The 72089-nt window shown below is 42.9% G+C and overlaps 1 protein-coding gene across 1 annotated transcript; it reads left to right on the top strand.

Moving 5' to 3' along the window:
* Positions 1–12759: 12759 nt before the first annotated feature.
* Positions 12760–67727, top strand: NGFR (nerve growth factor receptor). Its single transcript, XM_069953210.1, has 6 exons — positions 12760–12859; positions 34331–34466; positions 52742–53101; positions 60807–61023; positions 61999–62147; positions 63984–67727. The coding sequence occupies exons 1-6, from the start codon at positions 12824–12826 to the stop codon at positions 64280–64282; spliced, it is 1197 nt and encodes a 398-aa protein (XP_069809311.1). The 5' UTR covers positions 12760–12823; the 3' UTR covers positions 64283–67727.
* Positions 67728–72089: the final 4362 nt, after the last annotated feature.

The following is a 72089-nucleotide window of genomic DNA, read 5'->3' as shown; positions in this document are numbered from 1 at the left end:
TCTAGCTGCACCTGCATACACACATGCCTCTTTCTCAACCAGACAAGACTGAACTGAACTCTTGTCCCAAAGAGCTAACTAACTCCTCCTCCTACTGGGCTGTATGTGTATGGAGAGTAAGGATAGGCAGAAGAAGAAAGAGCATCTCATATAGATCAGCACTGAACACATAGTACAACAACAACATTTACCCATTGCTAACTTCAGCTGTGCAAACAAGAACAGAGGTATATAAAGAACACTGACATCTAGTGGTGAAACTATAGAATACTACTTTCATCACCACTCAACCTGGAGTGAGAACTTTACGACCGGTGCCTAGGGCACTTAACAGTGGCACACCATACATGATAGACCTGGACCCTCTAATATGGCCTTTAGGGGGCAGAATGCTCACAGGGTCCAGAGCTACAATCACAGCATAATACACATGATAAGCACTTCTGTATTGTCTATACATACCTTCTAGAAATGCATATGACCTATTATCACAAGTAGATACTGTATATGCTCTATATTTGGTATACTTAGCAGCATATGAAGACATATTAACATGTAATATGAATAGGATGCAGAAATTGCCAGGTTAATTATCGTCCTCTACAATTTCACAGCTAGAAAGCTTTTTATGATGATCCTAAGGGATTTATTCAGGGATAAATGGGCTTTATTGCGGGTTTTAATAATGGATGTCACTTGGAAGCTTGCATCCAATCACTCTTTAAAAGGGTCTCTTATATAGAATATAAACGTTCACTGACAGAATAGCCGACGAGATGCAGAGGAAGGCTGGGATGGGGGCTGGGATCCGGAGAGATGCAAGCTAGGATAGGAGTGGAAGGAACACAGGATTATACATAATGATTGTGGCTATGCTACCGTCTATTATATGAGTGGGACATTACTACAGCTACATGGGGGGTGGGTGCAATATTTAGAGGAAAATTGATCATTGAAGGAGAAGGGATTTTATGGTCTTTATAGAGCAAAGGAAAATTGTTATGAAGGAGGAAGAACTGTAAGGACTGGTATACACAAAGAAGAGGGGCTCTAGAGAAAAAAGAATGGAACACCCTCTAAGTGCTGGTTCACTTTCTTTTGTTGCTCAGCAATTGTCACCCCATACAGATGCTGTCTCTAATGTATGGAAGGATGAATCATCAGAATCAACTGGAAAAGGCTGCTATGACAGTACAATCCCTGGGCCCCATGGTGGATAACACTATCGGAAAGAGGAGATGGTGCCCAAATATCACTATACTGCATGTTACCAAATGTAATATGGTTTTAATTGTTAAACGTGTTTAATATCAAGAAATTGTTGATGAGCGAAGGGGAAGACACAAGCCTAGTGGCTTGTTAGTGGCAGATATCATACTTAAAGTAATAGAAAGGGTTAAAGGAGAAATCTGGTGCAGTGCGAAAAAAAAGATTCTGGGCTGGGGAAACATAAAAAGAAGTTATATTCACCTGTCCCTATGCCCGCGCAGTGCTACATCACGACCTGGATAACTGATGCCCCCGGTCAGCCAGTCAGTGACTTGGACGGGACACCACTGGAGTCACTGATTGGCTGAGCGGGCTAAATCCCACTCGCTTGTGACATTCAACCTGGGTCGTGACGTACCTGGAAACCAGAAGAAGAGGACAGCCGGCGGTATATGGGAGCCTCATGCTTGGCACGGGGACAGGTGAGCATATTGGTTTTTTTTCCCCAGAACAGCTGCACGCACCTTGCAGCCGGCTCTCCGGTAGTGTTGCGGGTTCTGGTCTCCGTGGGCTTCATGTGCGGTAAAATGCATTTCAATCCTGCTCACGAGGCAGGGAGAGAGCCTTGAACTAGTCATCTGGGCTGTGACTAGTCATGTCTCTCTGTCCTGTCAGAGCTCTCTGCTGGGTGATTGACAGGCAAGGAGGCCAGTTAGTGGCCTCACACACAGGTTTAGAAAGCATTTTACCCGATGTGAGGCCTATGCAGCCCAGAACCCCCAACAATAGGGGAGGTTATATGGAGTAATAGGAATGTAGAGTTGGTATAGATACAATAGGGATTAAGGAGTGGTACATTTTAATTCTAGACAATTGCTTTACATTACAGAGTTCTTTGGGTCCACTTTCAGTAATAATCTTCCAGCAATATCTTGAAGAGGTAGAGTGCCAGCTCTTTGATACATAAGACCTCCAGCACTGTGTATTGGAGGAAATGAGCATCCCCTGTGCTGTGATGTAAGGCTGGTTAGTTACTGGCAGGTCACAGCAGCGCTCAGTTTTATAAGGGTCGTTTCCAGATGTAAGCAGCTGCACCGGCTTACATGCTATGGAAATCCCATAAGGGACGCAAAACATGTATGCGTGTGAGATATCTGGAGTGTGCAGCGTATAGCTCCAAGTAGAGCAAACTCAAAATTAAAGTTTTATTAACTCATTGGTGACCTGAGTGCTGCACAGTCACTGTTAATTCCTTGTATGTTACCTTTCATTTCGGAGGGTCGGGCGGGCTCTGTGCCCGCGTCCCCGGTGACAGGTTCCCTTTAATAAGCTAAAGACAATTAGCTCTCTGCCTCACTGCTCTGATAACCCCTGACCTCTACAGAAGCTCAGAGGTCAGAGGTTATCAGTACAGGAGTAGTGAAGGAGAGAGCTAATTGTCTTTAGCTTATTAACACTTTTTGTGCTGCAGCATGTAAGAGAACACTGGGTCACTTACACACTGCAGTACTTGAGGGGTTAAGCAAAAGGTAGTCTTCTCCTGCATCTATGTATATAACCATGAGGCTCCTAATATGCTGTTATAGTTAAATACAGTGGATGGACAGAACAAGCAGACATTGGCTTTCTCCTATATACACACTATACAATATATATATATATATATATATATATATATATATATATATATATATATATACATATATATATATATATACATATTTATTGTATAGTGTGTAGGAAAAGGGGGGGCCCCGATACAATTTTTTGCTTTGGGGCCCTATGAACCCTAGCTACGCCCCTGCACTTGCCCGTTGGCTTGTAATATGAATGAAGGTGATAACACTCTACATATATCCATAAGTCCTTCATATGCAGGATACTACTGGTGACCAGTGACCCCACTGACTCAGTGGACTGTCTTGCCGGTGGTGTGCAAATATGTGGCTTTAACTTTGCTCCAGGGAAACTAGGTTTCATTAACCCCAGTGTCATGCAGCATTTATGAATGTCTGAGCACTTTATAGTCAGTAAAATACTCATTCCAACTCGCCATTCTGGTGTCATTTACAAACTTTTATTCAAACGTTTCAGAACAATGAGTAAATGCTGTGTAATATCCATGGGAGTACAGGCTGGTGTTCCTTTCCTTCTGCCGTGCAACTTTTCGAGGGCGGATCCCTCTTACTCATATGTGGGTATAAGTTCTCCGCGGTTGAAAGGAAAGGAACGCCAGCTTGTACGCCCGTGGATATTACACAGCCTGATATATAGATATTACACAGATAGATAGATAGATAGATAGATAGATAGATAGATAGATATTACACAGCTATATAGCTAGCTAGATAGTGAACTGGGGGGGGGGGGGGTCTACAGAAGGGTGTTGTAGGGCAGGCTAGCTGGGTGTGGTGGTGTCGGTCTACATCTTGTGTCAGGGACCAGAGTGGTATTATGCAACACTTCCCCAGATCCACAACCACTTCACCTTGAAGTATTTTGACGGACATCAAGCGCATAGTTTCTTGAGCTAACCGTTAACTTTTACTTTAACCCCTTGACCACCCAGGATGCACAATGTGCTGCATTGATCTCTATGAGAGATCAGTATAGTTAACAAAGAAATCCCCCAGGGGGACTTAAAATTACAGTGTAAAAAACAAACAAACATTTTTTTCAAAAATAAAAATTCCCATCCCATAATAAAAGTTTAAAATGTTATAAAGAAAAAAAATTAATAATAATAATAATAATAATAATAAACATATTTGGTATCACCATGTGAATAATTGCCTGAAGTATTAAATTGTGGGCTGATCTTGCACGGTAAAAAAAAAAGAGATATGCAGATTTTTGGTTGCATGAAATCCAGAAAAATTGTAATAAAAAGCAATTAAAAAGTCGCATATAAGCAAGCGAGGTACCGATAGAAAGTACAGATCATGGCGCAAAAAATGGCATCTTAATTTTTAAATGCCGTCAAAAAAAAAATAAAAGTTATATAACGTGCCTATCATCGTAATTGCACTGACTTGAGGAACATAGATAACGTCAGTTTTATCATAGGGCGCACAAATAAGTACAAGTACAAATAAGTACAATTGGTGTCACAAAAAATAAGGGCTCAGGTGGGTCTGTATGTCAAAAAAACGCAAGTGCTATGGCCTTTTAAACACAAGGAGGATGAAACGAAGGCGCAAAAATTGAAAATTGTCCTGATCATCAAAGGGTTGAGTACAGTCCAATATAACACAGTCCTTGTTTAGAAGGTGCAGAAAAGCTCTTACGCTTGATATACCATATGCTGGTCACTGGTCGTTACCGATGTCCTTGCAGCCCTTGCAGCATCATACATTACCTGTCAGGTCTTCTCGGCGCTGTCTTCATCCCCGGGTCCCGCGTGCTCTATCTTCAGAATGGCCGGTCAGCTGACCGGCCAAACTCAGCCAATCACAGCCCGCGGAGGTCCCGGCCTGTGATTGGCTGAGCGCTCCGTCAGCTGACCGGCCATTCTGAAGATAGAGTGCGCAGGACCCGGGGATAAAGACAGCGCGGAGAAGACCTGACAGGTAATGTATGCTGCTGCTGCTTGTCAAATCGTCGGTCGCCCGCCGCGCACCGCTATTCAAGCGTAGCGATGCGCGGTGGGGGAACGATGATTTTAGGTCTGGCCCTAAATGAACGATCAGCCGATGACACGATCATTGGCTGATCGTTCTCTCTATTTCACCAAACGATAATCGGCCGAATCGGGTCAAATGGGACCGATCCGGCCGATTATCGTTACTGTGGAATAGGGCCCTTAGGATAGATGACGCTTTTTTTTGGATAGATTACTTGAGCTCCCATTTGGGCAACTACATAAGGTTGGCTCAGTCCAGAAAGGATTAGACTCTGCTTTCGAGGCCCTACACAGCTTTGGCTTGACTGCTAGTTGAGATAGAAAGGAAAACTGTACTTACAAGGACTTTCACCTATGCTGTCACATGACACGTGTGGGGCAACCATCCTTGGCCAGAGACTGCAAGAGGATGGCAAAGTAAGGGGGCCCTTTGGCTAAACACAACTTCTCCAACCTCTGACGAAAACATAGCGGTAGTCGCTCCTCAGGTTGTTATCACTGCATAGCTCTGACTGGAACACTGTGGAAGACTGGAACACAATTACACAGGAACAGCATGAGCACTTGCCAGCAGCCAGACTCTCTCTCTCAGGTCTCTCAGGCTCAGGGGAATGAGGTGACTTTTAGAAGGTCCTGATAGGGTTAGAATAGGGAGGTAACCCAGACATACTGTCTTTGCAAGCAGGTGGCACAATTACACAGCAAAATCAGACAGAAACTTATAGCCCTATTCCACGGAACGATTATCGTTCATAAACTCGCTCCAACGACCGCTCGTTAACGATCACTAAACGATTTTTTTAGCGAACGATAACACTTAACGTGAACGATATATGTAGTGTAACGATTATTTTGCACACCTATTTTTTTTTAAACCTTTTTACGAACGACTGAAAGATTTCTAATTTTACGAACCGATTAGCGAATTATCTTTCAAAGACCAACAACTTTTTTTCGACATGCTGAAAAACAATTTTAAACGACAGTATAACGATTTTGCCTTTGTCAGTCACTCGTTTACACCAATTCCATGAAGCGATTATCGTTAACGAGCGGTCATTAGATGGAGTTTATGAACGATAATCATTCTGTGGAATAGGGCCTTTAGTTCTCTCCTGCATACCCCTTAGCATATTATTAAATGAAGCATGAAACTATAGAGAAGGGGAACCTGCTATTCTAGAGTCAATCCATTGACCTCTTTAGGCTAAAACTGGTACTGACATGATGTGAACTATAATGTGCACATGAAATGTGTGAAAAAAGAAAAACTTCAATGAAATCATGCAAATGCATTGCCACCATTTTTCAAAGAAAAATGTGAAGTTAAAGTGGTATTCCTGGAAAATAAACGTTTCCCCTATTCACAGGATAGGGGACAAGTAGGAGATCACGGCAGTCCAACCTCTGTACCCCCCGCCGATCTCCGTATTGGGCCCCTGGCTTTTGTATTATAATATAGAGCGATGGGTATGCCTATGGAGCAACGGAAAGAGCCTAGTACACTGGAAGATCGTTGTACTCGGCTCTTTCTGTCGGTTCCATAGGAATGAATAGAGCCGGGGGTCATGTGCCGTACACTTGGCTCTATTTATAATACAGAAGCCAGGGCCGATACGGAGATCGATGGGTGGTACAGAGGTTGGACCCCCTGCAATCTCTTACTTTTTCCCTATCCCATATTTTTCATGGAGTACCTCTTTAATATAGATTTTATATACAAAAGTGTGACAATGCCCATGGTGTGTTTTCTATGTTATAGGCCTCAAGGACTGGTGACATGGTGGGTTTGAAATATGTGGGAGATTTATCAAGCATGGGGTAGAGCGAAACTGGCTCAGTTGCCCATAGCAACCAATCAGATTCCACCTTTCATTTTCCAAAGAGTCTGTGAGGAATGAAAGGTGGAATCTGATTGGTTGCTAGGGGCAACTGAGCCTGTTTGACTTTACACCATGTTTGATAAATCTCCCCCTTAGTGTCCTTGTTTTGTTCTGGAAGCCCCACAAAGACTAGGGATTTAGAATTGGGATCTGTAAAGGAATAGGGATTTTTTTTAGCGATGTCTACAACTCATTGAGTAAAGATCTCACCTGTCAGTAAGGCATGAGCCACGTGGACGGGGTCACAACCAGAAGACACAAGACCCTGGTATCGCAACTCACATCATTACTCCATTACTCTTCTCCTCCCAGAATCCTCTCCTCTTGAATGGCCGCACAGAAAGCCCCCATCATCTTAAGTGCATCCTTGTCCCTGAGCTCTTTGTATCCCTAAATAATACCAGGGAGCGAGACGTAGCTACGCTTGACTGAGATCCCTTGTATCGGAGGCTTCACGTTTCTTAATGTTTTGCACTTTGTAAATCTCAGAAAACCTCTGAAGCCTCTGGGCTGGAAATTCCAGGTCTCAGTCCTTTCAATTCCAAAAGATTGATTCATCTGGAGAAACAATGCCCCTAATTAACCCCTTCAGTGCTGGGATATGTAATTATATACAATTTAATGGCAGCAAGAATGCAGATTTTACTGCAACGTCTGGAAGCAACGGCCAGTAAGGGGCAAGAGGACACCCTGAGGAGAACTAAGGATATGGCGTCTGTACAATCCTGTAATGATGGGGTAAATAGCTGTACAGGAGGGATGTCATTGTACTTAGGGGCCCATTGTCTGTCTGTCTATCTATCTATCTCCTATCTATCTATCTATCTATCTATCTATCTATCTATCTATCTCCTATCTATCTATCTATCTATCTATCTATCTATCTATCTCCTATCTATCTATCTATCTATCTATCTATCTATCTATCTATCTATCTATCTATCTCCAGACTGGGGATCTCAGCTTTAGAGCAACCATGGTGATGTGTGGACATGCTGGATCGTCTAGAGCAGTGATTTTCAACCTTTTTTGAGCCGCGGCACACTTTTTATACTTAAAAAATCCCAGGGTACACCACCAACCAAAATGGCACAAAATGACACTAAAACAGTACATATTATACATATAGTTAATAATATAGATTCTAAATGTATTTATACTCACTCAGTGTGAAACCTGGGCCTGTTTTCTCTCCTGTGCTTTTCTCCACCATACTTCTCCCCCCTGCTTCTCTCCTGTGCTTCTCTCCACCATGCTTCTCCCCCCTGCTTCTCTCCTGTGCTTCTCTCCCCCATGCTTCTCTCCCCCCTACTTCTCTCCTGTGCTTCTCTCCACCATACTTCTCCCCCATGCTTCTCTCCTGTGTTTATCTCCCCCATGCTTCTCTCTTGTGTTTCTCTCCCCCATGCTTCTCTGCTGTGTTTCTCTCCCCCATGCTTCTCTCCCCCATGCTTCTCTCCCCCATGCTTCTCTCCCCTATGCTTCTCTCCCCCATGCTTCTCTCCTGTGCTTCTCTCCCCCCTACTTCTCTCCTGTGCTTCTCTCCACCATACTTCTCCCCCTGCTTCTCTCCCCCATGCTTCTCTCCACCATACTTCTCCCCCCCTTCTCTCCTGTGCTTCTCTCCCCCATGCTTCTCTCCCCTGCTTCTCTCCCCCATGCTTCTCTCCTGTGCTTCTCTCCCCCATGCTTCTCCCCCCTGCGCTTCTCTCCACCATACTTCTCCCCCATGCTACTCTCCTGTTTCTCTCCCCCATGCTTCTCTCCTGTGCTTCTCCCCCTGCGCTTCTCTCCACCATACTTCTCCCCCCTGCTTCTCTCCTGTGCTTCTCTCCCCCATGCTTCTCTCCTGTGCTTCTCTCCACCATACTTCTCCCCCCATGCTTCTCCCCCCTGCTTCTCTCCAGTGCTTCTCTCCACCATACTTCTCCCCCTGCTTCTCTCCTGTGCTTCTCTCCACCATACTCCTCCCCCCCATGCTTCTCCCCCCTGCTTCTCTCCTGTGCTTCTCTCTACCATACTTCTCCCCCATGCTTCTCTCCTGTGCTTCTCTCCCCCATGCTTCTCTCCACCATACTTGTCCCCCATGCTTCTCTCCTGTGTTTCTCTCCCCCATGCTTCTCTCCTGTGTTTCTCTCCCCTATGCTTCTCTGCTGTGTTTCTCTCCCCCATGCTTCTCTCCCCCATGCTTCTCTCCCCTATGCTTCTCTCCCCCATGCTTCTCTCCCCCATGCTTCTCTCCCCCATGCTTCTCTCCCCCATGCTTCTCTCCCCCATGCTTCTCTCCCCCATGCTTCTCTCCCCCATGTTCCTCTCCACAATGCTTCTCTCCACAATGCTTCTCCCCACCAAACTTCTCTCCGCTGTTTCTCTCCCCCATCCCCAGGTTTCTCTCCCCCCCTTCCTCCTCACCTCCTCCGAGATGGTCGCCGCTGCTGTCCGCCTCACCTACTGGCCGCCCATAGGGCCCAGACATGCTCCTCCAATCAGTGGAAACCGGTAGCGTGGCACACTGCTTGAAAATCACTGGTCTAGAGGGAGAGACACTCTTTGTGGCCAGTCCCTGTTCTATCCAGTAGATGAACCCCCTCAACTGGTTTCAGAAAGTTATATAGATTTGTAATTTACTTCTATTTAAAAATCTCTAGTCTTCCAGTACTGTACAGCTGCTGTATGTCCTGCAGGAAAAGTTGTTTTCTTTTCAGTCTGACACTGTGCTCTCTGCTGCCATCTCTGTCCGATACAGGAACTGTCCAGAGCAGGAGAGGTTTTTTATGGAAATTTGCTGCTGCTCTGGACAGTTCCTGTCTCGGACAGAGGTGTCAGCAGAGAGCACTGTGTCAGACTGGAAGGAATACACCACTTCCTGTAGGACATACAGCAGCTGATAAGTATGAGAAGACTAGAGATTTTTAAATAGAAGTAAATTATAAATCTGTATAACTTTCTGAAACCAGTTGAATTGAAAAAAAAAAAAAAGTTTTCCGCTGGATTACCCCTTTAATGTGAGAGCTGCTTGAAGTTCTGGATTATCAGATGCCAGAAATCATACAAGAATAAATGAAAAATGTACTACGACAATAAAAATATAGCAATAAATGTCTATGTCATCTCTTGAAGTTGCGTAAAAATGTGGGTTGCATGTGGTGATGATCAGAGTGTGACTGACCCATTAATACCAGGGCAGCCGGGTGTCAATGGCGCCATTCAGACCATGACCTATTTACGATTTTACAGGGCATGGCCTATTTCTGGGGTCTAATGCTCAGTATCAGCGCAGTCATATATACTGGCCGCCTTAAGGAGCAATGCATGAAGAGCGCATGGAAAATACAAGGAAAAGCCGTGACCGAAGGGACGTGTGTATTACTATTCACCCTATGTGCCAGAGAATGTGTGAATGAGTTTACATGCAGAGAATAGAGAGAAGCTCGCCTTTATATCTACCAGGCTTTCATTACATTCCCCACACAGCTTTCCCAGGATCCTAAATGGCAAACAAGTATATGACGCCATATCCGGTACATGACTAGGTCAATATAATTTAAGTGCTGAGAATGGTTGGAATGACGTCCCCTGTGGTAGCTACGACTGTATTACTGTTCACCCAACTATCCCGGCTTCTTGAAAAGCATATCCTTCCAGTTATGCAGTGCTATATTTAGGTAGGTTTAATATCGTTGAATCGTTGAGTGGTGGAAATTCTTTGCCAGAAGCAACAGTTATTTTCACCCATCTTTTCCAGGTTCCTGAATGGCAAAATCTCCAGGTATACGTTGATGCATCTCAAAATAGGCCAATGTGACACTCATGTATGCTGTGTGAGATTGCTTTTTAATGCCTTGGCCTTATTGGGTATCACCCAGCTTTCTCAGACCCCTGAATGGTAAATATGCCCAGTTATACAAGGCTACATTCCCTGAATAACTAGACAGACTTACAACATGGGAGTCAGAAACAGTTAGATGTGAGAGCTGCATCACATTTAGTATTTACCCAGCTTTCCCAGAGTCCTGAATAGACAATCAATGTGCTTTAGTAAACAGTGTTATATCTATTGCATTGGCACTCAGTAACCTGAAGAAGCTGGATTCCATCCCCTCCTATCACAATCCTATGGAATGCATGATGCCTTAACAATTTTCACCCAGCTTTTCCAGTCTACGGAATAAATATTATGCTAGGAGATCAGTATACATTGCTATGTTTCCTGAATGACTAGTAGGTTGGCACCCGGTAGTAAGGAAAGATTATAACTCCTTCCCCTATGGAAATTGCAGTATTTTCAGTTTTCACTCAGCTTTCCCAGGCTCCTGAGTGACATATCTGCCCAGTTACCCAGTGTTATATTTCCAGGATAACTAGGTGAATTTACAACTTAGAAGTTGAGTGGAGCTGCAGCACTTCCCCTGTGAGAGCAATTTTTTCACCCAGCTTTCCCAGGCTCCTGAGTGACATACCTGCCCAGTTACCCAGTGTTATATTCCCAGTAAAACTAGGTGGATTTACAACCTAGGAGTTGAGCGGAGCTGCAGCATTTTTCCTGTGAGAGCAATTTTTTCACCCAGCTTTCCCAAGCTCCAGAATGCCAAATCTACCAACCCCCCCTCCCCCCCACTCCCTTCTCCACAACACAACAATGTGTAAAGTTCAGATTGAGTTTCATGTTTACTGTTTGAATGTCTACTGTTTATGGGGGTCCTCCGACTCCCCTGTCCCCAACAGGGACTGATGATCAGTTTGAGTTTCAACTGTTCAATCCTTTTATCCTTCCATACACTTTAAGGCTATGTTCACACAACGTGAGAGACCGGGATGATCCGTGCAGAGACCGGCCGTTCCGTGACCCGGCCGAGGTCACAGAACGGCCGGTCTCTGCACGGATCATCCCGTCCAGTACTGCAGTACCGGACGGATGATCTTCTGCACATCAGCGCGCGCCCACATCAGAACTCCCCGCGGCACACAATGAAGCAAGCGGACGGAGCCGCTCGCTTCATTGTGTGAACTGACAGGGTTTTCTACGGCCGCAATTCATTCAATTCAATTGAATGAATTGCGGCTGCAGAAAACTGACATGTCAGTTCTTTGCGGCCCCGTACGGGATCCCGGTCGTAGCGTATACTAAGTGTATACGCTCCGGCCGGGATCCCGTAGCAGATAAGGCAATGTTCCACTCCGCATAAAGTACGGCCATTGTTCCAGCCGTACTTTTACGTAGTGTGAACATAGCCTAAAGAAAAGTCATCTGACTGCCTACATTGGCTGACTGTTCTCTGTGTATGGGGGGGGGGGGGGCTCCCGATTCTCCCTCAATAGATAAAGTCAGGGGAGGGGTATATGGTCACCCATGCAGAAATTGTAGCAGGACCCCCCCCCTCAGAAACATAGAAGATTGTCGGCAGAAAAAGACCACTGGGTCCATCTAGTCTGCCCTTTTAGTATTTCTTCTTTTAGTAGTTCTTATCATCTTAGGATAAATATAGGTTTATCCCAGGCAGGTTTACATTCTGTGATGGTAGATTTACCAACCACATCTGCTGGAAATCTTTTTCAAGTATCTACTACTCTTTCAGTAAAGTAATATTTTCTCACGTTGCTTCTGATCTTTCCCCCAAAAGGGGGAATGTATCATGTATGATTTATAACGCTTATGGGGCAGGTGTGACTGCTACCCCTGTACCCCCTGGCATGGATACATATGCCCGTCGTGTTTCATGGCATCGCCACATCTTCTTCCTGTCAATCCCCATGTGTTCACAGCAGGAGGACAAAGGAAAAAAAACGCTGCATCTTGTGTTTTCTCATCTCCTCTTAAATAATTAGCAGTTAAGTGTTCTCGGGGCCCGGATCCAAGCATCATTCCCTAAATCCAATCCTGACAGGCAGTGGTTGCTTATTGGAACGCTTCCCTGGATGGGAGGGAGGGAGGCGATGCTGCCTGTGTCAATGGGATGGACTTGCAACTAATGGGAGGACAGCTAAGGGGAAGGTTTGCTTTAAACAGAAGGGGATGGCTTGTCAAGGCTTTAGGGGCAGGTGTAGCTGAATCGCTGCATTCTCTATCTGCTTATCACTCCACAACCATCAGCCTTATAGGACCAGGAGAATGGAGGCTCCACTGCTTGTCATCCTATGCAGCCTAGTAAGTGCTCCCTCCCTATAGGACCACATCCCCGATGCTTCACCATTCATCCCATGCATTGATATCATCATCCATCAACTCTTTCATTCCTTGCCCCCTTATTACTATTAGTGTCATTCCAGGTTACGCCTTGTCTTTTGGTAGTGTTGTGCTGTAGTATTGGATTTATGTTGTGTTTTATGTTGTACTATAGTGCTGGGAGCCATGCTAGCCCAGATCTGCAGTGTATAGGGGATTGGCTTGCCGGGGATAATGCAGTGGTGGATAATTACCTTCCTATTATTGCCGCACACAAAACCCTACAGACTCAGATTTCAGTAGGAGCTGCACAATGCTAGCCCTTCAGTCCCAAACCTTTCACCCCCCCTTCCTATGTAAAAACCCATTAATGGAATATATCAATTGGTGACTGGGTTGCTGGAAGCTGTCACTCTGCTTATCTCCTGCTGCTCCTCACAGTCTCCTTTCCTGTCATATTCTGCTTCTTTTCATGCTCTTTATTACATTTTACATCTTATTTTTATAGCAGGAAAAGTTGGTGACCTTATATGATCCAGGACGAGCCAGGCGAACGTTGACTCTGCACTTATTCAGATTAGAGTGCAAGCTCTTTGGGCTACATCCCCTTTCCTATGTATTTGTTCTCTTCCTCTATGTAGATGTTCTGCCTTGAATAGCTCTCTTAAGATGACAACTTCATTGGGTCTAATTCCTTTCCTCTACAATAGTTCAGACAGTGAACGCTCTTTGAGTCTACTTTATTTTGCTCTTTATAGTGTGGTCAATAATAGCTCAGTGATTCGCATGGGTTCTATTTAATTTTCTGTCTAATGCCATCTATAAGCTATGTATAAAGTGCAAGCTTTTGGGTCTAATTTCTCTATCTCCAATTAGTTCCATATATAAGCTATGTATAGAGTGCAAGCTTTTGGGTCTAATTCATTTATCTCCATATAGTTCCATCTATAAGCTATGTATAGAGTGCAAGCTTTTGGGTCTATTTCCTTTTCCTATATATTGTCATCTATAATAGCCTGGTATAGAGTGCAAGCTCTTAGGGTCAACTTTCTTTTCTACTATATAGTATCATATATTATAACTCAGTTTAGAGTGCAAGCTCTTAGGGTCTGATTTCTTTTCTCCTATATAGTATCATGTATAATAGCTTGGTTTAGAGTGCAAGCTCCTAGGGTCTGATTTCTTTTCTCCTATATAGTATCATGTATAATAGCTTGGTTTAGAGTGCAAGCTCTTAGGGTCTGATTTCTTTTCTCCTATATAGTATCATGTATAATAGCTTGGTTTAGAGTGCAAGCTCCTAGGGTCTGATTTCTTTTCTCCTATATAGTATCATGTATAATAGCTTGGTTTAGAGTGCAAGCTCCTAGAGTCTACTTTCTTTTCTCCTATATGGTATCATATATGTAATGGCTCAGTTTACAGTGCAAGCTCTTAGGGTCTACTCTATTTTCTCCAATATAGTATCATATATGTAATGGCTCAGTTTAGAGTGCAAGCTCTTAGGGTCTACTCTGTTTTCTCCTATATAGTATTATATATGTAATAGCTCAGTTTAGAGTGCAAGCTCTTAGGGTCTACTTTGTTTTCGCCTATATGATGTTATTAATAATAGCTCAGAATAAAGTGCAAGCTCTTTGGTTCGAATATCTCTTCTTCTATATAGTGTCATCTATAATTGCTTGGTCTAGAGTGCAAATTCTTTGGGTCCAATTAATTTCTTCTATATAGTACTATCTCTAATAGCTCAGTTTAGAGTGCAAGCTCTCTGGATTCATCTGTAGTAGCTCTGATTCTAAAGTGCAAGCTCTGTGGGCTAGTCACATAATCCCTTCACTCCACATGTATGCCTACCCATGCACTTTCCTTTATTGTACAGAATTAAATGGATTAATAGTGTAATTAAGTGAAGCTTTAATAACACCGTCTCCTGTTATAAGTAGTGAACGCCCATCTCTGGGCACAGTAGTGGCGCCCCTTCCATGTACAGACTGTGCCAGTGTAGGTGGGGACTCATTTACGGGATGATTTTTTGTGCATGTAAAGTTCCAGCAGACGTGAGTGATTTTGGCAGGTTTGATGTTTCACATGTTTCTGAGATTTCACGGGATAAGTTCTGAATGGGGAGACGACTTGGGCTGGAACTTTTTGAATGGGGGTTGCTGGGGGTGTATGGAGATGTGAGGGTGGTGGTTTATGACTAGGGAAGTAGTATTCTCAATGGGACTTCATTCAAGTGGGTGTTTTGGGAAGACATGAAACTTAGGGGTATCCATGTGGACTTTTTTAAAGTAGGTTATAAGTGTGCCTAGTTTATAGGAGATGTTAAAAAAAACTTACTATACATAGTAACATTTTAGATTGAGTTTAGAACCAGAACCTTAGAAATTTAAGTAATTTTTTTTTACCTCTTTGAAGGACCCTTCAAGATGAACAGTGGTTTATATGGGGATGGTGTGAAAGCTGTCCTATGGGGATCCATGACACCACATCCTTCTTTGGCTTATAAAAGTTGAGCCTAGGTCTTCATAACAAGGAGTCTAGAGTTTAAAGATTGAGAGAGTTCATTGAAACTCTACAGCTTCTAATTGACAAACTGATCTTCCTAAAAGCAACTGGGTCTGGTCAATAGGATGCAGTGTTACCTTCAAGGCTGGTGGTCCATTTTTTCATGGTATCTCTAAAATAACTGGTTCTTATATGTCCTGATGCCTACTGAGTTGGCTTCTTGAATGAGAACTCTAGAATTGGTTTCAGCTCCTAGTGACCTCCTCTCGATCATAATAGTGGTCCTGTCTTCTTTATAGGTCTTCCAGCTTCCCATGGGTATGTTCATGATTATCAAGTTACCGATGGCCTTCCTTATATCGAAAGTCATAGGGTAGTAGCTGAACTTGAGTGGGTTGTCGAGAAAGGCCTGAATCAGCTGAGCTTTCCATACTTGAGTGATGGATAAGAATTTGTGTGCATTAAAAGCCTAGAAGGAGGTCGATGGGAACCCGAGAGGGACTGAGGCCTATTTAATGTTGTGTAATCTCTCACGAGTATTTCAGAAATGTACAAGAAACATGACTTTTGCTGGAAAGATGCTGTGAATGTTGATTATTTGAGGAATGTGAAGCGGATTATGATGTTTGTTAATGGGCCGTTTCACATGAGTAGCGTCAATTATCATAGAAAAAGACATTTTGGCAAGTGACACTGAAGAACAGGTGTAGAGTAGATGACAGTATAAGGCCCATGATGAGTTTTTCATCTGAATGACACAGAAAAACAATAACAGGGGGCCTTGGCTTAAAATCAATGGGTAAGTTGAGATGAAATGGTCTTTAGTATAAAGTAAACACATGATTTGGTCCTTATTAAAGAAAATGTTGGATGCAGTCCTAAGGAGCATTAGTGCTGCATTCAACTTCTACAGCCACCAGTAATTAAATGAGGAGTGTTCTGGTTTGGATGAGTCCTAACGTGGCCCTTGGAGTATGAGCCCTATTAGGCATTCTTTACCTATATCATCCTCTAGGTTCCTCTTCATAAGGTGAAGGGTTCCATTGGTAATATAACCCTGAGATTGATTCTTAAGGAACTTTTTTTATGATTTTTATGATGTTCTTCCCATGTTCAAGTGGGTTTCCACCTACATGTCAAAAACTTTCTTAGGGTAAATAGATTGGTTCCCTATCAATTGATTCATCCTTGGCATGTAAGCCCTATTGAGTGTTCTCTAATTTGAATATCCTGTAAGCACCATCATGTTAAGTTTATGGTTGGAGCTGCCCTTGTCCGGCTGATTCATCAGAACTTTTTACATGATGTTTTTTTGTTCCCGCTCACTTACATTTTTTTTGAGGTGTAGGTCCCAATGTGGCCCTTGGAGTGTGAGCCCATTAGGCTTTCTCTGATGTTATAGTTGACTATGTGCCAGGTCTTTGGTTGACATTTGGGCACCATAGTATTTTTGTACTGTCAAAGTTGCGGAGCTAAGCCAGTCATCTCTGGTTATGCTAGTCTGCTGTATTGCTGAATTTCAGGCTTCCCCAGTCCACCTAAGCTTTCACTTTCCTGGGTCAAAACATCAAACAACTTAGAACAACATTCCTAAAATCTGCTAACTACTCCACCCCAAACTCCGTCACAAGTTACAGACCTGTCAGTGCACAATGCAAACACGGCTGCTCTGGGGAATACAATAGTAATAGCATAGTAACAACATGCACAAATACAGTGCAAATGAGCATAAACACACGAATCAACCAAACCATGTAAGAAATGTCAACTTATGATAGATAGGACCTATAAAATGCAAATGCAAATAGTTATTTGCATTGCTTGAAAGATCTTATGATAATGGAAACCCTGCAGCATTTGACAAACACCACTCTGCTACAACCGTAGGTTTTCTTATGTAACTTATTATACAGTGTAAGTATGCATACATTCAGGTGCCCGGATCTGTCAGCATAGTCACATGCCCTCTATAGAGGTAAGGGTGTCTACATGACAGGATTGGAGCCGAAGCCCAGTGACTCATCTATATCTTTTATCTACCTAAGCTGCCGCCACATACTTCAAGAATCTGTGTGTCCAAGGCCTTGTCTATTTACATGCCTGGTCGTGTGTTTGGCTGTGCGATCATGGGAATTGGTGCATGTCTACACTGGCTTGTTTGTGTGTGTGTGGAGACTTGTTTTTCATTATTTTTTAAATTGATTCAGTAAACTGAGGGCTCAGAGTATGTACCATATTGTGGTTTGCCAGACTGCTAGGAGATAGCCTGTCGGCCTGGAGGCTATAACGTAAAGTATGGAGGCCCTCATGCTTGAAGACCAATGGTAGTATTGCAAAAAAAAAAGGAAATTTTAAAACATAACTTTTAATAAATATATCTCCGCTAAAGACCAATGGTAGTCATACACATGGGATAGCTGTCAGCTGAATGTTTGTCATCCTAAATACATGTGAACGCTTAACTCCGCCAAGTGTTAGGGTCCCATTACACGGGCCCAATCAGTAATGTAAACGAGCACCGATCTGCTAGATTGATCATTTTAGGTCTGGACCTAAAGAAACCATCAGCAGATGATCGTTTCATCGGCTGATCATTGTCTCTATTGCATGGAAAGATATTCATCTGAATTGGCCTCATTCAACCGATTATTGCTCCATGCGATAAGGCCCTAGTGCGTTCTGAATTAAGCTGCTGACAGACAGCTCTTTCCCTAAAAACAAAAAAATTTGGCAGTGGAAATCCAACATGCTTGATCCTCCTCTCTTCCTACATCTTCTGTCGGAGAAGAGTCAGTAGGTCCCCATACACATTGGCTTTAGACTAAAAGGTGTGAACAGAAACAACAATTATTAGATGGACACAATAGATTTCTATTAGTCAGGGCACAGTTTTCCATTTGACAATAGAGGCCTGTGCCTATAGAGACTACATGAACAAGGGCAGCTGTTCCTCAAGGTCAAGGCTATTATATAGATGATGCAGTAAGTTCTGGAGAAGTTATGACCATTTAGTTCTTATACACATTTTAAGCAGTTCCAGTGGTCCTGGTGTAGTTCTTTGTCAATAATACAAAGTATTTCCGATCATGCAAGTGCTCTGTCACAGGTGAGACTGTTTCTTTGCACCTTCTATAGTTACACCCCTGGGGTTGAGCCTACAAGTCCTCATCGATGGTCCAGTCTGACCACATTGCCCTCAGTAATGGGCCATTCTGACCTTGTAATAAGCTGCTAGGCCCCATACCGTCTGGTTTCTGATTGGTTAACAGAATACAATTGCTTTAGGCAGCATGTTATTAAGGAAATGGAGCGGCTGTCTGAGTGAGGGCCATCCAGAAATGCACACAGCCGGTCCTGATGATTTACTTGCCACTTCCAAGCTACTAATGATTTCTTTATTACTGACCATCTGTCTTTGCGAATGGGACAAGTAGTGATTTTGACAGTCCACATCTGAGACCAGAGCAGGAGGGGGTCATCAGCCTTTTTGTCTTACCGTCGGGGTCAGATGAAGGATTAGCTGGCCGGTGCCCTGGGGGCAGTGAGAGTTGAAGGGGAGATCATCCAACTTTTAGTCTATTATAATGTCTCTATTTGAGGTGTTTATTAGAAGGTTATTATGTCTCAAATTCATTTTCTATGTGTTGTTTTATATTAGGAACTGCAAGTGGCAAAATGGCCACTATAGGGTGACAAAATGAGTCCCTATGGCAGGGCTGGGTGAAGGCATAGGCTGGGTGGGCCAGCGCCTACCTGGGTAAGGGGGGGACATAGTTTCTGGTAATCTCTAGCATCCGGTGCTTGCAGGTGAAAGCTGACAAAACAAGGAACTGCTGGTTCCTCATTTATTTACCCTGTAGGCCACAGGCTGCATTGAACCTGGGGTCTACATGAGGCCAGGAGCAGCATAGGACCTCTATGCCCCTGCTCAGAAAGCCCTGCTGGTGGGGCATATGTCTACTGGGGGCACATATCTACCTACTGGGGGAGCAGATACATACTGGAGAAAGTACGTATTCACCTACTGGGGGCACATATCTACCTACTGGGGGAGCAGATACATACTGGAGAAAGTAGTATTCACCTACTGGGGGCACATATCTACCTACTGGGGGAGCAGATACATACTTGAGAAAGTACGTATTCACCTACTGGGGGCACATATCTGCCTACTAAAGGGGGGCAAATACCTACTACTGGAGAAGGCGTCTATTCACATTCTGGAGGCCTGTGTCTACTGGGGGCACATATCTACATTCTGGGGGAGTAAAAAAATACTGGGGAAGGAAACCTATTCACCTACTGGACGCACATATCTACTTACTGGGGGGGGGGAATACCAACTGGGTGAGGCGCCTATTTGCCTACTGGATGCCCATGTTTACTGTTGGCACATAGCTACTTACTGCAGGGCAGTGGGGAGGGTGGGGGGTTCCTACTGGTGGAGGCACCTATTCACCTACTGGATTCCCATATGTACTGGGGACACATATCTATCTACTTTCAGAAAAAAAATACCTAATGTGGGAAGGCACCTATTCACCTACAGAGGCAGATACCTACTGGGGGCACATATCTACCTACTTGAGGGGGAGGCGTAGCCTTATCTACCTAGGGCACCAAAATACCTTATCCTGGCTCTGCCCTATGGGTATATAATATGAATCCATAGCTGTCGCACATCATCCCCACCCTTTTCCTTATAGACCATATATATGATGTGTAGGGTAAACCCTAATTTGCAGCATCAGTGCCAGGGATCAACATCTGAGCGAGTTGAAGCGTGCATTTTCAAAAGGAAAAAAAAATTTAGGATATCCCTGTGATGCCTATTTATATGTGTTTCCATGGCATTAAGCGCACCTCCACGTCAGTGTGTGTGGCATAAAAGCGTAAGTATCCTGCAGAGGGTGTGAAAAGAACAGGTACATAAGATGCTGCAGGCGTTATGTGTTTACTAGGAACCTGCCGCGAACCGTGGTAAACTTGCACCTGCAGGTTGTCAGCGTCACTCAGTCATGTCAGTCTGGAGGACAGGGCCAGAAGCAGCTGTAAAAAAGCTGTGCAAGAATTCTAACAATCCGAGGGAGGGACATTGAGATGCTCTGCAGATCCAGGCAGCGACAGAGGCTCTGCAGGTGTCACCTCTATGGCTGAAGCTTTGCAGGTGTAATGCACTGACACAAGACAATCCATAAAATCACCTGAATATATGACACCCCTGACAAGGAAAACAGAGTAATCACATCACATATACTTTGTCCGCTGACACCTTCGATGGAATATTAATGTATACATTAGCGGGTCTTATCTGGTCTCAACATGTAAACCAATTTTTAAATACTTTATTACGGAATGCTTAGTTAATAGAAAGAGGCTGCCAGTCAGGACCCTCCACTTAGTTGGTGCAGACAGCAGCTACAGAGAGTACGTGGTGCAACGTGAGCCATTGGAATAGCTGGAGAGCTTGTGACTTGTTATGGTAATGGTTGGCACAAAGTGGCAGCAGGCCAGGTCCTACATTCTCTTAGGTCAGCGGCAGTGATGAGAGGGTGGACAGATTCCCCCTTATCCTTGCCAAAGTTTTTTTAGGGTTCCCATGATGCTAGTGCCATGATACTAGGACAGAAGAGTGTAACTTCATCCACATACTGGAAGTAAAAAAAACTTCAATAATTATTTTAGTAGAGGCAGGTGAAGAGTTAACCCGTGCAGTGTGAGCATCATATTCAATCTAATGCTACTTGCTGGGTTTCCTGTTACCTGAAGGATAAACACACACTCCCAATGGGGGACTCGCTTGGAGTTGTTGTCTACCGTGCAGTCAAGCTGCAGTTTCCTATCACGGGATGCAGGTCTGAACAATAATGTGATGTGAAAATCAAAAATTACCCGTCATGGCTGGGGATCTCTATGAGGTATCGAAAAGCAGAGAGGCCCTTTTTTCTCTCCCTTCTCAAAGACAGAAAAAAAATTGGAGAGTAAATTCTTCAGATGGACATGAGGTGGCTACCTAGGTGTTACCTGGAATGGTGGACATGCTAGCTGACTTAACTTCACTCCAGACTCAAGACTGACCAAGACCTGAAACCATAGGACTCATATCCTCCCTTTTCTAGAAACTTATTCTGGAACTCACTTAATACTTCCACAGTGTACCCTAGCTGAATGTTACTGGTGTTTACCAGGTTATGGACTGTTGTAGGTCTCTAACCCGGTTAATGCAAGAGAGTTCCTAGGGTGTGACCCCTTTATTACCTGCATCCAATATGGTAGTGATCAGATGGACATCAGAAAAATATTGTCAGTTGAGACTAATGATGAGCGAATAGTGAAATACTCGAATATTCGATATTCGTACGAATCTTTCCCAAATATTCAATCCCATTTAAGTCTAAGGGAACAAGTATTCAATTATTGAAAAACATCTATTCGACCACTTGGAGGTAAAAATCGGAAGCTGGGGAATTTGAAAGCTTATCGAATATTTATTGAATATTCTGCGAACTATTCAATAATATTCGATAGATCGAATACCTTACTATTCGATCGAATATCTATTCGATCGAACAGTATTTGCTCATCACTAGTTCAGACCTACAGGATACATGAATATAGGACTGGGTGTGGATACTGTGCCTTTAAAAAAAAAAAAAACACCTTCAATAACGATATCTTCTTCCCTGAAATACCACAGGCCTCAGAATTTCAATAGTATAGTAATGATAGCTTTACAACAGCAAAATGTAGATAAGTCACTGCTATTACCTGTGACATCCCTTAGAGGTTGCATAAGATTAGAAGAACAAGACTGCTTTCTTCCATAAACAGCGCCACTCTGATCCATAGGCCGTGTCTGGTACTGCAGCTTAGGACCAAAGCTCCATTGCAAAACCGGACACAGCTAGTGCACAAATGTGGAGATGTTTCTAGAAGAAATCCTTTATGTTGTTCTATTCCCATGCTGCTTCTATGCTCAGGACATCACTCCTCATTACTTAAAAGGGTATTTGACTTTTCGAAGTCACAATAAATCTGATGTAATTCAGCTTAAAAGGTCTTTATTCCTCCACTGTTTATTTTTATAGCCGTACCTTATAAACCGACCTCCGCTAATGTCGGCTTTATAATAACATCTTATTTTTTAATTAGATTTTCATCCCTTGTTATTAGATAGTTTTCACGTTCGCATAAATGAGCCCGATGTCCACAGGGGATTGTAAATGGGCTCTGAGCTAAATATTGTGACAGATCAATATTTATAACACCATAGACATGTGGCCGAGTCCTTATAATTCATCTCACCGCTCCATGTACACTAAGAGAAACCTGAAACAACTACTTCTACAATGGTTTCTGTTATATACAATCTCCCCCAATAACTTCTGATACTCTATATACCCATATACATCTTTACTCCATATAATGTCCTCTATATCTCCTCCTATTACTCCATATATGCTTCCCCTATATCTCCTTCTATTACTCCATATAACCTCCCTATATCTCCTCCTATTACTCCATATAACCTCCCTATATCTCCTCCTATTACTCCATATAACCTCCCTATATCTCCTCCTATTACTCCATATAACCTCCCCTATATCTCCTCCTATTACTCCATATATCCCCCCTATATCTCCTCCTATTACTCCATATAACCTCCCTATATCTCCTCCTATTACTCCATATACCCTCCCCTATATCTCCTCCTATTACTCCATATAACCCCCCTATATCTCCTCCTATTACTCCATATAACCTCCCCTATATCTCCTCCTATTACTCCATATAACCTCTCCTATATCTCCTCCTATTACTCCATATACCCTCCCCTATATCTCCTCCTATTACTCCATATACCCTCCCTATATCTCCTCTTATTACTCCATATAACCTCCCCTATATCTCCTCCTTTTACTCCATGTCACAGCTGGGTTCACACTATGTATATTTCAGGCTGTATTTGGTCCTCATGTCAGGTCCTCATAGCAACCAAAACCAGGAGTGGATTGAAAACACAGAAAGGATCTGTTCACACAATGTTGAAATTGAGTGGATGGCCGCCATATAACGGTAAATAACTTCCATTATTTCAATATAACAGCCGTTGTTTTAAAATAACAGCAAATATTTGCCATTAAATGACGGCCATCCACTCAATTACAACATTATGTGTACATAGCCTTTCTGTGTTTTCAATCCACTCCTGGTTATGGTTGCTATACAGCCTCAAACATACAGCCTCAAATATACGTAGTGTGAACCCAGCATACAGCTGTATCTTCCCCAGTTTCTCTATAGTATAGGTGCTGTAGTATGTAGCCTGCGCCTGCAGAGTATCTCACCTGTGTTACACATGTGGGATGTTGTATACATCATATGTAGTATAGCGTAGCTGGAGCATAGTCTTCCATCCTCTGGAAGTTTTTATTCCACTTGTTTGCGGATTGTGAGCCTTGTGATCTCTGGCGGTGAATGAACTTTGATGTGGATCATGTCAGAGGGGGTGAACTTGCGGGGGGGACATATGCTTTTCATATATAGTATTAAGGAGCAGGCGACCCCATACAGTCTGCTTCAGTATTGGATCCTCATTGTTATTGTTTCTTCATCCCCTGGATTTTTGGAAAGCAAAGCCTGTATTACCCTGCTGTTTTCTACCTCTCATCCTTCAATATGGGGCTTTTTGCCGTTTCTTATACTAAATCTAAACCAAAACTTTATCTTGGAGATGACAATCCTTTAGTCTCCTTCTTCCTTCAGAGATTAGTTACCTGGGGTTTGGCATTTCCAAGATCTGGAGAATAGTCCCCCAGCAATAAATTGATCATGGGGTTTTCCCTTTGATCAGCTTTGATTTCCGTGTTGGCCTAACAGCAAGTATTTAGAGATGAGCCACGAGGGCACGCTCGGGTATGTCCGAACCCAAACTCAATGCCAAGAGTCCAGGTCCGGCTCAACCTGAGTGTACTCATCTCTACAAGTATTCGTTTTCCCTGCAGCGCCCCCACAGGGGAAATCAAAATCAAACATTGAACAATTTCCCTTGAAATCAAGGAGTTCTTGGCTTGACTGTACACTGTGTGTGGTGGTGGGGTGGTGGCCTGAGCACCAGAGTAGCTTCCATTTACTCTAACCCCACTGATCTTCTTATTCAAGTTTTAGGTTGAAAAAACCCCTTATGGGTATGTCTGAAACTAACAATGGGCATGTACACAATCTAATACGTTTTCAGAAGACAACTACCTGTCTCGACATATATGGCGGCTCAGTTTAGGTAGAGAGGCGAAAGCCGCTGCCAGACATCTAAGAAAAAAAAGAAGTGGTTATTATTTCAACTGCTTCAACTGAAGGAATAACCCCATACAAATTAGATGGTAGTCAAGTTCCACCAAAATGTATGGGTTTGGCAGATACTTATCTAATGTTAGCTTTAACACCATTCACTTAAATGGACTAACCTGCAGTTCCAGACACAGACGCGGCTCTGCTTCCGGCTGTGAACGATTTCAATGGGGTTGTATCCCTACAGTTTGAGGTCTATGTAGTCACTGAGCGGGTCCTTTCTTTGGCCTTCAGGGTCATCCTTAAGACTGTAAAAAATATGTCTGTTTTAACAATTTCTTAAAAATGTTGCCAAATTAGCAGTTTTAAACTTTATTATTTCATTGTTTTAATGTTGATGGTTCAGATGTTAAGCCTACTATGTCTTCTACATACTTTTACGTATATAAATGTATCTTATATTTCATCGGTACAGATGTTTATAGAATGGGTGGACACATTTTCGGGCTATGCTGAGTGTATTGACAGTAGTCATTGGAACGGTGAGCGGCTTGTCTAGATCTATGAAGGAGACCGGGGTCCCTGTTGAGCGACAGGAGTTTTGGTTGACCATTGGCAATATCAACACATGGAATGTGGCAGCTCAATTACTCACAATCCACTCAATAAACACGGGTAACTGCTTGACAAATAATCCAACGTCTACATTCCTGCCCACCCATGATGAAAGGCTCCATCATGTGACATCACAGTTTATAGGATTTGGTCCCTAGAAGGTGACAGGTCTACAGCAACGATTTCCAGGTTATATTTATGGGCAAGGAGGGGTGGATACCTAATGTGTTTGGATATGCCCCATCTGGATCTTCTACATCAAAACGTAAGGGATTATGTAGCTACTATGCTTTGCTATATTAAAGGGGTTATCCAGCGCCACAAATACATGGCCACTTTTGCCCCACTTTTGTCTCCAGTTCAGGTGTGGTTTGTTGTTAAGCTCCATTTACTTCATTACTGAGTTGAAAACTCCACCCAATCTGGAGACAACAGTGGTGCAAAAGTGGCCATGTTTTTGTAGCACTGGAGATAACCCCTTTAAGTCACAGTGTAATAATTTCTCAAAACCTCAAGTACTTATCAGTGCTGCCAGTAAGTAGCAAATAGAACAAACCCATTGAAAATGTATCCTGCTTTAGACAGTTCCTGAGGTGGCAGCAGAGAGCACTGTTTTAGACTGGAAAGAATACGCAATCTACTTCCTGAAGGACACACAGCAGCTGATAAGTGCTGGAAGGCTTTTTTTTTTTTAATAGAAGTAATTTACAAATCTGTATAACTTTCTGACACCAGTTGTTAAAAAAAAAAAAAAAATTCTCTAAAGTACCCCTTTAAACCCTTTGGTACCACCAAGTTAGAAAAAAAGCATTGACGCTTGCACATATCCAGGCTTAGATGGATTCATATGAAGATATGCTCCTAAAGCCGAGGTTAACACCAAGGGCTTTGCTTGAAATGTTCAACAGATGAGTGCGGCACATCCGTATGATGTCTGCTATATATGGCTTTAATATAAGCAGTAAGCTCTTAAGGATAAGCACAGTCATGTACATATGTGAATAGAGGCACAAAGAACTGGTGGGAATCAGTAGTGTAAGCACCGACACTTGCCTAAATATATTAATATAATTTTGGCTTTAATGTTTTCCCGTTGGGCACATCTGGACACCCTTTATTACAAGTATTACTTTTATTTGTTTGTAGGCCTTATATTACTATGTTAGAAGTGCGCCGATTCTACACAAGAGAGGTTAGAATGTATACATTTAGGAAGGCTTTAGAAGAATTCTAGCTCTAATCATCTTATTCAAGAAGTCCTATCTTGTGGATAAAACAGAAAGACCAAGGCCAGGTGAAAAATCACTGGTCCCAGGGTCAGATTTGCTTATGGGGTACCATAGATTTCTCGGATAGGCATAATGCAATTAGAGGAGCCTACAATTATAGGTTTCTACATGGCTCAAAGTATTGGAGTCCAACACTGACTTACTTCCTCTTTCTGCATCATAAGGACGGTGGTTCACCTACTAAGGTACCATAGGTTCCTCCGATGGGCATGATGATTCAATCATAGGTCTTTACTCTACTCTACTTGTCTCAAAGTAGCCTAGTCTGACCCTGACTTGACCCTTCTTTCCATGGTAGAGAATTTGGTTAAATTTGATGGGTGTGTATCCTTTTCCAACCTTATTAAGTAACTTGTCTATAAGGTGAATGGCCTAAGGTACCATAGCTTCCTCCCATAGACACAGCTACAGGTGCCTAGGTTTCCTAGTCTAATGCTAACTAACTAAAAGAACTATGGCGGTGGCAGGCATACTCATGTACCATAGGTTCCTCCAATGGGCATGACCCACTTACAGGTGCCTACTATTATAGGCCTCAACAGCCTATACAGGCCTCCAAGCTGGCCTAATCTAAAAATGACTTGCTCCCTCTCTCTGGGCTAAAGGAACTCCAATTTCGCATTCTTATCTAGGAGAGGTTGGCTAGAAAACATGGATACAGTCATAGGCTGTATCCATGTTTTCCTGTACTCTCTAGGGTTGCATCTAACTTTTTCAGCCACTGGTAACCAAATGCCAAATGAACAGGTTAGGACGAACCCGCTTGGGGTTGGCTCATCTATAGTATCTAGAATACCACATATCTGTGCCCCATTGACCCAAGGTGACCATTTCTAGGTAGCTGACTGACAACATATAATGCCTATAATACAGCTCTCCTAGACATTTTGTATGTAGTGAAACATTCTACACCCTCAGACGTCAAACTTGCCATTCATGAGTCTTATGGATGATGTTGACAACCATTGTGAAGGGCACATGTGATTCACAACTCTTAGTGTGGCCAAGATTTGTCATCCAGCTACATGCCCATCGGAGGAACCTTTGGCACGCTGCAGGGTGGCGACCATTGTGGCCGTGTAATGAGGTAATCTTGCCGTTGGGAAACTGTGATCTAAAACATGAGTAGACAAATCTACGTCTTATATACTGGTCCGTTTTTAATTTTTAGGTGGAAATTCTGTATAATGTAACTCTTCCTGTAACTAATAACATCTCCTTGCATGGAAACCACCTCAAAGTAATAATGAGAGATATAATGATTTCGTTTATTTATGGAAGATCTCAGTTTCCCAGTAAATAGAGTGCGAAGAATCTAAAACTGATGGAAAAGTGGCCGGTGCTCGGGGGGAATGTAAACATTGCTTCAGCCTGTGATCCCTACTCTAAACAGCTACGTTCGGAGAGGCCGCGCTGATACATGATACCGATCATTTATCATAACAAATATACCTCACTTAAGAATTAAGAGAGTGCGGGGTCACTTGTCAACTACAGCGGGGAGATACTATTAACACCCAATCTTCCTATAACCTTGCTCTCTTGGGTAGCCACAAAATGTTAGGGGCCTGGTTTTAATACTTAATCTTCTGCAACCCCTAAAACAGTAAACTTCACTAAAGAGGTCTACAGAAATGTGCACTGAAAATCGAGAATTCTATGTATGACTAGTCAGGACCAGCCCAAGGGACCCCTGCTATAAACCGAAGGAAGAGGCTGCCTTGGTCTAGTGAATGTTGCAGCCCTTAGGTGGCTTGGTACATAGGCTAAGCATCAGTACCAGGCACTCCAACATGGATGGAACTGTGTCTGGGTCTATTCCATCGGACACTCAATAGGTATTGTGGAATGAGCCACTGCCAGACTCCTCTGGAGGATTATCTCAATTGAGAATGTAATGAACCAACATGCCCTGAGATTCCCATTAACAGTATATAGTTGGTCTTTCCCACCAAAACCAGTGGGTTCAGCCTGGGTTCAGCCTGTTTAAGTCCTATATGTATTACAAGTCCCCTATAGATGCTGGGAAGTCTTCATCTTGAGGCTTTTGCAGTTGGAGCAGCTGTCACAAGCTCATATAGCACTCAGGGGTAACAATGGGCCCCCTAAGAACTATAAGCCTTAGCATTTGTCACTGCTGCTAATACTAGTCCTCTACTGTTGGGGAGAAGCCAGGAGAACGGAGACAGGATTTTATTCTTATATCATACTCTAAGAGAACGGAAACCAGATAAGTACTGAGGATTCAGGAGATGGATCCTGTATAATCAGGGCCTGGCCAGCCCATCACATCCCCAGGAGCGACCAGATTAATAAGATAATAGAACCCAACAGGGCTGGCCTTAAGGTAGTCGAAATCAGCTTTAGCATAGGGCGGACATAAAGTAGCAGTGGCCACAGGTGGTCGGCGATATGGCTACCTGCACTAATGGCTCGGCCATCTGTGTGAGGATACCATTAAGACATGGTGGGTCGGGTGAGGGGAGAGGATATTGGAAACCACTGCTGTATAAAGTCTTTTGCGTATATTTATTACCATGCTGAGTGTGGGAAAGATGAGCAGCCTGATTATCGGAAAGCTGTCGGGTGTCTGATGGCAGATTGGTCAGGTCTATTAGCAGTCTCGGCATTAGACCATGGCTCATTGACTGGAAACACTCCTACTAATAAGAAGGACATCAGTCTGCACCTCCCGCTGCCATCCTGGTGGTGATGAGCTGCCATGTCACCTCCCTCTCCGTATTGTTTATGGTGCTTTTGATAGATAGATAGATAGATAGATAGATAGATAGATAGATAGATAGATAGATAGATAGATAATAGGGTCTATTTATACAGAAAGATTATCTGACAGATTATCTGCCAAAGATTTGAAGCCAAAGCCAAATGACCTGATCTCTGTTTATAGTCTGTTTCTGGCTTTGGCTTCGAATCTTTGGCAGATAATCTGTCAGATAATCTTTCTGTGTAAATGGACCCTCAGATAGATAGATATAAGATAGGAGATAGATAGAAGATAGATAGATAGATGATAGATAGGAAGGAGATAGATAGATAGATAGGAGATAGGTAGGTAGATAGGAGATAGGAAGGTAGATAGGAGATAGGTAGGTAGATAGGAGATAGATAGATAGATAGATAGATAGATAGATAGATATTCAAGCGCAGAAATACCAAAGCACTCCAAGGGATAACTTCAAAACAACATGTTTATTTCACCCGAGAAAAAAAGAAAGAAAGAAAGAAAGAAAGAAAGATAGATAGATAGGAGATAGATAGATAGATAGATAGATAGATAGGAGATAGATAGATAGATAGATAGATAGATAGATAGATAGATAGATAGATAGATAGATAGATAGATAGGAGATAGATAGATAGATAGATAGATAGATAGATAGATAGATAGATAGGAAATAGATTTCCCGAACCACCATGACTATAAGCTTTAACTGGCATAACAGCTGAACTCCATTAAAGTGAATGTGGCCAGTCTGCAATACCAGACACAACCTGTAGTCCGGTGAGGCGCTGTCTTTGGGAGAAAGCCATGTCTTACTAATCCTAGGCAAAGTGCAATGGCAATTCCCTGTTGTCATGTTCAGAATTGATCTTTTATACTAAGACCTGGTTGCCCTTATGTAGGAGACTACAGCTCTGAGCTTTGCTGCCAAAGACCCCATGGAGGGTCAAAATTGGAAAGCGAAAGACTTGCATGTATCTTCCTTTAATGCTGGACGATTCCACAATTCCAAGGTCTTTGAAGTTGTGAATTCCTTCTCCCAGCTGTGGAACATTCCCCATTGCAGCGAGGTGCTGACAAGCCAGGGTACAGAACATCACCCCCCGTAATGCAGTTTCATGGAGGACTTTATGAGAACAAGCGTTTCCTTTATTGCTATTAGGAGTGTAGGATAATGATGGCCAAGCCAAGATTCCAGTACAGGTCCTGTTCTTAAAGGGCACATACAGTCTAATGATCTTCTAGACTGTTTTATAGAAGATGTAACTCTGGGCAACACAAAAAGTAGGAATACTAGTAAGACATTTATTGACAGTTTGCTAATTTATTCCATGTAATATCACCGTTCCAGCATATATGGTCTAGAGCAGAGGTGTCAAACTCAAATACACAGTGGGCCAAAATTAATAAATTGGACAAAGTCGCGGGCCAACCTTGATAATTATTGAAGGACAAATGTGGCGGTCCTGGCACTGTCAGTGGTGTGCGTCTCCCAGCGCTGGGCACTATGATAAATGACATAATAAATTGCTATGATATGATTAAATCCCAACCCATATAATAGCCAGCCCTCCCCAGTAGTTTCATATAGTAGCCAGCCCTCCCCATAGTTTTATATAGTAGCCAGCCCTCCCCATAGTCTCATATAGTAGCCAGCCCTCCCCATAGTCTCATATAGTAGCCAGCCCCCCCCATAGTCTCATATAGTAGCCAGCCCTCCCCAATAGTCTTATATAGTAGCCAGCCCTCCCCAATAATCTCATATAGTAGCCAGCCCTCCCCATAGTCTCATATAGTAGCCAGCCCTCCCCAATAGTCTCATATAATAGCCAGTCCTCCCCAGTAGTCTCATATAGTATCCAGCCCTCCCCAGTAGTCTCATATAGTAGCCAGCCCTCCCCAGTAGTCTCATATAGTAGCCAGCCCTCCCCATAGTCTCATATAGTAGCCAGCCCTCCCCCATAGTCTCTTATATAGTAGCCAGCCCTCCCCAATAGTCTCATATAGTAGTCAGCCCTCCCCCATAGTCTCTAATATAGTCTCTCATATAGTAGCCAGCCCTCCCCATAGTCTCATATAGTAGCCAGCCCTCCCCAATAGTCTCATATAGTAGCCAGCCCTCCCCATAGTCTTATATAGTAGCCAGCCCTCCCCCATAGTCTCATATAGTAGCCAGCCCTCCCCAATAGTCTCATATAGTAGCCAGCCCTCCCCAATAGTCTTATATAGTAGCCAGCCCTCCCCAGTAGTCTCATATAGTAGCCAGCCCTCCCCATAGTCTTATATAGTAGCCAGCTCTCCCCTATAGTCTCATATAGTAGCCAGCCCTCCCCATAGTCTCTTATATAGTAGCCAGCCCTCCCCATAGTTTCAAATAGTAGCCAGCCCTCCCCAATAGTCCCATATAGTAGCCAGCCCTCCCCAATAGTCTCATATAGTAGCCAGCCCTCCCCATAGTCTCATATAGTAACCAGCCCTCCCCAGTAGTCTCATATAGTAGCCAGCCCTCCCCATAGTCTTATATAGTAGCCAGCCCTCCCCATAGTCTTATATAGTAGCCAGCCCTCCCCATAGTCTTATATAGTAGCCAGCCCTCCCCATAGTCTTATATAGTAGCCAGCCCTCCCCATAGTCTTATATAGTAGCCAGCCCTCCCCATAGTCTTATATAGTAGCCAGCCCTCCCCCATAGTCTGATATAGTAGCCAGCCCTCCCCCATAGTCTGATATAGTAGCCAGCACTCCCCCCATAGTCTGATATAGTAGCCAGCCCTCCCCATAGCCTTATATAGTAGCCAGCCCTCCCTCATAGTCTCGTTTATAGTATGTAATTCAAACTCTGAATTCCCTGGCGGGCCAAAAATAATGGCACCCGCGGGCTAGAGTTTGACATGACTGGTCTAGAGAATCCTGGATCCCATATAATACCACCATACAGAGATATAATATCACTGCCATACAGCTTCTATATAATAACCATGCTGTTCAATCTCAAATAATACTGCTGCGTACTGCTTCCAATTACACAGAAAGATTATTTGACAGATTATCTGCCAAAGATTTGAAGCCAAAGCCAGAAACAGACTATAAACAGAGATCAGGTCATAAAAGAAAGCCTGAGATTTCTCCTCTTTTCAAATCCATTCCTGGCTTTGGCTTCAAATCTTTGGCTTCAAATCTGTCAGATAATCTTTCTGTGTAAATGGACCCTTAGGATCTATCTTAGGATAGATATATGTTTATCCCAGGCAGGTTTAAATATAGTTACTGTAGATTTACCTACCACATCTGCTGGAAGTTTGTTCCAATCATCTACAACTCTTTCAGTAAAGTATTTTTTATTTAATGTTGCTTCTGATCTTTCCACCAACCAAAGATTCTGTCCCCTTGTTCTTGTGCTCAGTTTTTTTTTAAATTAAAATCACTCTTCTCTCTTCTTTCTTCCAGACTATACAGATTTAGATCCTTAAAGTGACACTGTACCCACAATCTGTCCCCCCCAAACCACTTGTACCTTTGAATAGCTGCTTTTAATCCATCTGTCCTGGTCTGTCCTGGGGTCCGTTCGGAAGGGGATGCAGTTTTTGTCATAAAAACAACTTTTAATCCTACAGCGCTATGTCTAACGGCCGGGGCTTACATTTGTATATGCATTAGGCTGGCACCACCTCTCCGTCCTTCCTCCCCACCCTCCTCATCTTTAGGAATGATCCAGGAACATTTACTGCTGTTTGAGCTTTGCACAGGTGTATTAACGATCCAGCCCATGTTTATTATACACACAGGTGGGGAATAGGAAGCAATCTGCCTGGAGCATTCCTAATGATGAGGAGGGTGGGGACGAAGGACAGAGAGGTTGTGCCAGCCTAATGCATATACAAATGTAAGCCACAGCCGTTAGACACAGCGCTGCAGGATTAAAAGTTGTTTTTATGACAATAACTGCATCACCTGCCGAACGGACCCCAGGACAGATCTTAGATTAAAAGCAGCTATGCGAAGGTACAAGTGGTTTGGGGGGGTCAGATTGTGGGCACAGAGTCGCTTTAAAGGGGTAGTGCGGCGGTAAAGAATTATTGACAGAATAACACACATTACAAAGTTATACAACTTTGTAATGTATGTTATGTCTGTGAATCGCCCCCTTCCCTGTGTCCCACCACCCCCACTCGTGTACCCGGAAGTGTGGTGCGCTATACATACCTTTCACGTGCCGACTCGTCTCCGATCTTCAGTCTGCAATGTCGTCTTCGGATGGCCCGGCCGAATCCCTCCGAGCGTCCTGAGTGCCGGTCGCTCTCTGCCGCGTCATCAGCTGCTCAGCCGCGATTGGCGGAGCCAAACTGTGCTCAGCCAATCGCAGCTGAGCATCTGATAACGCTGAAGAGGGCGGCCAGCACTCAGGACGCTCGGAGGGATTCGGCCCGGCCATCCGAAGACGACATCGCAGAATGAAGATCAGAGACGAGTCGGCACGTGACAGGTGAGTATAGCGCACCACATTTCCGGGTACACGGGTGGGGGTGGTGGGACACGGGGAAGGGGGCCATTCACAGACATAACATACATTATAAAGTTGTATAACTTTGTAATGTGTGTTATTCTGTCAATAATTCTTTACCACCGCACTACCCCTTTAAGTCCTTCCTGACCATTTAACATTTTGTAACCCATATTTGGACCAGTTCTAAAGATAGATGTAAAGAAAGACAGATAGCTAGAAATAGGATATAGAAAAATAGATAAATAGCAAGATAGAATAAAGATAGGAGATAGATAGATAGATAGATAGATAGATAGATAGATAGATAGATAGATGACTAATAGATAAAAGATGTTGGATAGGTAATAGATACATGGACATGAAATTGTTGAAAGATTAAATAAACCAGTAAAAAATAAACAAACAAAAATAAGTAAAATAAAATATATAAATAAATGCAGAAATAATAAATAAATATAGTAAAATAATGATGTTTTAATGTGACTTTCCTCTCTTGTGTCTCCATAGTTGTTGGTGGGGGCTGAAGACTGCCCGACAGGACAGTACACCAAGAGCGGAGAATGCTGTAAAGCCTGCGGGTCCGGCGAGGGTGTCGTGCAGCAATGTGGGGTGAACCAGACTGTCTGTGAGCCCTGCCTTGACAGTAAGTAGCATCAGACTAATTGTATATATTTTTATATGTAGCTGATCTATTATTAATGCACTGTGGCTCTGCGTGCTCTTTACTCCTGCACTTCCATGTCCTGTATAGAGCTGCCCTGGTTTGTCTTTATACATGACTTTATTTGATATCTGTATTAAAGGGGTTAAGTCGGCAGCTGCTCCCCAGACCCGGGCACCGTACTGCCCCCCTTAGGGGCCTCTCTTTATGTCCTTCAAATCAAAATCTGGATTCCATCTGCCATAATATAAACCTCATTACTATAAAATCAATGGCACCCTGCCTCCTTCTTGTCGTGTCCTTGACTGTGACCTTGGGAAGGAGGGAGATAATATTCGCTGTAGTAGACGTGGAATTGTCTCTAATATTCCCCTAAAGAGAGCGGGTCCATAAAGAATCACAGTGGTCTGACCATGATCCGATCATAGCGACATTTCAGATTTCAAGTTCAAATCAGAATTTTTAATTATTGGATTCATTGTGAGTTATTGTAAGAATAATGCACCAGGTTCACATCATCTCACATAAGCAGATCGCACAGGAAATTTCCATTATAGGATTAAAGTAAATTATTTGTCGTCCACAAATATGTCATTTTGAGCTTAATTTTTCAGAGCTCCAGATCCACTGTACAGTCATAGGGTAGAATTTATTAAAGCAGGTGGCAGCCATTTTTGATATGTGGGGGTGTGGTTAATGTGAAGGGTGTGACAAATGATCATATAACAAATGTATTAAGATTTAAAAGGATTGTCTAGCGAAAACCTTTTTCTTTAAAATCAGAAAGTTATACAGATTTGTAATTTACGTAATTTACGTCTAATTAAAAATCTCAAGTCTTCCATACTTATCAGCTGCTGTATGTCCTGCAAGAAGTGGCGTTTTGTTTTTATTCTGACACATTGCTCTCTGCTGCCACCTCCAGTTTCCAGAGCAGGAGAGGTTTTCCATGGGGATTTGCTGCTGTTCTGGACAGTTCCTGTCATAGACAGGGGTGGCAGCAGAGAGCACTGGAATGAATACACCACTTCCTGCAGGACATACAACAGCTGATAAGTACTGGAAGACTTTTAAATAGAATTAAATTACAAATCTATATAACTTTCTGAAAACAGTTGATTTGGAATATATATATATATATATATATATATATATATATATATATATATATATGTATATATATATTTTTTTTAATGTCAAAATTTTTGATAGGTCGGGGTCTGACCCCCATCAATCACTGGAGTCGGCAAAAGTGCTTTACTATACACTACAGTGGTGTGTGAACTTCCCTGAACTCTCGTAGATAATTCATAGCGTTGTACCCTAAGGCTGGTGATAATCTCTAACCCAAATCACTACTTGAGTCATGTTACCTGCTTCACGTCAACAGAAAGGAATGGGAAAAGTCACTGTACTGGATTCTCCTCATTCATAAGATTCAAAGTTACAGTCAAATACCATGGGGTTGTTTGAGGCAAGAGAAGGGGTCTGTAAGTTTTCTACAAACAGCGCCAGTCTTGTCTAGTGGCTGGCTCTGGTATTGCATATTTCATTAGAACAGCTGCAATATCAGTCCAGGCCCGTTTCTAGCCACATACAGTATCTGACTTTGAAGTTACTTTTACACCTCCCTCACTGTAATAATCCCTATTGTTCCCGGGACGACCACCACCCCTAACTTTTCCAGTTACAGCAAGAAGACGATGAGTGCTGGGATAATCCTGCTGTAGGAATGAGTCCAGGACCAGCACTTCTGTGACTCACAAGCCGCTATTACAGAGAAGGGTTTTAATGGGATAAGTTAAGGATGCAAATTACTGTAATACCAGCAAGACAAGTGGTATTAAACTCTAAACACTCAGTATCCAGCCGGGGAGCGCGCACTTCTGCCTCTGTCCTCAAATGGGATTTCAGGCCTTATGGGGATCTCATCAAAACCTTAATTGAAATGTAATGGAGCATTGAGGTTTACTTAGGCATTACCATTGCTGTAAATGAAGAGGTTTAGCCGACAACTAAACGCTTTGCAAGAGCTGAAGAAGTAAGTAACACTGGCATGAAGTACTGGGTGCACTACTTCTGGGACATAAGATGGGTCGGACATAGCAGGAGTAGTAGCTAGGCTTTCCTAGTCATGGTTTAGGTTACTGCCCTAATACTTTGGCTAGTCTCATATACAGTAAGTGTAATTTGACCCTATAACCCAAACTCACAACCAGACCGGTGGTCAGGCCAGGACTTGTACCCGTAATACAGATGCAGTCATGTGTCTTCACATTCAAGGTTTTATCTAATATAGTTGCCGTCCACACCATGCACACTCCCATCATCCACACCATGCACACTCCCATCATCCACACCATGCACACTTCCATCATCCACACCATGCACACTCCCATCATCCACACCATGCACACTCCCATCATCCACACCATGCACACTCCCATCATCCACATCATGCACACTCCCCTCATCCACACCATGCACACTCCCATCATCCACACCATGCACACTCCCATCATCCACACCATGCACACTCCCATCATCCACACCATGCACACTCCCATCATCCACACCATGCACACTCCCATCATCCACACCATGCACACTCCCATCATCCACACCATGCACACTCCCATCATCCACACTCTCTCAACAGGCACACACTACCACTCACTCTTATTCATACAATTTGCAAAAAAAATCACTTCAATCACACACATTCTCAGAAAACACAGACTTATACTTACATCTTACTAATTCTGCACCACTCCTGTCCTCAGGTTGTGTGTGGTATTACATTTCAGCCCTATTCATTTTAAAGAAATCGAGCTGTAATACCACACACAACCTGAGGACTGCAGCGGTGCTGTTCCTGGAAGAAAACAGCTATGTTTTTCTAATCCTGTATAACCCCTTAAAGCTCCCGTGATAGTGTAAGAATCGCAAATGGGCAGGGTCCCAGTTTGTCGCTGTTGGTTCCTTTCCTGCCCCTGTAATGCCTATGCAAAAGACCCCATTACTTAGGTTGCACTTTTGAGACCATATAACTGATGCAAGTTTTAGCCTGACCGCACTTTTGATGGCCCGAACAGCTGTCAGGTGTGATTAATTGCCGTAATACGGATGTAAAAACGCAGCTGTAACCTGTGTATCAACCAATGAAAGAGCCTTGAAACATCAGCCGCCCATATCAGAATCACCTCCAAAAGTAAGAGCTACTTTTCTGTGTGACCAGATGTAAGTTGCCATGTAGGGACATGTATCCTGACACCCCCAAGTCCAAGCTTGACTTATGGTAGTTTACCCTTTGCACTTCAGCGCCCCCTAGCAATTTACCTTGCCACTGCAGCGCCCCCTAGCATTTTACCTTGTTTATTACAGATGGGCTATTACTTAGTCTTACAGTTTTGTGAGGAGTTGTCATAGGCCCACGCTACATAAATCTACAATTGCTGGTGACTTGTTTGACGTAAAGACTGCCCAGAGGTATGTCAACTGCAAACAGCGGAGTAAAACCTGTCACGTTAATAGAAAACACCTGCTGACTGGGCGGCCGAGCTGTCATCACGTTCAGCTTCACGGCTGTATATGAACGCCTGCCATGCAGAGGCCCAGGGCCTGTTACAGGATTTCCTCCTATCATGTGCCATGTGGGGCGGATGGCTGTGGATCCAGGGTGTAAGTGTGACTATATGGTCAACAGTCTGAATATTCGCCATATCTCACTATCTCCATATTAATATCATGTTAACTCATACAGATTTAGAAATTACTTGGGCCAAACTGAAGCCTCTCGGCAGTTATGTGTTACCTCTGAGGAAGTCAGGTAGTCATTTTCAATCCAGTCCGGTGCTCCCTGCTGCCTTCTCTGTGCATGTCAGGAAACCACCAGAGTAGGAGGAGCGAATCTATAGAACAAACCTTCTGGTTCTCCAGCTTTGGACAGTTCCTGACATGGACAGAGGTGGCAGCAGAGAGCACCATGTTGGATTAAAAAGAACCCCACAACTTCCTCAGGGGAACAAAGCAGATGATAAGTACTGGAAGGCTTGGGATTTCAAATCTTTAATTTTTCAATTTGAAAATATATTTTTACTTTCTCCAGAGAACCCATTTAAAAGAGTGTAACCACTGGGGGTCTAATTGTTGAGCCTATGTGAGTGCTGCTATTACATCATCCCTTACCAGGTGCATCTTTATACATTTAGTAGCAGCTTTTGCTAGTTTTGTAGGTTGTTCTTATCACGTCAGTGGGATGGACTGCAATACCAGGTACTACCACTGCCAAATGTACGGAGCTGTGCCATGTAAGCAATAAAGCAATGAAGAAGCCTTCATACTTGCATTAGCAGCCTCTTTGTGTAGCTTATTGGAAGCGGTGCTGGGGGCCTGCCCCCCCCCCCCATTTTAATACATGTGGTCCAAGTCTATAGTGTAGTACAGGCGCTATTTTCAAAATAACGCAGTCATCTTTTTTCTCAATCTGTTCAATCCCAGGACTACATTATGACACTTTGTAGTGCTGTCTGAACTTTGATTTTAATTATTGAGTGACAGCTGCAATCTACAACTCAATGTATTGCTTTGCCCTGCAGCTGCTTAATGTGTAAAATCAATCATGTAGCGCTACAAGAAGTTACAGCCTAAAAGGAGTTGACTGAAATTAGAGAAAAAAGCGACAACATTTTTCTCCATAAGAATTGTCAATTAGTTCAATCTAATTTAAATAAATGCAATACCAGACACGGCCAGTGCACAAGGGAGGCGCTGTTTCTGGAAGTGAAAATAAATAGAACCACCTTTTCACCATACCTTTCCGGGATTAATAACAAGGGAATGCCATAAGGCAGATTTTGAAGCAAAAGATTTCATGGTGAATAGAGATATGTCAGGAGAGCTGACAGATCCTCTAAACGTACATGCAATCCCTTAATTGTTACATGATGTAAAACAGCGGAGCCTTCTTAATTGAATTATTTAATCTTGTATCTTGATCTAATTACCTAATTTCATCTTCTGATACGCTGAGCTGGTGAATTCCCTGTAAACACGGCATGCCACGGCTTCCAGGCGCCAACTGCTTTGCTGCAAGACATGCCGTAAGTGACTTATCACATGGCTAATCGGTCACAGTGGGCTCTCCTCCCTGTCCGGTGACGCCTAAGTCTTTGTTCATATTTTACTTTTATTTTATGTTTTGCCATGTAAGTAGGAAAAGGTACATACATGGGGGCCACAAGAGGGTCTTTATAGTCCATATGGCTGATTTGTGTTCCTGCTGTATAGAAAAGTGTGGTCTTTTTCACAGGACCGGCTCCAGGTCCTCGGGCAACAGAGCCTCAGTGGGCCCCTCATCCATCCATTGTGCACCCATCATCCACACAATATGCACAATCACTTGAGACGCCACTCACATAAACAAACACACTATATTGACACTGACACTAACTGATGCACACTGACTGCCACAGACTGTCTGACACTGACTGACTGACACGGACACCGACTGACTGACTGACACTAGCAGACTGACACAGACACTGACTGACGTTGACAGACTGACATAGACTTTGAGTGACTGACACACTCACTCAGACACTGACACACAGCACTTACAGCTCAGTCTTCTCCCTCTTCTCTGTCTGGCTGCTCTCCACACTGTAAGGTTGAGGACCTTCTGGTCATGTGATCAGGTCCTTCACCCCTTTTCATCCCTTTGCAGGTCCTGCTCTGTCTCCTGTGTCTTCTGAAAGTCAGCGCTCACCCTGCACTACAGTGAGCAAGCTAAAAATTAGAGCATCGGGCCCCTCTCTGTCTCTTGGCCCCTAGAGGCACTGTGGGCCCCTGACACTTACCTGAGTATGCCCTGTGCTGATGCCAACCCTGCTTCATTACCCACTTATATAATGGACCACCGATTTTTAACATTTAGCTGATAATCTTTAGGTATGTTTCACGGCCCGGGCATTGATTTTCAATTATCTCTAAAAGGTGGCACTAGAAAACCATCTTTTTTCCCCCTGCTAATTTACATACCTTTTCCCAAGGAGCATTGCCTGGTCTATAAGGTCTATAAGGGATATGCCATCTTAACAGTCTCTACACGGACACTTTACCCCCTTAAAGGGGTTATCCAGTGCTACAAAAACATGGCCACTTTTCCCCCTACTGTTGTCTCCAGTTCAGGTGCGGTTTACAATTAAGCTCCATTTACTTCAATGGAACTGAGTTTCAAAACCCCACCCAAACTGGAGACAACAGTAGGGGGAAAGTGGCCATGTTTTTGTAGCGCTGGATAACCCCCTTTAAACCCAACTTTCAAAAAAATAAAAATAAAAATACAGAATGCAATTTCTGACAAAGTGGAAAACTGAAGAACCTGTTTTTTTTTTTTTGCCTCTAGGGGGCCCCAAAGCTTGAATTCAATATACATGTAAATGCCAATGCTGCTTCGAGCAAAGCCTTACATAGCTGAGAATTGATGCGCTTAGAAGAACGTGTTAAAACAAATGATTCACTTGTCTCCCGCTATACAAAGGATGCAATGAAAGTCAATTATTTATGCCTCCAGCAGAACATTGAGTCAAATGCTGTAGTAATTCCCGCCGTCCTGTTGGGACTATGGTCTGCGTGCATCAAACGCATTTTTGGTGCCCTCTTCCCTGAAAACTGAGAAATAGGCTTAATGTTCACTTAATAGCTTTCCAGATACATGAGTGTTTCAGCATCACGGGCTGCAAGGGTTTAGGGACTCACAACACAATCACAGCGGTTCACATCAGGGAGCAAATCCTGCATCGGGAAAGATGCATGTAATATATACAGGATGATCAGACTGATATTTGGACATTGGGGGAATGTATGTAATCAGTATAACAAAATATTAGACTGCCTCCCTCTACTTAAAGGGAATGTGTCAAATATATTTTTTTAATGATTAGAATCAGATACTAAAACTTGTTCTTTTATTATAATCTGTTTCTATTTTCTGACTTTATTTGTCATTGTTATGGGGGCTGCCATATTGCCTGGGATGTTCTTAACAGCATTTAGTGACATGCTTTATGACAAGAGTCATGAACATAGACAACAATAGACAGTCTGTCCACTTTAGATGAATGTAAAACATCATTGAGCATGCTCTGTAACCTTTGAGGAGGTTATTCCACAGGTCCTCTATCTACTGATTTCACATGATGCTGTAATGCTGTACAGATCACTTTACAGCAGTCTTCTCTTATCACCACAGACATAACAGGAAGTCTCAGCTTAGTTTTAGCCTCAGTGGTGAGAATGAAAATTGCAGGATCTCAGGATTATTTTATAAAATGGATAGAAAAATAGAAAATTAGAAAGAATGTCACCGAAATTCCATTTAAAGATCCTTTGACACAAGAATGACTAAAAGTTAATCTATCGGTATTGTGTTATAGAGAAGGAAAAGCTTCTATTATATATATTATGTTTGTGGGGAAAAATTCAGTATAACTATAAAATGACTTTTTAAACAATAATTTCATGTTAAACTTTTTTTTTGCAACTTTTTTGTGACTTTTTAAAAAATATAATTCCATTTTACTATATCTGTATGATAATAAAATCTTAAAATCTTGCAGTTTTCATTTCACCACTGGGACTAAAACTAAGCTGAGACTTCCTGTTGTGTCTGTAGTGATAAGAAGAGGCTGCTGTAAATTGATCTGTACAGCATTTCAGCATCATGTGACACCAGTAGATAGAGGAGACAATAGCAGCTCCCTGTGGCACGACTTCTTCAAAGGTCTCAGTAATGTTTCAGATTCATATCAAGGGAGCAGACTTTGTCTTTTGTCATCTCCATGAGTCTTGCTGTAAACCATGTCACAAAATGCTGTTGAAAGCAAAATGGCAGCCTCCATGACAATGTACAAAAAGTAAAATAAAATAATTACAGTAAAAAAATAGAGACAGATGAGAATAAAAGAATAAGTTTTAGTATCTGACTCTAATCAGATACTTAAGTCAGTAAAATAAAATCTAGGTGACACATTCCCTTAAATTAGTCAACTCCGCCCTTCGTGTGAGTAATAAGATATTCACCAGTTGTCATCGGCTGATCGTTGATATAGGTTTGGACCTATAATTGTTGGCCACCGACTGCGCACCACTACGTGTAATAGCGATGTGTGGCCGGCAGCTGACGATTAGCAAAGTGAATTAATTACCTATCCATGGTCCAGGGCTTCTCCTGTGTTGTGCTTTTCCCCGGGGTCCCGCGCGGCAGCTTCAGAGTGTCTTGTCTTAGCTGACAGGCGGCTCAGCCAATCACAGGCCAGGACTGCCACGGCCAGTGATTGGCTGAGCGGCCTGTCAGTTCAGACAGGAAGCTCTGAAGCTGCAGCTTGGGACCCGGGGAGAAGCGGACCGCAAGAGGAGCCCTGGACCATGGATAGGTAATGTATGCCAGTTTAGTAACGATGTCCATGCAGCCCTTGGTAAACGATTATTGGGCCGTGTAATAGGCCCAGTAAACGAGCGCCGATCTAGCAGATCGGCGCTCGTTTACAGTTAACATGTAATACTACCCGCTCGCTCTCCTAATTTTGCTTTGCTTTTGTGGATACTTTAAATTAATCAATGGTAGAACCACCCACTGGACTCCTAAGCATGAGATTTCAATAATTAACGGTATCCTGAAACTTTACCCACAAAGATATGTATCAATCTGCTCAGCTCCTCTGGCTTTATAACATGATTTTAGTAGGCCTAGCTACATGTACAATGGGATAGGTCCCCTTTAAAATATACCTGTCATGTTGTAGATCAAATACAATCTGCAGGCAACATGTTATAGAGCAGGAGGAACTGAGCAGATTGATATATGGTTTTGTTTAAAAAAAAAAAAAAAAAGATCCAGTATAACTTGTATTTTATTCATTTAAATATTTGCTTAATCTGAATAGGACCGCCCACTTGACTACTAAGTCCAGAATGAGCAGAGATCAATAAATGACCAGTTACACTAAATATTTTACCCACAAACCCATATATCAATCTGCTTGGCTCCACTATGCTCTATGACACTGTCAGATCAGACAACATGTCCAGTGCGACAGGAACTCTTTAAAAGAAAGAGCCATATTAAATAGTTGCGGCGGCATTCTAAGCATAACACCAAATATATGGATGATATTATGCTCAGAATGTGGTGTAGAATTTCCATGATGGAAAACTTCCAAGGAAATCAGGCACTCTGAAGATTGTCTAGTAGCCTTCATTATGGAAATTCAAGCTCCTTGACCTCCATCGATGGGATCTTCTAAAGTGACATTTAGAAAGGGCAATGCAAACTGCGGAGTTTCTAACCCCTACAGAAGGATAGAGGTCCTCCATGAGCTCTACAGATTAAAGGAGAGTCTGTACCTCCGTTTTCCAGAGATAGGGTCCTAGAGGTTAGAGTCCCACCTACGCATAATTTACGCATGTCCTCTATATATGATTCGTAACCTGTTTGCCAAGTTTTTTTCTTTTCCGTCAGGTCCTTGCTAAACACTTAGAGCTTGACTCTTTTTTATGACCTTGTTTGTTTTGTAGACTTTGTAGACTTAGTTGATGTCATTGGGCACTTGAATGGTTATGGCTATTATAAGTTATGGAAATTTTGAGGGCTGTCTGTCTAGACGGGAGAGCTCTTCATCTAGAAAATCAATGTTGGTCCCAGTCAGACACAGTTTACGTGGGAAATACCAGTGCCCATATACACGGGATTGATTTCCATGGAGCCCATATACACCTGGAACTGGCCTTGGGCAATAATATTGCATCAAATCTTCTTGTTAGCCATTCCGAGGGTTAACCTACTCTACCACATCTGTCCGTAACCTCCTAATAATTCCTCTTACCAGCTGTAGTCGATGACCCCACCACACACACTGCTGTAAGGACGACTAGTGAAGAAGAGTCCCGGACTCCACATATATTCCTGCTGACTTTGTAGTCAATAAGTCAGGATGTGGGAATGGAAATGGCGAATGGTTGAACAATAGAAAGTTTTGGGCTGAGGAAACATAAAATGCAGAACAGAAATTACTTTCCTTAGCACATAAGACGTTGTGCCAGATTCTACAACATCTTGAATTGATTTTTCACTCGCTGTGGGAAGAAATGGTGAATGACAACAATTAGGATCAGCATTTGCCAGACTATTGTCAATGCCAGGGGACACTTCTCTTGGGAAAGCCGAATATGTGAATGACATATATACCATATAGGTTTGTACTGCTGAGCCAAGTGAGGTACACATGAGGAGCGATGACATCATCAAACCATCAGATTACGCAATGGTGTCACCAGTAATAAGGAATAGGGGCGCCCCCACCCCCTCTCTGAGACAACTGGCAAGGATTATGACTATTTTCCCTAAAGAACCCTATAGAAAAAACAAGCATAATATCTCATATATAGACAAATAATAGCATTCTCCAGAGAAATCGGGGGAGATTTATCAAACATGGTATAAAGTGAAACTGGCTCAGTTGCCCCTAGCAACCAATCAGATTCCACCTCTCATTCCTCACAGACTCTTTGGAAAATAAAAGGTGGAATCTGATTGGTTGCTAGGGGCAACTGAGACAGTTTTACTTTACACCATGTTTGATAAATCTCCCCTATAGTGTTTTCATGGCCATTCATAGACTGAGATCTGGAAACCATAGAACAATGTTTGGCTAAAGCTTATGCTGTGATGCATATCTATCTATCTATCTATCTATCTATCTATCTATCTATCTATCTATCTATCACCTATCTATCTATCTATCTATCTATCTATCTATCTATCTATCTATCTCTCTACTCATCTGTTGTAACCTGGAGCTGCAAGATGGTGAATGCAGGAGCTGAAGTGTTGCGGTAGATAGCTCTCCAAGGTTCCGATACATGCCCAGTAAAGTATTCCTAGTACCTTCTTCTACAGTGTGATATTATGTAACTTAAAGTAAATGTACCACTTTGATTAGTGAAAACATTTTCTCATGCTACCGTGTTGGCCCCGGCCCATACATCCCGCTGACGTGGCCCATTTTTCAAACCGCTATGCAGTTCCTGGTGGACTTACTGCAGGAGGCATTGTCCAGTATGCTTGGCACTCTGCTGTGAAAGAGTCCTGACAGTCTGGAAGAATCAGCATATACTCTTCTCCTATTCACATACTAGGGCTGGGCGATATTGGCCTAAATCAATATCGCGGTTTATCGCACATGTAGCCGCGGTAACGATAATCGAACGATAATTATGACACACCCCTTTTTGCAAACCACACCCACTTGCCGTGCCAAACTGGCGATATTTTGATTCAAAAAAAGTTAAAAAGAACTCACTGAGCAGCAACCCATGGTTAGTCTATTATCATTATTATTATTTGTCATTATTAGGGGGTCTCAGCAGAGACCTGGACATGTGTATATACAGGTATACACCCTCTACAGGGTATACACAGGTCACAGAGGGATAGGTGTGTATGACTATATGGGGGGGATGGATTGGGGTGTATTACTATACAGTAGGTTGGGATCGGGTTACAGGACTATACAGGCAGCACATAGGGATAGGGGGCGGATAGGGGTGTATGACTATACAGGGAGGGCAGATAGGGGTGTATGACTATACAGGGGGGGGGGGCGGATAGGGGTGTATGACTATATACAGGGGGCGGATAGGGGTGTATGACTATACAGGGATGGCAGACAGGGGTGTATGACTATACTGGGGGATAGGGGTGTATGACTATACAGGGATGGCGGACGGGAGTGTATGACTATACAGGGATGGCGGACGGGGGTGTATGACTATACAGGGATGGCGGATGGGGGTGTATGACTATACAGGGATGGCGGACGGGGGTGTATGACTATACAGGGATGGCGGACGGGGGTGTATGACTATACAGGGATGGCGGACGGGGGTGTATGACTACAGGGAGGGTCGATAGGGGTGTATGACTATACGGGGGGTGGGCAGGGGTGTATGACTATACGGGGGGGAAGGCAGGGGTGTATGACTATACGGGGGGGCAGATAGGGGTGTATGACTATACATAGGGGGGCGGACAGGGGTGTATGATTATACGGGGGCGGACAGGGGTGTATGACTATCTGGGGGTGGCGGACAGGGGTGTATGACTATCTGGGGGTGGCGGACAGGGGTGTATGACTATACATAGGGGGGCGGATAGGGGCGTATGACTAAACGGGGGCGGACAGGGGTGTATGACTAAACAGGGGGGGCGCGGATAGGGGGGTATGACTATACGGAGGGGTGAAAAGGGGCCTGTAACTTTACAGGGGGCACATAAGGATGGCAGGCGGGTAGGAGAATATTATACAGGGAGGGGCATGCTGTTACCTGTAGTCCCCTCAGTAACAATACAGGGCTGTAACATAGGAGGAATGGATGTGCTGCAGCAGGCAGGATACCACACACAGCTATAAGTTATCCTGCCTGCTGCAGCCCATTATTCCTCCTATGTTACAGCCCTGTATTGTTACTGAGGGGACTACAGGTACAGCTGCTCCTCCAGCTATGACATGCTGGCGTCACTGCACACACAGCACAATAACATGTGCAGGGACGCCGGTATCAGAGCGGGAGGTGGAGGAGCAGTACGGCCCAGGTGACAATGCCGCCCGACCCGCCCCCCGCCCGTCTGAGCGCCCTCACCCCCCACCCGTCTGAGCGCCCTCACCCCCCACCCGTCTGAGCGCCCTCACCCCCCGCCCGTCTGAGCGCCCTCACCCCCCGCCCGTCTGAGCGCCCTCACCCCCACCCGTCCGGTCCCAGGCCCCGTCCCGCCGCACCTGTCCATCCATGCGCCCACCCGTCAAGTCCGGCGTCCCTGCACACACAGCACATTGACATGTGCAGCGCTCGCCGGCCGGGGGGGGTGGCTCGGACGGGACTGGTGCCGGGGAGGGCAATGTCAATGTGCTGTGTGTGCAGGGACGCCGGACGGGACCGGACTTGACGGATGGGCGCATGGATGGACAGGTGCGGCGGGACGGGGCCTGGGACTGGACGGGTGAGGATGCTCGGACGGGCGGGTCGGGGCGGGGGGACGGGCGGGTCGGGGCGGGGGGACGGGCGGGGGGACGGGCGGGGCGGGGCGGGGGGACGGGCGGGTCGGGCGGCATTGTCACCTGGGCCCTGCTGCTGCTCCTCCACCTCCCGCTCTGATGCCGGTGTCCCTGTGTGCAGAGACGCCGGCATGTCAGTGGTGGAGGAGCAGCAGAAAAAAATACAAAAATACCGCAGATACCGTCCTGGCTAAGTTGAGGTCGGTTAACCGACGCCAGTGACGGTATCGGTATTTTTGCGGTATACCGCCCAGCCCTATCACATACACTGTTAACTGTCTCATATTTAGCGTGTGCTTGCTGTCAATGAAAAGATTACAGTACACAGACAAATGCAGTTTTACAGTCTTCATCCATAGATTAACCCCTGAGACCAGTATGAATAAAGATAGCAATAGGGCCACCCTACACACATACACCCTGCAGCAGTGGCACATAGGGTTCTGGGACACCGCACATATCTGTCTTTCTCCATCACATCTTCTCTATCTATCTATCTATCTATCTCCTGTCTAATATCTATCTATCTATCTCCTGTATAATATCTATCTATCTATCTATCTATCTATTAATCCATCCCATATCAATATACGTATGTTTGTACATGCATATGAAAGCCATTAAACCCTTTCCCCTCCTAGAAGCAGCTGATGTCTGGAATGATCTCTCTGTAGAAATCTTTCTCTTCAAATGTGAAAATCATAAAATAAATTTAAATTAAGAGCGTAATACGAGATTCCAGCCGCAAAACCACAAGTCAGGTGCTTGGCTGTACAGAGCGCTGTGTATGTCCCTGCTGTAGTAAAAGAGGAGTGTAGAAATGGAAAACTTTTCTGGACGAGATGTTCAATATGCAGATATACCTTATCTATAAAACATTGGTTCTATCTAGCTCTTTAAACTCCTCTATGGATAACATTATAATTGTTTTGTTTGTTCATCTTGGTTTCTGCCAAATTGTGGTTTGTTTTTCAAAAATCTGGAAAGAACATTCCAAGATTCTGAACTTTTACCCATCATTCTGTGGGAAGAGCCATGAAATGTGGCTTACAAAATATTTATGAGCGATAGGTCAACGTCTTCCATAGGAATGGTACAGGTCGGGATACAAGCATCCACTGCTATCACATGGAGTCTGGTCAATGCTGTCAGCTTGTTCTGTATGGGAACTCTACAAGGACAAGACCACTATATCCCCCTCTGATATATTGTATATTACTCATGTAGACAGCTTGCTTTGTTCTGCTGCCTCTGCTGCAGATTATAAGGTCAGTCTCATAGAGATACCACTAAAATATCTTACAAATATGGAGGAATGTGTAAAAGGTCATAGGTCACAGAACCCAAACTGTTCATAAAATGGTACAGAATATCCATAATATGACTTTCGGGTTGAAGAAGCGTCCTACTATGGGTTACGGAGGCTTCTTCAAGTTTGTGACATTCCCTCCTATTACATGGTCCTGCCATATTCAGTGCTGTTGTCTGTGGGGCTGATACTTGAGCATTGCCTATAGAGAATCATATTTCCATACAGGTGAAACACTAGTCACGGAATGGTCCTACTGTGGCCACTCATGCCCCTTCCCTTCCTGGCATTATTAGAGCATTATGCCATTAATTCGAATCTGTCTCGCCCACACAGACAATTGTCTCCTCTATAAAAATGGAAACTTCTATTAAAACATATCAGATGACTCTCAGCTGCCATTTTGAGGGTGATGTGAAATGTGTATCAGTGTGCCATCTGTATTACTGTACACATCCATGGAGGATGGGGATGAATTTTATGTTAGGTGTCATAAAGTATCAGGTCTATAAATATATGAGAAGAGTCATGAGACAGTTCCAAATAAAAGAGTTTAGCCATTGAGTCATAGAAACATAGAAGACTGTCAGCAGAAAAAGACCACTGGGTCCATCTAGTCTGCCCTTTTAGCATTTCCTTCCTTATAACCTTAGGATAGATATATGTTTATCCCAGACAGGTTTACATTCAGTTATTGTAGATTTACCAGCCACATGTGCTGGAAGTTTGTTCCAAGCATCTACTACTCTTTCAATAAATATTCTTGCGTTGTTTCTTACTTTCTTGTGTTCATGTTTTCTTTTTCTTTAAATTAAAAACACTTCCCTCTTGAATTTTATTTAGTCCTTTAACATATTTAAAGGTTTCAATGATGTTCCCCCTTTCTCCTCTTTCCTCCTGACTATACAGATTCAAATATTTAAGTCTTTCCTGATATTCTTATCACACCCTCTATCATTTTTTTAGCCCGTCTTTGGATTATTATTCTTATTTTATCAATATTTTTGTACCTGAGGTCTCCATATATTCCAAATTCCATGTATTCCAGATGTGGATCACAATTTCCTTAGCATACGATTTGCTTTCCCTACCTCCTGGTTGCACTGGTGACTCATTTTAAGGCTGTCAGAAATCACTACCCCTAAATCCTTCTCTTCTGAACTCCAAATATGATACTTGGATAGAGGATTCCTCCTCCCCAAGTGAGTTATTTTACATTTTGAAACATTGAACTGCAGTTTCCATTGTTTTCACCACTTATCTTGTAAAGCTAAATCACTCATGTACAGAGTCCTTCTGTACATAAATTCCATCTGTACAGTCCTCGCATACATGGATTACTGAGTAGTCCTATAGGTAAAGTCCTTCTGTACATGAATTCCATCTGTACAGTCCTCGCATACATGGATTACTGAGTAGTTCTATAGGTAAAGTCCTTCTGTACATGAATTCCATCTGTACAGTCCTCACATACATTGATTACTGAGTAGTTCTATAGGTAAAGTCCTTCTGTACATGAATTCCATCTGTACAGTCCTCGCATACATGGATTACTGAGTAGCCCTATAGGTAAAGTCCTTCTGTACATGAATTCCATCTGTACAGTCCTCGCATACATGGATTACTGAGTAGTCCTATAGGTAAAGTCCTTCTGTACATGAATTCCATCTGTACAGTCGTCGCATACATGGATTACTGAGTAGTTCTATAGGTGAAGTCATTTCACATAGTTCTTCTGTACATAAATTCCCTCTGTACATTCCTGTATACATGGACTTATTCCATTGAGTCACTCTGTGGACTACACTTTATACATGTAGTCCTTTCATTGAGCCTTTTCATGTATGAGGTCCTTCCATCCCTTTCGGAGTTCTTCCATTAATACCTTCTGTACATGGAGTCCTTCCATACACGGTAAGCTTTCACTGGGTCCCTCCATATATGGGGTCCTTCCATGGAGTCCTTCCATACACGGAGAGTTTTCACTTTGGTCCTTCCATATATTGGGTCCTTACATTGAGTCCTTCCATACACGGTGAGCTTTCACTGGGTCCCACCATGTATAGGTTCCTTCCATGGAGTCCTTCCATACATGGAGACCTTTCATTTGGTCCTTCCATACAACTTTTATCAGACTATAGTCTTTACTGTCTACAGTCTTCCCTGTACTGTATCCAAGCAAGAACCCTTCGGTAGTGAAGTTCTCATGGATAAGTGTTATAATAGATCCGGTGAGAATTGTGACAGTTTGTTTCCAAATGAGCAATTGTTGAGAAATGTTTACAGAATATTCTGCATAAATATTGTATGTTTTTACTTTACTTCTGCCTCGTGTTTATTATCTCTCTTGCTCCTGCCTTGTGTACAGTATAATTGCTCAATGAGTCATATATGAGTCACCATCCATATCTATGGTGCATCTGTTTTCCACTTCAGGAGAGCATGGATTTCCAGCTTGTTATTGCATTTAATGAGGTGGGGGAATAGTCAATGTGTCCAACGTGGTAAGGACTGGGGTCTCCCTATTGGAGGAATTTACCATTACTATTCACATTGCCTATAAGATTTCATACATAAGCTGGAACTCATCAATGAGAAATGGTGAACCCCAAGAGCTGTGTCTACGTAATAAAAATATTTCGTCCATGACCTTTATACATGGTAACGATCATTGTGATACATTATGGATAATTGTGCATTGTGTTACATCCTTTGCAGCTCGGTTCGGCTTAATTTTGTATATGGGGTTGTCCAGGATATGAGAAAACACAGCACCACCCCTGTCCTCAGGTTGTGTGTGTTATTACAATTCATCTCTATTCACTTTATTAGAGCAAAGCACATTGGTTGAGTTGGGCGGCCAACCGGGGAGTGGAGTGCTCTGCCATACGTTTTAACTAGCTATAACTCATGATCACAGCGGATATCAGGACTGAAATCGATGTATTCCAATCAAACGTAACTTGTAATATGTTGCTGCCCATTGTGAGACTAACAATTCCTTCCATACTTGTTATTATCTATTAAGCCTCCTTCCCCCAGTTCTCAGCTGCTGCTTTCTGCTGAAAACACAAAAACCTGTGTGTGAGCTTTTCTCTCCATCTCCCCCTCCTCCTTCCTCCCTTCTGAGACAACTGATGTAAAGTTCCTGGCAGGCTTTATCTGCAACATTGTAGCAACTCTTTTAATGCTGGGAGAAATAATCACAGTAACTTCATTAGCAACTTGACCTCTGATTAACCCTCCCAGCATTACAAAGAAGCTACAATGTTGCAGCTACAGCCTGCCAGGGACTTGTTAACATTAGCTGTCTTAGAAGGGAGGGGGCAGACAGAGAGAAAAACTGTGTTTTTAGCAGTAAGCAGCAGCTTAGAACTGGGAAAAGGAGACTGAATAGATAATAAGTATGGAAAAAATTGTTTGTCTCACCATGGGCTGCAACATATCAAAAGTTATATTTGAGTGGAATACCCCATTTCATTAGAAATAAAGCCTGGAGAAGCACCGAATTTTGCCCTTCACTCCCCGCCTCGATGCAATTTCCAACCCATTGCAGGGGACGGCTCCACAGGCTTATAACAGAGCACCTGTACTGGGAGGGAAGCGCACCCCTGCAAGCTTCTCTTGTTCCTTGTAATGATCGTGATCGTCTTGATGTGTCCAAAGTTTTGTTAAATGCTATAAAATCTGTGTGTAGTGCTACAAAAAGTACTGTAGTTTAAAGAAGCAACAGTAGCAGAGGAACCACGTGGTGGCACCTTGAGGACATACGTGTCTGTAATATTAATATTAGGGCCTTGAATTGACAATTTGACAACTCTTGTTTTCTCTTCTAGGTGTAACCTATTCAGATACGACCAGTCACACCGAAGCTTGCAAGCAATGCACAGAGTGTGATGGTAAAAAACGCATGATCGCCCCCTGTGTGGAGACCGATGACGCCCTGTGTGCTTGTGCTTATGGATTCTACAAGGAAGAGGAAATCGGAGAATGTCTACGATGCAAGACGTGTCCGTTGGGATTCGGTATGATCATGGCGTGTAACATGAACCAGAACACTGTGTGCGAAAAATGTCCAGAGTGGACCTTCTCAAATGTGGACAACAACATGGATCCCTGTCTGCCATGTACAATCTGTGAAGACGATGAGATCACAGTGAAAGAATGTTCTCCCATATCAGACACAATATGCTACAGTGAGTACAGATGTATACAAAAGTATATTACTATACCCTAATAATAACCTAATAGACTTGATCATCTCCATGTGGTTTGTGTGTCTCCATGGTAACAGACTGCAAACATATCCTGTGTAGTCTGACCCTGCAGCTGAGATTTCTTCCAATTACAGCATGGCTCCTGTCTATGGGTTGTGTCAGATACTGCAGTATGACCCCCTTGAAGTCAATGCATTTGAGTTGCAAAACCAGACAGAGTGACAGTTTTTGGAGAAAAAGCAAAAAAACTTTTTTTTCTCTATCGTAAACATCTCCTTTAAGAATAACATATTTTAGAACCAAGTGACTGCTGTAGGCGTTAGAATGTTATTTGTATTGCAGGAAATATCGACTATTCACTGTAGGATTCTCGGTAGCACGTCCACACATCCAATTCCTAAGCTGCTTTAAAGTTGTGGAAAATTCATTAATTCTTTTGAAATCCTGGCTTTATATGTGTAGAACTTATCCAAATTCTGCTCCCTGACCGCCAAGTAATACAGACACGAATCAGAGGCTTTATACTGAATCTAAAGGGCGTGTGTCCCAGTATCACAGGATGGATTACTAGTAATATCATACAAGTAATGGAAGGGAGCGCTACCCAATCTGTCTATTATCTATCTATCTATCTAGAAATCATTATCTATCTATCTATTATGTATCATCTATCTATCAACTATCTATCTATCAACTATCTATCTATCTATCTATCTATCTATCTATCTATCTATCTATCTATCAACTATCATCTATCTATCTAGCTAACCAATCTGTCTATTATCTATCTATCTATCTATCTATTATGTATCATCTATCTATTTATCTATCAACTATCTATCTATCTGTTATGTATCTATGTATCAACTATTATCTATCTATCTGTCTATCTAGCAATTATCTATCTATCTATCTAGGAATCATCTATTATGTATCATCTATCTATCTATCTATCTATTTATCTATCATCTATCTATCTATCTAGGAATCATTATCTATCTATCTATCTATCTATCTATCTATCTATCTATCTATTATGTATCATCTATCTATCTATCTATCTATCTATCTATCTATCTCTATCTATCTATCAACTATCTATCTGTTATCTATCTATCTATCTATCTATCTATCTATCTATGAACTATCATCTATCTATCTAGCTAACCAATCTGTCTATTATCTATCTATCTATCTATTTATCTATCATCTATCTATCTATCTAGGAATCATTATCTATCTATCTATCTATCTATCTATCTATTATGTATCATCTATCTATCTATCTATCTATCTATCTATCTATCTATCTATCTCTATCTATCTATCAACTATCTATCTGTTATCTATCTATCTATCTATCTATCTATGAACTATCATCTATCTATCTAGCTAACCAATCTGTCTATTATCTATCTATCTATCTATCTATCTATCTATCTAGGAATCATCTATCTATCTATCTATCTATTATATATCATCTATCTATTTATCTATCAACTATCTATCTATCTATTATATATCATCTATCTATTTATCTATCATCTATCTATCTATCTATCTGTTATGTATCTATGTATCAACTATCATCTATCTATCTATCTATCTCCTATCTATCTATCTATCTATCTATCTATCTATCATCTATCTATCTGTCTATCTAGCAATTATCTATCTATCTATCTATCTGTCAATTATCTGTCAACTATCTATCTATCTATCTATCTATCTATCTATCTATCTATCTATCTATCTATCTCCTATCTATCTATCATCTATCTCCTATCCATCCATATATGATATGATTTTTACTCTGAGAACATTGCAGAGCTTTGGGCAGTAATCACATCTCAATACCTAAAAGCGTCCGCTGTCTGCATGTACTTGTATTGTGGCAATGTCTTCTAGGGGATGCAGGGAATCTTCATATTATGTAGACACCACACCGCTCCCCTGTTATTCCATTCTCTCCAATGAATGATGCCATATGCCAGTATCCAGAGATATCACTTATAGAGCCTGCAGATATACTACTCATGCCGGCATCACCATAGAGATCTGCTAGCTCTGGGCCTTTGCTCTGGCATACACTTGGGATGACATAACATGCACATCAGCCATCAGGCTAATAAGTGGCCTCATGATGGCTCCCTCTGTCTGTCTGTGACTCATTGTTCTAATTGCTCACAGTGACCTTATTGTGTGACACAGCAAAGGCAGGAAACAGCCCATGGGCATCCTCCACCACAACAGGGCCATCTCTGTGCTAGACGTCGCACAATGCCCTGCATGGATTCATTAGGAGAGAGATAGCTGATGGAGATGGCAAAGACGTATCGCGTCATTCTCAGGATGCCTGGAGAATGTACACATATTATATCAGGGTAGAAATTTGCATTGTTTTACTGGTTTATGTAACCCTCACATCCTCCTCACATCTGGCATTATACAGAATACATGTTACTCTACATACCTAGCAGCTTTCTTCCAAAAACAGCACCACACCTGTCCTCGTGTTGTGTGTGGTATTACAGCAAGGTTTTATTTTCTTTATTAGAACTGAGTATCAATACCATACAAAAATTGAGCATTAAAGGGGTTATAGAGCCAGCGCTACAAAAACAGGGCCATATTTCCACCTCTATTTTTTCCAGTTTGGGTGGGGTTTCAAACTCAGTTCCATTAAAGTAAATGGAGCTTAATTGCAAACCACACCTGAACTGGAGACAACAGAGGGGGGAAAGTGGCCATGTTTTTGTAGAGCTGGATAACCCCTTTAAGCCCCGATTACACGGGGCGATGTTGAGAGCAAGCAAGTGCCGACCTGTCAGGTCAGTGAACACTTGCTCCTCGTTTTCCCGCCCGCTGCTGGCGCTATTACATGTATCGACAGGGAGCGAGCGAGGAGGAGCAGGTAAGATTTTGAAGATAAGCCCCAATTTAATACTTTTCCAGCTAAAGGGCCAGGTCTTCACTTGAATGTGGCTCAGCTGCAATACCAGACACAGCCTATGGACAGGAGTGGTGCTGTTTTTAGGAACAATGCATACCCTTTTTATTCTAATCTTGGACAACCCCTTTAAGTGGGCACATAGCGTTTTTATAGTCAAGCATGGCTTTTGGCATTTTAAAGGATGTCCTAAAAATCCTTATAAAGTTGTCACATGGATGATTCCTATGGTTGGCAGGCTAACTGTCTTGCCTAAGGCAAATCTTTACAATCAGGATACAAGAAGATTAAGTCGCTATAAATATTTCCCAGGGTTGGCAGTCAGTCTTGTGCATTGCTCCAAGGCACAGTAAGATGAGAACTAAAAGTTTTCCTTAAGGTACATCTATAACACCTACTGCTTCCTGTAGTGAGAACAAAGTCAGATTTAAAAAAAAATAATAAAATCCTCAGGACAATTAGTTTTTTAGATTCCCTCAATGCCACCTGAAGAGCGCCCAGACTAGCATAGTTATTTTTTTTTACTTTGTCTGAACCCTGCTTGTTACTCCCCGCGGTCGCTGTGTTGATGGCGGAGTCGTGTTTTTGAACTTCCTCCAGTACTGAATAGAGAGTGCCCAGCTTACAGCACATTGTACATGCCAGCACATATACAGGCCATGATGTAGAAAAGTCATTAGTGGAATTTCAAGAAAAGGTTTTGGCTTTGAACATATTGCATCTTACATCTGGTGTATCCCTATCTCTCATTGGATCCATACAGATCAGGGCCGGCTCCAGGTTTTTGTGGGCCCTTGGGCGACAGAGGCTCAGCGGGCCCCTTTGTGGAGCAAATCATGTGGCGACACTAAAATAGCAGGTATAGTTAGACCCCCTCAGTGCCCCATATAGTAAATAGATGTTCTCTGGCATACTTGAGAAGGGCTCTAAGTAGTAGTTAAAATGTTGCGCTTTTGGACTTTTGGATATTCAGTGACTTACAGGTGATGTCTTCCCTGATCAGAGTTGTTCAGTTTTCTTTTTCTTTCCATCAGGCCCAAGCCACGACTCTTCTTTCCAGAATCTGTCAGAGAAACATTTTAGCTTCTTTGGTCCAGCACATTGGTGCCCCCATATACAATAGTCCCCCCTCCCTTTGTAATATGCCCATATATAATAGTCCCCCCTCCCTTTGTAATATACCCATATACAATAGTCCCCTCTCCCTCTGTAATATGCCCATATACAATAGCCCCCCTCCATTTGTAATATGCCCATATACAATAGCCCCCCTCCCTTTGTAATATGCCCATATACAATAGTCCCCCCTCCCTTTGTAATATGCCCATACACAATAGACCCCCTCCCTTTGTAATATGCCCATATACAATAGTCCCCCCTCCCTTTGTAATATGCCCATATACAATAGCCCCCCTCCCTTTGTAATATGCCCATATACAATAGTCCCCCCTCCCTTTGTAATATGCCCATATACAATAGCCCCCCTCCCTTTGTAATATGCCCATATACAATAGTCCCCCCTCCCTTTGTAATATGCCCATATACAATAGACCCCCTCCCTTTGTAATATGCCCATATACAATAGTCCCCCCTCCCTTTGTAATATGCCCATATACAATAGCCCCCCTCCCTTTGTAATATGCCCATATACAATAGTCCCCCCTCCCTTTGTAATATGCCCATATACAATAGTCCCCCCTCCCTTTGTAATATGCCCATATACAATAGACCCCCTCCCTTTGTAATATGCCCATATACAATAGTCCCCCCTCCCTTTGTAATATGCCCATGTATACTCCACCCCCTTGTAATATCATAATACAGAATAGTCCCCCCTCCCTTTGTAATATGCCCATGTATACTCCACCCCCTTGTAATATCATAATACAGAATAGTCCCCCCCCCCCTTGTAACATCCCCATAAAGATTCGGCATACCCTTTGTAATATCCCCATATAGAATATGCAGCCCCCGTGGGAAACAAATAAAAAACATATTCACCTGTCTCTGCCACATCAATCCCCAGCAGCGCCGTCTTCTTCTTTTTCCTGTTCCCGGCGGCGTCTTCTGCTCTGCCTTCCTGGATCCTCTGCGGCGCGTCCAGGAAGTGACGTCAGCCGTCAGGGGAGCGCTGCAGACGTGCCTGCGTGTGGCACGTCTGCTACACAGAGGGGGATCTTTAGGGGCAGAGCGGGCCGGGCAGAGCAGCTGAGTGAGTAGCGCGGCGGCCGGCCGCGCTGTTCACAACAGCTGCAGAGGGCCGCCGGTGTGAAACCGTCGGTCCACCAATCTGGGGATGCATCCCTTCACCGGGCGGCAGGGATGCGGGCGGCATTGCTCCGGTGGCTAATCATTCCGGTGGGCAAGTGCCGGGGGGCCCCCTGAGGGCCTGTGGGCCCCGGCATTTGCCCGAGTAAGCCGGGTGCTGACGCCGGCCCTGATACAGATCCATGGTCATAGAGCACAAATATGTGACCAGCCAATTGAACAGATTCACATGGGCCGTTTCTGTGAATGACCATTCGGCTGATAATCGTCCCATTTAAAAGGGCTTACAGAAAGATTTGATCAGTTTCCAACCATCATTTGCAGGTCATGCGGTCAGTGGAGCCAATGGTACAGGACAAGGGTTAGACAGTATGAAATTCAGGCACTCTACGGAACATGCTGCCACTCATGCAAGCTGCTGCCTGGGGAGAGATACTTATCTCACCTCAGGGCAGATAATATGACCCTGCTACTGGATATATCTATCCACCTGTAAAATGTCCCTGAATGTCCTTGAATCTTAACTTTGCTATGTTACTATGTCCTGGACGTATCTTCCTTGCTTTTCCTAAATGGTCCCAATCAGGAACACCTATAAATCTCTAGTCCCAATCTAGCAATTGGTGGGGTATGATACCCAGATCATGACTGATCAAAACTTTAGAAGTTTTTCAAAACAAGTCCTCATTCACACGTCCAGTGATTTTAGTCCTCTAGCTAAATCAGCGCTTCACCTCCCCCCCCCCAACTCAAATCTCTGGGGGCCGTCATACACACAGTCACCTGTCACCTGCAGAGGGGAATGGGGGGGGGGGGGGGGGTAGGGAGACTTGGCGGCGCACTCCCACAGCCCCCTTCTCCCCCCAGGCAGCCACTGGCATTGAGTCGCCAACCTCAACCCACGAGGGCCGGTATACACATAGCATTTTCAGTGTGTGGATGTTCACTTGTGCACCGGAATTCTGGGAGAAAGGAAGCAACAGGAGACTATGCTGGTTCAGGTCTTTATGGAAACATCCACACACTGGAAACGCTATGTGCTCATCGGCCCTGGGGGGTTGAGGTTGGGGGTGCAATGCCAGCGGTTGTGGGGATGTGCTGCCAGGTTTCCTTACATCCCCAGGAGCGCCCACCCTTCTTCCCCTCCCCAGGTGACCGGTGACATGGAATCCCTCCTTTTCACGGATGCCACATCCATGGAATCGGAGAAAAATACAGATCCCATAGACTTCTAATGAGCCATCCACACTAGAACATGTCCTATTTTTTTTGCTGTACGGATAGTCTGAGTAGAGTGATTGAGTTCAATGTACCCTAAAGCTGTCTGTGATAGCTAATCCGCGATCACGGACAACATTACGGGACGTGTGAATAAGGCTTTAAAGGGGATCTGTCACTAGGTTTATTCTGCCTTAAATGAAGGCAGCATAAACTAGAGACAGAAATGCTGAACAGATCAGTGTATTACTTCCATCATTTTGTTCAGCCTTTCTCCTAATATGCAGGAGAATAGGATTTTTGCCACACCCCTCCCCCCGCCCTCTACCTGCTGATTGACAGTTGATTGCTTATACACAGTATGGATAGATTACTGCAAATCAGCAGCTTGTGGGCGGGGTTTTCTGCTTCTCAAAAATAATAAAAATTAATGAGCACATGCACATAACGGAGATGACTACTTATTATCCATATTATTCAGGAGGATATCTCAGAATCAGCTGCACAGAACAATGGAAGTGACACATCTTTCTGTTCTGCTTCTCTGTCACTAGTTTATGCTACCCTTAGATAGGACAGAATAAATCTACTGACAGAGTCTCTTTAATGTCCCTTTTTGTCTCACCTATGTCTCTCTGGTCTACTAAGGTAACAGCTCTAAATACCCTTTTCCCAAAAATTCTCAATAGGCCATTGACTGTATCATGTTCTTAACACAAGAATCTGACATCAGACAGACCTCTACCTTGTATTAGCATCTGCTCTGCATAGTGGCTGGTTTTAGTATGTTTTTATCTCTACATTCCTATGCATTGTACTATATCAATGACTTTTACCACCTTCAGGCTCTGTACTTTCGCTGATATTAACGATGGTTTGAATGCACCTTGAAATTTTCATCTAGTCTCCCTAGACACCTTCTTCTCAGCTTGGGGTTTCCACATGACAGAGACCTCAAACTTCTGTGGAAAATAAATCTTCAGACAAATATGTTTCAAAGAGATCTTCCTGTGTGTGTGTGTGTGTGTGTGTGTGGGGGGGGGGTAGTTTTGCATTAATACAAATGATGGAGGGTAAATATATTATCTCAATGCCCGTTCTCCCAGTGGTTGTCATCCCCGATGGATAAATGTTACAATGTGAAGATAAGCAATGTCACCCAAGTACGCCAAAAAGTCCATTGCAAATCAATATGGAATACAATAGTGAATAGAATGTAATGCAAACTTTCTCCTTTTGCCTCCTCAGATCCCAGTCCACGAATTGCATCGGTGACGCCATATACTCTCAGCGCAGATGCCACCATGCAGAGCAGCACCATGGCAGACATAGAGGCGGTCAATCCATCTACTGAGGGTACTGACCCCATAACTCCAAGTGGAGCAGCTGAGAACCTAATCCCTGTTTATTGCTCCATTCTGGCAGCGGTCATTGCAGGACTTGTGGCCTTTATAGTCTTTAAACGGTGAGTGCACCAGTGTTCAGACCTGTATTTAACAACTTTGATATCACATGCCCAAGTAGTCACTCTTCATAGTAGTACAGTACACCACCTCATCATGTCAGTCAGTGCTGTTCCCATAATGCCATACTTCCTGTGCTTATGAGTGCTTTTCCCATGACACCATACTTACAGTGCTCATGAGTGTGGTTCCTGTAATTCCAGTGCTCATGAGTGCTGTTCTCGGGATTCCAGTGCTCATGAGTGCTGTTCTCGGGATTCCAGTGCTCATGAGTGCTGTTCTCGGGATTCCAGTGCTCATGAGTGCTGTTCTCGGGATTCCAGTGCTCATGAGTGCTGTTCTCGGGATTCCAGTGCTCATGAGTGCTCTTCTCGGGATTCCAGTGCTCATGAGTGCTATTCCCATGATTCCAGTGCTCATGAGTGCTGTTCCTATGAGTGCTGTTCCTACGGGTGCGCCCGTATATGAATTTAACAGAAATGAAAATCATCCTGCTGGTACCTGCTAGTACCAGCCAGGATGATCTTCACTAACACCGGCCGTTCTGTGACCCGGTCTTAACATGTAATTTGTTCCGCCATAAAATTGAAACCTCAAAAATGGCAGAAGGGCAGTTTTTTTTTATTTCATCTCAAAAATATAAAAAAGTTTAAAAAACAAAAAAACTATAGAAAATGCAGAAAAAATGTTCTTGGGGGATGCAGAAAAAAATGGCTGCGTCCCTATAGGGGTTGTAGGGTTTACTAAACCTGTGATCATACACCCTATTCTGAGCCAAGAGAGGTTCTTTGTTCGTGATCGTAATTGGTCAAAGTAGAGAGTGCTTACAAAGAGTGACTCTCTTACATTACACAGACAACTCATTGTAGAAATAGCTCCCATGTGTCTTTTGTCTAACTACCTTGCAATTGGTACCTGGGTAGGTATGAATACTATGTAAGAAGTGCATATCAACTTGTTATACTGGATCTCTACAGGTGGAACAGCTGTAAACAGAACAAACAAGGGGGAAACAGTCAACCGGTGAACCAGACCCCATCACCTGAAGGGGAGAAGCTTCATAGTGACAGTGGTATCTCTGTGAACAGTGACAGCACGGCCGAGCAGCCTGCAGGACACACGCAAGGTATGAAAGAGCTATGACTACCCATGCTCCAATGGGCACCATGCAGTGCAAGGAAATTCTAGGATACATTGCGTCCACCTCCCCCTGAGTGGAAATAGAAATCTGAAAGAAGATCTGACTTATTTTTCAAAACCAGCGCTACCCATAGGTATTCTCCATAGGCTGTATCAGAAACTGCAACTCAGCCCTATTAAAATGAATGGATTTAACTGCAATACAAGACATAGCCTGTGAACAAAAGGGGAGCTGTTTCCTAAAGTAAAGCAGTCTCAGTATAATAACCCCCTTAAAGGTTATTAAGATATTTTTCCGGCTTTTCAATACAGAGTTCAATCTCTCCTAGCGGCTCACTTCTTACTCCTGACAAGTAATATATTGAGCTTGATATAGTGCGAGTCTGCCTGAGAAACACAGCAAGTGAGGACTTGTCACATGTACCGTCTGTAGCTCTGCCGCACTTACAAAGGCCTGAATTTATAATATTCTTTTGCCTTGTAGGTGTCATAGAATCTGATTTTATGCCAATGTTTTATTACATTTTGCTGCACCATTGGTTCCCTTGAGACAAAAAGGAAATTGACATTGCTGTGTATTCACAGAGCAGCACTGAGGTGTAGAGTTCCCGGGGTTTAGGGTGTTGAAAGAAGTCGGGGTAAAATTAAGGGGAATGGAAAGGAAATATTAGTGTCATTTTACCAATCTACATAATAAAATGGGAACATAGAGCACTCAAGGTTATGGGAATAATGTGGACAAATAACCCATCTTATATAATGTTACTCTATATACTCTGAATGTAAATGATATAATGTTATAGTAATCTTCTCAAAGATAGAAAATAATTGACAAGGCACTCATGTAGGATCCCCATATATAAACCACAAAGAGTGTCTTCTGTTCAGGAGGACTCTGCAAATTCATATATTACTTGGCCAGTTCAGTGATACTGTGTAATATTTAATATCCCCTGCAGGGATATTGAACACTTATTCAGAGTCTCCCATTCAACTGATTGCTGGAGAACTTGCGATCAGCTTATTATTTCGGGACTCCTCCAAAGTTATTGTTATGAATGAAAAAGCCATTTAAAACCAGTGATTGGCTAAGCAACAAGCAATTAGTAGATTAGTGGGCAGGATCAGACTACAGTGTACAGTTTGTTGTCTGTAACCATAGAGACGCATAGGCCTGCATGGGAGCTTTAGACACAAAACAGGAGAAGAAGTGTTCCTCTGCTCTCAAAGGGATCACCATCTCTAAGAGGGGCCAACAGAGGTTCCTATGTAAAGAAGTTGCATGGACAAAGGGAATGGAAGGGGGAGGGGGGGGGGGTTACAGGTATAATGGATTTGATGACAACTAAAGCCCTGCCCCCATTTGGCGGGACCTGCGTCTGTTGTGGGCATGCTCATAAATATACACCTGCTCTGGAGCTCAGGTGTAGATTTTGTTTGTACACGCAAACCATGATAAATTAGGCCTTGCCATGCTCCACACCCCAGCCCACTCACCTTCTCCTTGGCATATGCCAGGGGCGCATTCTTGATAGATGTACCACTTGGTTTATTTAGAGATATATAGAGATAGTACTGGCTTGGGCTGTCCATGTGATACTGTGCTGATCTAACATAGGATTGACAGCAGATTTGAAAATGGGAGAATGTAGGTTAAAATCTGAATCTTAAAGTCAAGATTATGGGTGATCAGAGGTCACATGACCCAGATACTGCAATGAAATGTATGAATGAAGCAAAGCTGGGATGAAACAGATGATACTGTAGGATGCCCTTTGAACTAATCGTTCCATCCCTTACAATTGTTTATTTCTTCTTCCAGGTAAGAATGATCTTCACCTATACAATAACCTATCACCACATAAGCAAGAAGAGGTAGAGAAACTTCTTAGCGGTTCCTTGGACCAAACTTGGAAAAATTTGGCAGGAGAACTTGGCTACCAGGATGAGATCATAGACAATTTTACCAGAGAGGAGTTTCCTGTACGAGCATTGCTTTCAGATTGGTCCAACAAGGACTGCGCAACCACCGATGCCCTGTATTCAGCTCTACGCAAAATTCAAAGGGAGGACATCGCCCAGAGCTTGTATAGCGACTCAACTGCTACCTCACCAGTGTAATCCAGACGTAGTGGGACAGAAGGAAGATGTTCCATGTTGAAATATTTCAGTGGAACATTCTGAATGAGATGTGAAGGAAAGTTCGCCCCCTCCACCCTGAAATACCCCACCCAGCTACCCTTTTTACCCAGTATTAACGGACAATCCGTCTGCACTGAAGCATTATTTTCAGTATTGTGGTGTGTAATCTTCTCTATGGACCTTTCATGTCCTGTATCTCCAGGTTTCTCACTGTGATGGACCATAAGACTTTGAGATGATAAGGAAACGTGAACTATGAATCTTCAGACGTTGCTATGAGAATTCAAAGGTGCACCCGCCTTCTTCTATAGTCAGTCTTTTTTTTTTTTTTTTTTTAAACTAGATTTTTCAATTGTTTTATAGGCCTTGAAAGGTGACCCCCCCAATAACCCTATAGAGAGGTTGTTGACGCTATTACATAGAATACTGTGCTTTTTTACGGTTGTATCTCACTCAGATGGACCATGTTTAACCCAAAGATCATGACCTAATACACAAACATAAATCTCTGCCTATAACACCCAACCACTCTTGGGAACGTAGAGATAGCCATATTGTGCAAGTCAATGTCAAATTGCTAAAATTATTAGCAGCAAATTGACATTGGGCATGTTGTATCTCAATCCTCAGTGATGTCATTGACTTCTAGAGAATATGGGTAGCCTCTGCTACGTGTAGGGATTTTTTTTTGTATAGATTCAGGAAGACATTACTGATAACATCAAAACAACTTCCATAATCGGCCATAATTTTGGGAAACCCAAAAGGTGCCTAGCATGCATTGTGTGCATTGTACCACTGGTATTGCATAATGTGGACCAAATATCTATAGCTTCTAGGGAACCTATATAAACGTGTCGATATTTGGACCATCAATGGGTACAGCCAGCAAAGGACAAGCTAGTATTACTGCCAAGAACCTAGCTGAATACAATGCTATGACATTTGTCAGGCTCTGAGACAATCATCCGTGGTGGCACCAATGACCTACAACTAAACCTGTATAGTACCATGCAATATCAATGCAAGTATTGTATAAAAGTTCCCAATGACAACCACATCCAAAATGTTCAGTCCATTTGTAAGGTTCTTGGATCATATATTCAAGGCCTAAAGCATTCCTCCCATCTGCAATCTATCTACCCTGTCGACATCACAGAGGCATAAGTCACATTGTGCCTCCATACTATGTTTAGTACTTGGTGTCTTGATAGGTTGTAGCTTCATAGCCATTGGTTTAACACACAATCTTGGTTGCCTTATTGATGTAGGCTACCAAATTACCATTTTGTGTGGCCCACATCTAAGTCAAAACTATTCCATGTACTGTTAAGTACAATCTCCTGATAGCAATCCTAAAGACAGCCATCTTAAATACCTCCAGCCTGTGACATACTCAGGGATAAAATAGACAGATATAGCACGATCCATATACACACAACAGACCAGATACTAGTGAGCAGCCTTAAGTATATCAGGGTAACCCACATTTTACCAGATACACCCCATTACACAGCACTAGGGTATTCTAGTATCTAGGATAAAGTTTCTTTTACTCTTTACAACCAATCATTAACTGGATGTTTTGGGCAATATAAACTTTTCCAATACATCAGTTCTCCATATTCCTCCATACATGAAGATTTAAACATAGATGAAAGGGAAGATGGACTATCAGTCTGAAAAAGAAGATGGGCCATCAGTCTACTTACAAACAATTCTAAATTTTCCATTGGACCCTCAATTCCTTCAAGTTCTAGGATAAGTCAGGTATGGACACCTTCTCCAACATATAATAAATTGGCCAGATCTGATAGACTCAGTGGCTCGATTCTTTAAGGACTCCGATACTTTAGTGGCCACCAATAATTCAAGGTCTGGTCAAGACTAGGCGCTCTTACTGTCGTATCTCATATCTTAAGACAAAAATGCTCGAGATGTTGATGGTCTCAACAATAACGTAAACTTGATTATAAATTGTTCTTAAGATGTTCTACACACAATGTCCCATCTCCATGGTGCTCTTAGTCTTTGTCTTCCATGTATTTAGCTGGTAGAAGACTTTATGTTCACAGATAATTGCAGCTAAGTATAGAGGAAACATGGAGTTATGAAGCACAAAACTTTCATGGGTCATTCCATTGATGCTGTTAACCCAAATTAAGATCAATGTGCAGTCTAATATTTGAATGGTCTCACCCAAAATTGCCTTGAATCAATGTAAAGTGTCTAATGGGAATTTCTTTGGGAACACAATGCCACCATACTCAACATCCACCAAATCTCCATGACCTGGACATCTTCTCCTCTGTCCTCTTCACATATTTTCTATTGAGTATTCCTAAAAAGGGCAGGTATTTAAGGCAATAGGAACCTTCAACACTGTGGGCTATACGATGTAAAGTAACTTGAATATTCTGAACTGGTCGATGAAGACAAAGGTAGACAATGTTGAGCATAAGCCATATAACTTCTTTGTATACTCCTCTTTATGATGTATTCCTCTCACCTCACACTCTAACATTCAATGGTAAAAAAGTCCTCTGGCAAAGCAGATTAAGAGGATTGAAAGAATGTGACTGCTAGAAATAGCGCCACACCTGTCCATGGGTTGTTTCCGATGTTGCAGTTCAACTTTAGCAAATACTACATACAATACATAAATACATACAATACATAAATACTACATACAACCTGTAGGCAGGGGTGGCGCTCTATTTAAAAGAAAGCAGTCATGTTTCTTCAGTCCTGTACACCACTATTCGCACTGTGAAGCCAGATATTTCGAAACTGAAGTTGGAAGTCTTGGCCGAGTATCCGCTCCGTCGGCTTTTTTATGTCTGTTGCAATTGATAATTAGGCATAGAAGGAGTTAGGTTACAAGATCCCATAAGCCAAAGTCATTCAGCCCGGGCTTCGGAAGGATTCTCAGATATCCTAGGCTCCTGCAGTAACGTTTAAAGGTTGTTAAAAGGAGCAATGGAGAATTTCAATGGATCGATCGTCGTTCAGCTGTATCTGCAGGATCAGCTAAAGCACTTAAGCCAGAGGTCATAACCTTTCCACCTGTGAGGTCAGAGGTCATGTTTCGGGCCTAGTTACCATTATTTAATATGAAATACAAACAAATAATGTGCCTTTATTTTACTATATATGTTGTCTTTTCTGTAACAAATCCTAATTGCAGCATTTTTGCTATTTTAAAAGAAAATTATTTTTTAGAGCACTTTTTATATAAATATCTAAAATTGTTGGATTCTTTTTTTTTTTTTTTTTTTTTGTTAATATTGTTTGTTATCGTTCGGCCGTTTTTTTTCTCTGCGTTGATTTTGTTAAAATTGTAAATATTTGATGTTTTATTCTGTGATAAACCTAGATCCCTCCCCCTCCCCCGCTGCTGCCAGCCCCATGTAAAATAATTTGACTGACAATTATAAAATGAACATTATAATTATTATGGTATATCTGTCGTGTCTCTTTGTCAAGGTAAATATTATGTGTGTGAATGGTGCTGTGGAGGTAGATGTGTCCATGTTATGGCTGTGTGATGGTAAGCCCTCTCTCTCTCTCTCTCTCTCTCTTTCTACCTTTCTCATCTCTCTTTCTCTCTCTCTAGCAGTCAACTTTCCTAATGATGCCTAGGATACCCCCAGGACTTAAGCTAGAGCAGAGAAAGAGGGGGGGGGGGGGGGGGGTGTTGGACTTGATTGCTGTGATTGGTTACAACTCAGGATAAAGGGCTGAATTTGGGAGACTCCTCCCTCAGAACACAATTCTAGCAGAGGCTGTCTGAGGAAAGGTCATGAGACCAATGTTCCATGCATCCTTTACAAATGTAAGGATGATAAAGAGCAATGTGTGAATACCACAGTGCATGCTGGAATGGCCGTGAACCAGACAAAATATACATGTTAGACTCTTAGCACAGAGATGCAGACTTGGGTGTGTAAGCCTGACCGAGTGTGACCCAGTTGGGTGGACATTGACTCTGGGCTAGTAAGCTTTATTAGTATAATGGGAGGCAGCTCCAGAAATCACATTAGGGGTGAGTCAATTAAAGAGAAACTAATATTAAGTTGGTAGACTCTAACACACTGTTAGGTTCCCATAGCGCAGGAGATGCTGAGAAACATGGTAGTTTTCTTACCTTCATCATCAGTGCTGTTTTTCCTGTAATCCTGCATTTTATCAATATGTAAATGAGATGGTTTGGTGCACTGGGGGAGGGGCTACAGCCCTCAGAGCACCGATGCACCCCACTGGCCTTCAGAGCACCGATGCACCCCACTGGCCTGCCTCTTCTCATGAATGTCTGATACACTGCAGTATATCACTGAGTGCTTAAATTTCCATGAAGAGGGGCAGGCCAACGGCGTGGTTTGGTGCTCTGAGGACTGTAGCCCCTCCTCCAGTGCACCAAACAACCTCATTTACATATTTATAAAACCGAGAACTGTAAAAAAGGGAAGGTGCTGTGTGAGGAAGGTAAGAAAACTATCTTCTTTTTCAGCATCCCTTGCTTTATAGGAACATAATAAATAGTAAATCCTTACCAGTTGTGTCTTTTAAAATGTGTCCGGTGCCTTGGTTAGAGCAAGAAAAGATCCTTTAATCTGCAGCCCCCACATGGCCTCACATCTGCAGCGCTGTGTCATACTGGTGTGGACTAGAGTGTCTGTGCCCCAGGTCTGCGATGCCTCTCCTTTCTTCCTTCCCACCGTCCTCATCATTAGGAACAAACCCAGGCAGGATTTCTATCTGTCGCCATAGCTACACAGGTGCACTACATGAATAGAATTACTGCCTGGGGGTGTTCCTAATGATGAGGAGGGTGGGAAGGAAGAAGGAGGCACGTTGCAGACCTGGGGCACAGACACTCTAGTCCACACCAGTATGACACAGCGCTGCAGATGTGGGGCCATGTGGGGGCTTGTTTTTTACAGGAATAGTTGTACTTTGTAATGGCGTCTTTCATTCTACCATAACATGTATGATGGAACCACAAATATATTATTTATGAAGATATAAATTGGTGAAATCGCAAAAAAGAATGCAATATGGTAACTTTTGGGGGGCTCCTGTGTCTACGTAATGCACTATATGGTAAAAGCGACATGATAACATTATTCTATAGGTCAGTCCGAACACAACCATATGCAGGTTACACAGATTTTCTAATGTTATTATTTTTTTTTATGAAATCCTTTTTTTTGCAATTTAATATTAATAAAATGGGACTATTGTGACACTTATAACAGTTTTATTTTTTCACCTACGGGGCTGAATGGGGTGTAATTTTTTTCCGCCATGATCTTTAGTTTTTATTGATACCATATTTGTGAAGATTGGATTTTTTGATCACTTTTTATTATAATTTTTTTTTTAGATATAATGTAACAAAAAATCGGTAATCCTGGCACTTTTTTCGCTCTTTTTTTGTTTACACCGTTTGTTGTTAGTGATGACGCTTGTTATATTTTAATAGATAAATAGATCAATAGACAATGATAGACAATTACGCACGCTACGGTATATTATATGTTTATTTATTTATTTTATATGTTTTATTTATATAATGGGAAAGGGGGGTGATTTAACTTTTATTGGGGAGGGGGTAGTGTAGTAATAATTTTTACTTTTTTTTTTTACACATTTTTAGTCCCCCTGGGTGACTTTTACATACAGTACTTTGATTGCAGACACTGATCACTGCTATGCCTGTGGCAGACTCAATGACCAAAAAGCCGATCAGACTACACAGAGGCAGGTAAGAGACCTCCGGTGGTCTGATACAGCGATCGGGACCCCCGCAGTCACACTGCGGGGGTCCCGATCGGTAAGTGACAGGAAACTCCCCCTGTCACTTAACACTTAAACGCCGCTGTCGCACCGCGATCACAGCGTTTAAGGGGTTGATGACACATTGCAGCGTGATCGCTGCAGCCTGTCATTAACGGTGAGCGCGCTTCATCGCTCAGGACATATCGGTACGCCCAGGGTCGTCTGGGGACAGACTTCCAGGGTGTACCGGTACGTCCTTAGTCATCTAGGGGTTAAAAGACACGACTGGTAAGGATTTACTCTCATCAAACCGATGGTACTAGCAGTTTGGTGGGGTGGGTGGGTGGATACAGAATCGTTTTAAATGACCAAATATAGAGGGGTAATTTTTAATGACCTGCAAATGTTGTTTTAAATATACAATTGGTCCTTGACAAAAAGAAACCTACTCGTATTTTTAAAGGATTGAAAGATAACCCCAACTGAACAACTGATCTATCTATTCGTATCTCCGAACAGAAAAATCACATTTTTCCCAATATAAAATAAAACAAATACTCTAGTCTCTATGCTACTACCATGGAAGGCACCATAAACATTTACAAATAGGCTGCAGCCCTCGTCATCCATATATATATATATAAATATATATATATATATATATATATATATACACGCCAGCACCTGCAAGCCATGCGGCCACATCGTCATTAGCGCTAACAAGCAGTTTACAGACATCCCCGCATGTTCCAGAGCAGTGAATTACATAAAGGAAAATCTGCTAAGACGCTGTAATAAGTGGCTGCTCACTTTTATGGCCCACACTGAAATCTACACGCTCATATTTATAAGAAGTCGACTCTTTTTATAGAGTGTATTATTTTTCTCTTGTGTATATATTACATATCTGAGATAAAGCAGCCTTCCAGTACGGGAGCACTACGTTATGATTACTAACTAACCTATTAAGCACTGCCGCTTCACGACATTGGCAGATTTTTCCATGTACATATATATATTATGCAGTTCTCCTTCAGCCATAGGGGAACCCTTTTGTTAAAAACCTGCAATATCACATAACAGTTTACTGCTACAGCAGAACACTGCTACAACCTATGGGTAGTCTGATGCCACCTTTTTTTTAGTAGAAGGATAGTCCATTTCCATGATTTACACTGCAGCACTGCTTGTTTACAAGCTAGGCAATAAGTTTACTTATATACAATATACAGCACTTGACTGGACAGGGTCAGGCTAACAGCCAGGTGGGACATCACATGTGATACCTGAGGGCAGGTTGGGGTATGTTGTTCTGCAGCTTTGTCACAGGTTATGGGCACCTGAGGTTCCTGCAGGTGGTGTCCAACACAGTCTGTGGTAGGTATTTCCAGGGGAGTTACCATGGGTGTCATGGGTAAGGCTAAATGGGAGCAACAGTTGTATAGAGAGGTCACATGGCAGCTAACTTTTTGTTATTAGGAGGTTGCATGGGGTAGAAAATCTTTGACCCTCTGTTAACAATGTCCTGGCTGGTAGTATGTGGGTGTCCGTGATGTTGTACATGCAGTGTAGATCATGACACCGGGGCTCAAAGGTTGTTGCAGCACAATGGATAACTGTTACTAAAGATCTTCCATACAATATAAGCACAGATATTGTTACAACTTGATCAGGCAATCCTTCATCAAGCTGCCCAAAATGTATAGTGCTGGGACAATGGAGCAAGTCGAGATTTAGGCATTGTGTAGTGAACAATGGTGAGAGGTAGATGGCACAAGTTAATTGTGATAATACTTTCTTTACTTTATATAACCTTGCAGACATAACAATACAGACTTTTCTCAGACAGTCCATAACTTAATGTACAATCTTGGTCAACAGTATACAACTTATATACCTTGGTAGGTATGTAAGGAGTTCCTAAGCGTCCTCACTCAGCCATAAGGTATGGGGTTAGAGCAACTCACAATCCCAATAGTCAGTTCTCCTTCAAAGGGGCCCAGCC

Source organism: Dendropsophus ebraccatus, chromosome 14 (assembly GCF_027789765.1).
Source record: "Dendropsophus ebraccatus isolate aDenEbr1 chromosome 14, aDenEbr1.pat, whole genome shotgun sequence".
In the NCBI taxonomy this organism is placed as follows: Eukaryota; Metazoa; Chordata; class Amphibia; order Anura; family Hylidae; genus Dendropsophus; species Dendropsophus ebraccatus.
Note: the sequence above shows the minus strand (reverse complement) of the source record. Positions and strands in the feature narration are given on the sequence as shown.

Excerpts from the sequence above, each read along its gene's own strand:
- NGFR (XM_069953210.1), top strand. The coding sequence starts at position 12,824 with ATGGAGGCTCCACTGCTTGTCATCCTATGCAGCCTA. Across the intron at positions 53,102-60,806 it reads ATCAGACACAATATGCTACA|ATCCCAGTCCACGAATTGCA; the intron begins GTGAGTACAGAT and ends TTGCCTCCTCAG. Across the intron at positions 62,148-63,983 it reads GCCTGCAGGACACACGCAAG|GTAAGAATGATCTTCACCTA; the intron begins GTATGAAAGAGC and ends TTCTTCTTCCAG.